At 43.3% G+C, this 72,089-nt stretch overlaps 1 protein-coding gene across 2 annotated transcripts; it reads left to right on the plus strand.

The window, feature by feature from the left end:
• Positions 1 to 28,522: 28,522 nt before the first annotated feature.
• On the plus strand, positions 28,523 to 38,260 carry LOC123448398 (peptide chain release factor APG3, chloroplastic). Of its 2 annotated transcripts, XM_045125254.1 has the most exons (15): positions 28,524 to 28,764; positions 28,856 to 28,912; positions 29,248 to 29,328; positions 29,414 to 29,471; positions 29,551 to 29,654; positions 29,725 to 29,776; positions 30,095 to 30,144; positions 36,115 to 36,180; positions 36,278 to 36,442; positions 36,524 to 36,596; positions 36,736 to 36,868; positions 37,172 to 37,229; positions 37,532 to 37,579; positions 37,688 to 37,771; positions 37,879 to 38,260. In XM_045125254.1, the coding sequence occupies exons 1-15, from the start codon at positions 28,627 to 28,629 to the stop codon at positions 37,945 to 37,947; spliced, it is 1,236 nt and encodes a 411-aa protein (XP_044981189.1). In that variant the 5' UTR covers positions 28,524 to 28,626; the 3' UTR covers positions 37,948 to 38,260. The 2 variants fall into 2 exon arrangements, with proteins under 2 accessions (XP_044981190.1, XP_044981189.1); XM_045125255.1 differs by lacking the exon at positions 29,725 to 29,776 and having other exon boundaries at positions 28,523 to 28,764; positions 29,551 to 29,658.
• The last annotated feature ends 33,829 nt before the right edge of the window (positions 38,261 to 72,089 follow it).

Genomic DNA, 72,089 nt, shown 5'->3' on the forward strand with positions numbered 1-72,089 from the left:
CCTATCAAACTTAACTCGATTACATAATCAATCGCATCCAGTTCCACCATTGTCTAGCAAGCCTACAAAGTAATTACTCACTCCCAGTGGTGAGCATCATGGTGGTGTTGATGGAGAAGGGTTGGTGATGACGACGGCGACAAATCCCCCTCTCCGGAGCCCCAAACGGACTCCAGATCAGCCCTCTGGAGGAAGAGGAGGAGGTGGCAGCGGCTCCGTCTCGTTGAACGCGATGAAAACTTCTCCATAATTTTTTTCCCCGTGAATATGAATTTATAGGACATGAATTAAGGTCGGAGGAGCCTCAAGGGCCCCATAAGCTATCTAGCCGCATCCTGGAGGGGATGGGTCGCGGTCTGATGGCTTGTGGCCCCGTGGCACTTCCCCTCGGGCAGGTCTTCCCTCCATAAATCCTTATAAATCCCAAAAATATTTCACAAATAGTTTTGTACGATTTCGAGCACTTATATTTCTGCACAAAAATAACACAAAGGTAGTTCTGTCGAAAATAGCGTCGGTTTGGGTTAGTTCCATTCAAATCACGCAAATTAGAGGCCAAAATCACAGCGAAAGTGTTTGGAAATCTAGATACATTGGAGACGTATCAACTCCCCCAAACTTAACTAATTGCTTGTCCTCAGGAAATTCAGTTGATAAACTAAAAGTGTTAAAGAAAACTTTTACAAACTCTTTTGTTCTCATTATTATACACATGCTTAGGTAGTGTTCAAATTGTCAGCATAAATCATAAATAAACACATCCATGATAATAATTTAAGCATCATATCCAATCATGGCAATACATAACCAACTAGTAAGCAAGAATAAGATATCTCACATGCCAACAATTGATCAAAACAGTCATGATATAATATGGTGGCAGGTATCTCGCTAGCCCTTTCTAAGACCGCAAAACATAAATGCAGAGCACCTCTGAAATTCATTAAGTGACCAAATATTATAATTCAGAATAGAAACTATCCTAGTTATATTCATAACCAATATTGACTAGACCCAATGCATAAAAATGACAATAATGCTCTCTCGTCCGGGTTTTTTATTAAGAGGGTGATGACTCAACATAAACGTAAATAGATAGGCCCTTTGCAGAGGGAAGCATTGATTTACAGAGGTGCGAGAGCTTAAGTTTTTAAAGCAGGATTGAAAATATAATTTTTTAGTGGTGTTCTTTACTATCAATGTTGCGACAAAAGTTCTGAGTATCTGCCATGCTAAACTCATTATAGGTGGTTCCCAAACGGAATTGTAAAGTTTTACTCCTATCCACCATCCATACACAACCATGTCTAGTCAAATTCATGGGTGCCCTCCAACATATCATCTTGCCCAAGAAGTTTTGTTTTGATTTAGTTTTGGATAAGCAGGGTTGGGCACCCTTGTTACCAACCTCCCTCATGCAATGAAAGTGAATAAATGCCCATTTTGAGAGTATCTTACTTAGCATGGAAGATACCAATTGCCCAGTCGCTCCATGAGTGGTACGAATGCACACAATAGATGTTTATTTGAAGGTATTAGAGGTGGCACATGCAAATTTACTTCGAACGGCAGGGTAATACCGCATATATGTAGGTATGGGGGACTAATGTGGAATAACTTTGTTTCAGGATATTGGATGCACAAGCAGCATTCCCGCTTAGTACGGGTGAAGGCTAGAAATAAGTTGGGAAGCGACCAGCTAGTGAGAAACACAATCATGAAAATGCATTGAAAATAATCAACATTGAGTACTAATAGTATATGAGCACTCTGAATTTAAACATCATGAAGGTTGCATTGGTTTGGAATCAACTACATGTTTGCACATGGCCCAAGTCAAACCGCTCGAATTACTCAGAGGGAAATACCATACTGCCATATCACATCGTAACCATTTTCATGCATGTTGACACACAAGGTAAATCATTATTAACTCCTAGCTATTTAAGAATGGCACAAAAACCTATGATCTCTAGTTGTCATCACAAACATGCTCACTCATGATATAGTGAATCAAGATCGAACGAGCCAACATATTTACAAAAATGAAAAACAACAAGAGTTCATACCCGTTTCCTCTGCCACGATCACTTCATCTAATATTGTCGTTATTGACTTTCACTTGCACGACCGAATGATGTGATAATAAAAGTGTAAGGTTATCGTGGACTAAGCTGGAATATGCAGGGCGGTTTTAAACAAAAGAGAAGACATGGTGATATTGTCTCTTCACTAGATTGAGGATGAACACTGACAATTTGTGTGAACTGTGTGAACATGAATGTAATATCACTGAGAAATACGTACTCCCCCAAGCTTAGGCTATTACCTACCTTAGTAATCACCACACGTAATGATCGTTTGGTCTAGGAAAGTGTTTCTGTTGCGGACCTAAGAATCCCAATCCCGAGCCTCGGTTTACGCAGTAGCTAACTCGTTAAAGTATGCAATTATGTCTTGTGCCATGATGGTGTATCCCTCCATGTTGCGAGAAATGTTGAGGTCGTTATTAAGAGTCCTTACTTCAACTCCCTTAGGACTCTGGGTTGAAGAACCCTTCCTTGAGGAACATCTCCTTAGGAAATTCATTTTCCTGCACACAATTTCTGAAATTTTTGGGCCACAAAAAATATTTACTTTGCAAGATTGGTAGCAACTACTCATATGGGTACTTAGAGACTATAGAAAGAATTCATGCTAGCTAGAACTCAAGGATTTCAACATTCAAGCTCATATTCTACAACACCAAGTGAAGAAATGTGAGAAAAATATAAACTTCTAAAGCAAAAAAACTAATAGGAGGGATGGAGGAGTCACATACCAAGGATCAATTCCCTTAAAACAGTTTCGGAAACGGAGACCCGAGCAAAGAGATCAAAAATTTCAGTTTCTAAGGGAAGAACACGGGAAAGATAGTACTGCGAAAAAAATTCTAGAGGTGGGAAACAAAGTGATCTAAAGAGATAAGGCAGTGGGGGACTGTGAGCACCACAAGCTACCAGGTTGCGGCCCGAGGGGGTCGTGACCTGTTGGTTTGTGGCCCACATGTGCACCTCCCTGCTGCACTTTTTATTCCAAAATTTCTTATTTATTCTAGAAAAAGCGTGTTAAAATTTGGTGACGACCTCAGACTTTTTATTTTTGGGTCATTTTCTAGTGCACGGAAAACTCAGAAAACAGGAAATTCATGGCATTTCATTTTTATACACCTAAAAAACAATAAATAAACTTGGGGTACAGAGAGATGTGAAAACTAAATTCATTAATCTCATGTCTTTCAAAGAGGATCCATTAATAAGGTTGATCAAGTCTTATTAATAACCGATTCCAATTAACATGAAACCAAAGAACTTTCATATGACACTAGGTTACGTCAATGGGGATTTGCATATCCCCAACAACAAGATTATAGTAATTATTTTTCTTGGCATTAGGTAGAGGGATTTGAAAGTCTCAGATGATGACCATGGCACAATGCTCAATAACCTTAATATTATTCACCAAAACTTGCTTCTTTGTAAAATGCATGGTATGTTGCTTTCCATTGAAATTGAAGGTAACCTTGCTTTTGTTGCAAACAATAAGAATCCCTAAAATGTTTAAAAAGGGTCTACCAAGGATGATCGACATATTGTCGTCCTCGGGCATATCAAGAATAACAAAGCCTGTTAAGATAGTGACATTTCCAACCACAACGGAAACATCCTCACAAATTCCAATAGGTAGAGCAGTGGTTTTATAAGCCATTTGCAAAGATATCTTAATGGGTGTATTCAATTCAAGTCTTTTATAAAGAGAAAAAGGCATAACACTAACACCGGCTCCTAGATCAGATAAAGAAGTTTTAACACAATTTCTCTTAATGGAGCAAGGTATAGTGGGGATACCACGATATCCCAAGTTCTTAGCTACTCAACCATCAATAGAATAATTAGCAAGCATGGTGGTAATTTCAGTTTCAGGTACCTTTCCTTTTTGGGTAAGAATATCTTTGATATATTTAGAATATGGAGGCATTTTCAATATATCAGTCAAGCGAGTGTGCAAAAAGATAGGTCTAATCATTTCAGTAAAGCGTTCAAAATCATCCTCATCCCTACTTTCGGAAGACTTTTGAGGGAATAGCATAGGCTTTTGAACCCATGGTTATCTTTCCTTACCATGTTTTCTAGAAACAAAATGTCTCTTATCATAACGTTTATTCTTAGGAGGTGGGTTATCAAGACCCTCAACAGGTTCAATTTCTATATCATTGTCATGTTCTTTATTACTTCTAGGTGGATCATCTACACGCACCCTATTATTCTCACTTTCATTTTCATTATCACTAGGTGCATGTTCACTACGAGATTGTGTCTCGACATCAGAAATAGAAACATCATGGTGATTCTCTATAGCTTTTTCTATATCAGGTTCACTAGGGGTATGCAAAGTCCTATCATTTTTCTTTTTCTTTTTGTTCTTGGAAGGACTACATATATCATCATTCATTATCTTAGAATCTTGTTTAATTCTTTTACGGTGACCTTCAGGATAGAGAGGTTCCTGAGTCATTCTACCTCCTCTAGTCACTACTCTAACAACATGATCATTAATATTATTCATCTCAGTAAGCAAATGATTTTGTGACTCAGCTACTTGATCAAGTTGGGTGTGAACCATAGAGGCATGTATACCTATACCTTTCACATCATTAGCAATTCTAACATCAAGTCACTAAAACGATTTATCATCATGGCATTATTCCTCAATTGACTCTTAACATAGTTATTAAAGTGCTCTTACTTAACAATGTAATTATCAAATTCATCCATGCATTGATCGAGAGTCTTAGCATAAGGTATATCACTCTAATTAAAGGAACGGAGAGAGTTTACCTATACTACCTGTGTCGGGATATCAAGTCCATGTATTTCTTCGATTGGTGGTAATTTCTTAATATCCTCAATTTCAATACATTTCTCCGTCATAATTCTTTTTGCTTCTTGCATATCTTCAGGGCTGAGAAATAGAATACCTCTCTTCTTTTGGATAGGTTCAGGTAGTGGTTCAAGGAGTTCCCAATCATTAGCATTTTGCATCATATTATTTAATAGCATTTTGGCTTGTTCAACGGTTCTCTCCCTAAAAACACAACCAGCACAACTATCTAGGAAATCCCTAGAAGGGTCTATTAGTCCATTATAAAAGATGTCCAAAATTTCATTTTTATTAAGCGGACAATCAGGCAAAGCTCTTAGTAACTCGAGAAGCCTTCCCCAAGCTTGAGGGAGATTCTCTTCTTTAATTTGAGCAAAGTTAAATATTTCGTGTAAGGCGGCTTGTTTCTTATGAGCGGGATTTTTTTTCAGAAAAATGATAAAGCATATCTTGGGAACTATCTATGCAGCTAGGAGCAAGAGAAAGGAACCATTCCTTGGCCTCGCCTTTCAGCGAGAAAGGAAAGAGTTGAAGGATATAATAGTATCGTATCTTTTGAACATTGGTAAACGAGGCAGCAATATCATTTAGTTTCCTAAGGTGTTCTACCACAGTTTCATTTTCATAGCCATGGGAAGAATCGGATTCCACTATAGGAATCAATTCAGGGTCTATAGCAAATTCATAATCTCTATCAGTAACAAGTATAGGAGAAGTAGCAAATTTAGGATCATATTTCATTTTCTCCGTCATAGATTTTTCTTTTAGTTTGCCTAGTAGTTTCTTCAAATCATCTCTTTCATTACAAGAAAGATAGTCTCTAGCTACTTCACCATCCATAACATAACCTTTAGGTACATAAGGCAATTCATATCTATTAGGTGGAAGGGGTGTAGCAAGTAATTCAAAGTCGTCATTAGTTTTAGCATTTTCAAGTTCACTAGCTCTAGCAATATGAGCATCAAGTAATTCTCCTAGTGGCACAATTTCAGTTTCATCATGTTAGCAATAATATCATCATTAATGTTAGAAGTATCATCATCAAATTCATGTGGTATATCAGGTATAGCAATAGGTGGAGGTGTAACAAGCCGATTCAAAATAGTAGGTGAATCAAAAGCACGGCTAGATGGCGCTTCCTTGCCTCCTCTCGTGCGAGAGGGGACGATCTTGGTTCTATTATATTTCAGATTCTTCATAATAGAAATAGAATATCCTCAAGTCGACACACTAAATAGAGCTATGAACCCCGGCAACGGTGCTAGAAAAAGGTCTTGATAACCCACAAATGTAGAGAATCGCGGCAGCCTTCACGGTTAGTATTTCACCCCAATTTATTGATTCAACGGCAGGGAGCCAAATAATATTTATTGGCCATAACAGTTGAGTTGTTAATTCAACCGCACTTGGAATATCCTTTTGCAGCAAATATTTAGTAGAACAACAAGTGATAGTAGCAACAGTAACAGTGGTAGCAACAATTTTAGTAATAGTAGTACCAATAGCAATTTAGTAGCAGATATGATAGTAGCAGCAAAAATAGAAACTTAGCAAGATTCAGTATATATAACACGTAGGGCGACACAGAAGTAACTCCAATTCATCAATATAATGTTGGCATGTATTCGGTATATAGTAATACGTGCTTGCAATAAGAACTTGCATGACATCTTTTGTCCTACCCTCCCGTGGAAGTGGGGTCCTATTCAAAACTAAGGGATGTCAAGGCCTCCTTTCAATAGAGAACCGAAACAAAGCATTAACACATAGTGAATACATGAACTCGTCAAACTATGACAATCACCGAAAAGAATCCCAAGCTTAACTCCTGCTCGTCCTTGAGTAGGGAAGTGATAAAGACCGAAATTTTGATGTGGAGTGCTACCTAACATATTTGTTCTTTGTAACTTCTTTATTGTGGCATGAATGTTCACATCCATAATTCAAAACAATAGTTTAATATTGACATGAAAACAATAATACTTCAAGCATACTAGCAAAGTAATCATGAACTTTTGAAATAACACGGCCAAAGAAAGCTATCCCTACAAAATCATATAGTCTGGCTATGCTCCATCATCCCCACACAACGAATTTAAATCATGCACAACCACGGTATTGGCCAAGTAATTGTTTTCGCACCCTTACTTTCTCAAACTTTTTCAACTCTCATGCAATACATGAGTGTGAGCCATGTATACAACACTATAGGTGGAATAGAGTGTGGTGGAGGTTGTGAGGGAAAAAGGAGGAGATGGTCACATCGACTCGGCGTATCAATGGGTTATGGAGATGCCCATCAATAGATATCAATGTGAATGAGTAGGGATTGATATGCAACGGATGCACTAGAGCTATAAGTGTATGAAAGCTCAAAAATAAAACTAGTGGGTGTGCACCCAACTTGCTTGCTCACGAAGACCTAGGGCAATTTTGAGGAAGCCCATCATTGGAATATACAAGCCAAGTTATATAATGAAAATTCCCACTAGTATATGAAAGTGACAAAACAAGAGACTCTCTATCATGAAGAACATGGTGCTATTTTGAAGCAAAAGTGTGGAAAAAGATAGTAGCATTGTCCCTTCTCTCTTTTTCTCTCATCATTTTTTGTTTGGGCTCTTTGGCCTCTCTTTTTTCATTTTTTTCATCTTTTTTTTCCTTTTTTTGGTGGGCATCTTTGGCCTCTTTTTTTAATTTCCTCACATGAGACAATGCTCTAATAATGATGATCATCACACTTCTATTTACTTACAACCCAATACTTAGAACAATAATGACTCTGTATGAAATGCCTTCGGCAGTGTACCGGGATGTGCAACGATCTAGCTTAGCGTATGACGTTTGAAACATCTCGCTAGCTATCTTACGATCATGCAATGGCAAAATGATAATGACGGCACATGTCATGAGACGGAACGGTGGAAGTTGCATGGTAATATATCTCGGAATGGCTATGAAAATGCCATAATAGGTAGGTATGGTGGCTGTTTTGAGGAAGGTATATGGTGGGTTTGTGCACCGACGAAAGTTGCATGGCACTAGAGAGGCTAGCAATGGTGGAAGGTGAAAGTGCATCTATACCATGGACTCACATTAGTCATGAAGAACTCATATACTTATTGCGAAAGTTTTATTAGTAATTGAAACAAAGTGCTAAATGCATACTCCTAGGGGAAGGGTTGGTAGGTGTTAACCATCGCGCGATCCCGACCGCCACACAAAGGATGACTATCAATAAATCAATTATGCTCCGACTTCCTAACATAGAGGTTCACCATACGTGCATGTTACGGGAATCACTAACCTCAACACAAGTATTTCTAGATTTACAACACCCTACTAACATAACTCTAATATTACCATATCCATATCTCAAAACTAATTATGAGGAATCAAACTTCTCTTACTAATCAATGCACTTGAATATGAAAGTTTTTATTATATCCTTTTTGGATGCCTATCATATTTAGAAGTAATTTCATAGCACACGCCAATTACCAAGTTACTTAGAGAGAGCACTCTCAAAATGATGTAAGTGAAGATCGAGAGTTTTTATTTCTACAAAATATGACACCACCATGCTCTAAAAAGATTTAAGTGAAGCACCAGAGGAAAATTATCTAGCTCAAAAGATATAAGTTAAGCTCATGGGAGCAAAATTATCTAGCTCAAAAGATATAAGTGAAGCTCATGGGAGCAAAATTACCTAGCTCAAAAGATATAAGTGAAGCTCATTGAGTATTCTAACAAATTCACGATGAGTGCATGTCCCTCTCAAAAAGGTGTGCAACAAGGATGATCGTGATAAAAAAAAGCAAATACTCCTATAATACACGACGCTCCAAGCAAAACACATATCATGTGGTAAATAAAAATATAGCTCCAAGTAACGTTACGGATGGATTGAAGATGAAAGAGGGGATGCCTTCCCGGGGCATCCCCAAGCTTAGGCTTTTTGGTGTCCTTGATTTTGGCTTGGGATGAATTGGGCATCCCCAAGCTTAGGCTCTTTCCACTCTTTATTCCATTGTCCATAAGAACATCACCCAAAACTTGAAAACTACACAACACAAAACTTAAACAGAAACTCGTGATATCATTAGCATAAGAAAACAAACCACCAACTTTTTAGGTACTGTAGTAAACTTGATTTCCATTTAGATTGATGTTATATTACTGTATTATCACTTCTCCATGGGTCGTACCCCTGATACTAACCATAGTTTCATCAAAATAAGTAATCAACACAACAAAAACAAAATTGTAATGCCCCATATGTAACCTTGCCATATTTGGAAACCTTTCATGTTTGGATCCATGATGTCATGCTTTGGAGTTATCATTTCATGTGGTCATGTGGCTTACTTTCATGTCTTCTCTCATGCATCATAGCATTCATTGCATGCTTGTCTTCTTCTTTGTGTTGTGGTTGGTGTTGGTTCAATGATGAGTGCATGTGATATGTGTATGATGTTGTGGTGATTGCAAGCTTGGGTTTTAAACTATGCTTGTTTTTCAAACTAGGTTTCAAAAGGCCCCCTTCTTCTTATTTACTTGAGCTCAAGTTTAACTTGCTCCAATCCTGTTTTAAAAATGTAGATCATTTAGTGCCTTTTCTTGTGGATGTGGAGATGTGACTAGGGATTTTCAAAACTTTGCTTAAATGGGGTTTTATTTACAAAACAAATTAAATTAATTCTGTTTTGTAATTATTTTATTTGCTCCAAAAATCATCTTTGTATTTTATTTAATTGGGTCATAATTCCCTTATGACCAGGGTTATTTTCTTTTTGTTTTTGGAGACCTAGATTTCCCTAGGTGATTTATTTTGTTGTGGTATTTGTTTTAATAGAAAAACCCACTTTGGTTTTCTCCCTGTTATCTGGCTCCATGGGATGGGCTTCCTCTCTCCCTCTGGCCCATCTCTCTTTTTCTCTCGCGCAGCAGCCCATCTCCCTCATTCCTCTCTTCCTCGTGACGTCGTTTCCCCATGCCCGCTTTCCGTCAGTGCGGCAGAGAGAGAGAGGGGCAACGCCGTGGCTTCACGCACGTCGAGGAGTCCCCCTCGCCCTCTATTTATTCCCCCTCGATGTTCGGACCCGTCTAGGGTTCCTCCTCGCGCCGCCACCTCCTTCTCCTTCCTCCATCTCCCTCTTCCTCCCCCTCTGCAGGTGAGTATGAGAAGGTTCAGAGAGAGAGTGCAGTGCATCAGAGAAGAGCGTCGTCGTCTTCTTCGCGCCTCCTTCGTCTCCGGCCGGCGAGGATGTCCGTGAACTCGGGGGGTCTCCCCGCATTCCATTCCCGTTGCTGGTGAGGCCGGATCATGTATTCATCGACGGCCACGACCTCGTCTCCGACGAGCACCTTGCGAACCCGAACCCCTGCAGCACCTCCTTCTTCTTCCTCCAGCGGCCAGATCCTCTCCTCTCCTTCCTCTCGGTGAGCCGTGCTTCATCCCCTCTCTTCCCTCTCTAGATGCGGCGTAGGGATGAGCTCGTCGTTGTGGCCTCTCTGTTCGGTTGCGGTAGAAGCAGAGCGTGGCAGCAGCAGCAGTTGCAGTAGATGTCGTCGCGCCGCCGTGGTGAGGCACCTCCTCGTGAGATCGAGGAGGGAATGGAATCCCTCGTGGTTCCTACTTCTCACCCGTAACGTGTAGCCATCGTCGGGTCGCCGTGTTGTCGCCGCCGTCCTCCTCTGTTTCGGCCGCCGGCATAGTAGGTTGTAGCAGAGAGGATGCTCAATTGAGCCACTTCCCCTTCTCTGTCAAGGACCATGCGAGTAGCAGAGTGGTGTGTAGTTGGTTTTGCGCAGATGAGATCGTGGGTTCGATCCCCGAAGGCACCCCCTTTTTATTTTCTGTCGTCGTGGTACAGTAGCTCGACAAGGAGGCAGCTTAGCCTGCATGATTCCCCTTCCCTTTGAAGTGATGTGGCTAGTGTAGTGGTGTGGTTCGGTTGGTGAACCAGGGAGGTCCTAGGCTCGATCGCAGTGCCTCCCTTTTATTTATTGTTTGTTGTGTTGTATTCTTTTGTTCCACTTTGCTTATCTTGGGCAGCAAGTCATCTTGGGTTTATCAAAACCAATGGGTTTTACCCCTTTTAATTAGCTTGTGTGTGTATGAGTGTGTGAGCAAGTTCTTGTATGTGTGCACTTGTAGGTGTGTGTGTGCAGATGTAGATGTGTGTGTGTGTTACACACACATGCTTGTGCAAGTTTTGCACAAACACATGAGTAGGTTTATGTGATGATGATGATGTGTGTGTGTGTGTGCAAGTATATGTGTAGGAGTGTGAGAGCATGTATATGTGTGTAGCTGAGTAGAGAGGTGTATGTGGGAATGTGTGTGTGTTCCCCACACACATGTGCAAGTATGCAGAACCAAGAGGTGATAGCTTCTTATGCCTAGAACTCATGTAGTGTGTGTATGTGTGGTGTAAGTGTGTGGGTAGATGTATGTGCATATGTGTGGTGGCATGCATATGTGTGGTGTGAGTGTGTGTGCATGTGGATGCACACATTAGCTTGTGCATGAGGGTCTACCCTCTCATGAAGCTATTCTTGTGTGTGTGTGTGTGTGTGTGTGTGTGTGTGTGGGCTTGTGTGTGTGCATAGGTAGGAGTAGTGGATGCTACATATGCTTTATTCACATGTGATAATGCTCCTATATGCTTATAGTGATTTCTATGTTGTTTTTCGAGCTAGCTTTGTGCCTACATGTTCCATGCAAGTACCCATGTATTATATATGCTTTTGGGGTAGAATCATACCAGGAATCCACTGGTGGAATCAGATTTCACTTTGGAGCAACTTCATAAACTGTCATTTTTCTGTCTTGATGCCATGTTGAGAGCTTAGTATCATGTAGTGCTTTCACCCTATGAGGATGTATCTTTGATGTGGCAGTAGCGGGTGAACCCCCTACAATATGGGGTATTTATTTTAACCATAGGAGTTTGTATGTACTTGTTGTGTCTTGTCAAAGTTGACACTTTGCTGAAATTGTCAGCTTTGTGAAAATCTGTGATTTTCACTAAGTCTGAGAATCTGATGTTATTTTCTTCCCTTGTTGTTTTGATTGCACAAGCTCATGTGTTGGGAATCAGGCCATGCAACAAACTAAGGTTTGTGAGATTTTGTGTTTTTCTAGCTCCCTGTTAAATTTCATGCTCTTTCACTTCCTGTAGATATCATTTTGGAGGCTGCCAAAATGCTTCAGAGCATAAGCAGCTAGTGAAAACCTGAGATTTTCACTAAGTCCCAGAATCTGTTATTTTTGTCCAAGTTTGTGTCCATAGATCTTCTCATGTGTGATGCCTTTGCAGTAACTTCTTGCTCGGGCTTGTAGATATTTTGAATGGCTTTTTCCACATATCTTGTTTGGCTCATTTGGGTGGATGTAGGTACTTTGAATGTTGTAGACAAACTGCTATGATGATGTTTAGGACAGATTGCAGGTTGTAGTTGTTTTGAAGCTTGTGTGAGCATTGTTGATGGTGTGGTGTGTTTCTTTGCACCACCCCACTTGTATTTGATTGTTTGATCATGTGGCCACATGGTAACACCAGGAGAGTGCCAATGGAGTGTGCTTGTGGTGGATTTGAACCGTAGGACTCCATATCTTGTTTTGTAGTTTCTGGTTGATCCGTAGCTCCGTTCTCTACGTTCTTTATATGTTTTTGCATCATTTTATCGTGATGCACATGTTCATGCCATCCTCATGCATGTCAAGATAGCTTAGTGTCAAGTTCTGTCCAGAAGTTTATCTTCTCATATCATGCATATGAAAGTGACTAGAATAGTGATGCATGCTTCCTTCTCATGCATCATATTGTTTGTTGCATCATGTTGTGTTGGTGTTCATTGGCTGTTATGTTTATCTTGGGTAGCATTGGGATCGGAGAGCGAGTACGTGGATTCTGGAGAGCACGTGCAGGACGAACAAGAGCAGTTCCAAGCTGAAGACATCACATGCAAGATGACCGTGACCTTGATACCGTATCTAGCTTTGTTATGCTTAGAATCACGTTTCCTTCGATATATGCTCACTACCTACCACTTGATATAATTGCCTCCTCACATTGCCATGAAACCCAAACACCTTCCCCTCCTAGCTAATGTTGTTTGGCTAAGTACGCTTGCTCAACCTCTAATGATTAGCTTAGCTAGTTGCAGGTGCCAGCTGTCTCATGTGATAACATGAGTATTTTGATGTCATTATGATTACACTGCTATTTAATTAATACACCTATATACTTGGTAAATGATGGAAGGCCTAGCCTTTTGCCGGGTGATTTGTTCCATTGTTGTCGCCTTAGTTTCGGCTACCGGTGTTTGGTTCCATAATTGTTCGCTCCTAACACGTTCGGGGTTGTTATGGGGACCCCCTTGATAAATCGTATAGTGTTAAGGCTTGTCCGGCAGGACCCAACATTGGTTTTAATTTGCTAATCACCTAATAATAATCTGCATAGGGAATAGCTACCCCGAGGATTTAATCAACAACCCGGGCCAGTGCTCCTCATGAGTGTTGGTCCAAACTAGAGCACTGTGCGGGGCCAACTCAGGGCAACTTGAGTGATTTCTATCAGGCCATCGTGCGCGTAGCTTATCTGTTGTGTCCTCAGACTGAGATACGCGGCTCTTATCGGGGACGTCGACATGACAGGAGGTCCTGCTAGATTTGTCTTACCTTAGCGATATATCTTGCGTATAGGAATCCCGGTGAAACTTTTGGTCTCCTCAAAGTTGAGGTTTTCCTCTAAGGAATCCGACGAGATCACGAGATTCGTGATAGAGGATTACTTTGCGGCCCGTGACCGTTTGTGATGGACTAGTTGGATCACCCCTGCAGGGTTAAATCTTTCGAAAAGTCGTGCCCGCGGTTATGTGGCAAACATGGATAATTTGTTAACATCCGGTTCAAGATAACTTGACTTAACTCTAATAAAACTGCCAACGGTGTGCGTATCCGTGACCATCCCCTTCGAAGACCTCTCTTCAATCGGGAACACGGTGGGGTTATGGTTGACGTAAGTAGGTGTTCATGATCACTTAATGATCACCTAGTCTTCGACCGCTCGCGTAGACCACCATATCAATGACTTTGATCATCGTAAGTTAGCCACCATATAAGCTTAGGATGCTGCAACCTATACACTAAACCTTCCTCACCTAATAACTCGACTAGTTTTGGTACCAAGGTCATCCGATTGTTGAGTCCCCGTGGCTCACAGTTTACTACAACACCCCAACAGGTACAGGTACGCCCGACGCAGGAGATCCTGATGGCACGCAGCTAGCGTGGCAGTATGATGAGGAGAACGACCGACTGTACGTGAACTATCCGGAGGACTGAGGCCGTGGTCGTGATCGTGGGCCAACATGCGGGATATCATAGTCTTTTCCTTGTTTCATGTTGTCCGTAGCGGGACTAACTTGTTCTGAATAATTGTGTGGATGTAAACCTTATATTATACTATGTCACATGGGAAGTGTATGCCCTACTTGTCATTCTTTGAATATGTAATGTTATGATTATCTCGCTTGCAAAATGTTTAGATGCGCCTCTTTCCCTTTTGGGGCATCGCCCCCAAAATAGAAAAGGGTCGCATCTTAGTCGTTACAATAACAGTCTGTAGCAATCTGTATATTTCGTATACCTCTGCTATCCCGAAAATTCTGAAAAATTATGAAAATTAGATAAATTTACATATCAATCAGCAGCAAAAAGAATCAACTCAAAAACTCTTTCTGGATAGGAATTAAAAATAATTTCGTGAGCACAAAGTTTCTGTCTTTTTCAGCATGATTAAACAACTATCACCAAAACTAATCATAAAGGTTCTACTTGGCACAAACACTAATTAAAACATAAAAAACACGATCATAATAGAATCATGATGGTGTGGACTCAACAAAACAGAAAGTGAAAAGCAAAAAATAAATCTATTCATTGGGTTGCCTCCCAACAAGCGCTATCGTTTAACGCCCCTAGCTAGGCTTAACGATTTCAATAATGCTCACATAAAAAGTAGTAGTTGAGATATGCAAAAGAGCATCATGAATGGCAAAAGAACACGTTTAAGTCTAACCCACTTCCTATGCATAGGTATTTTGTGAGCAAACAATTTATGGGAACAAGAATTAACTAGCATAGGAAGGCAAAACAAGCATAACTTCAAAATGTTGAACACATAGAGAGGAAGCTTGATATTATTGTAATATGTAAAAGCATATGTTCCTCTCTCATAGTAATTTTCAGTAACATCATGAAGGAATCTTACAATATAACTATCACACAAAGCATTCTTTTCATGATCAATTATAGCATAAGGGTCATCACCAAAACTTGGGAAACAAAAAATATCATCTTCATCAAGCATAGCATCCCCAAGCTTGTGGTTTTGCATATCATTAGCATCATAGATATTCAGAGAATTCATACTAACAACATGGCAATCATGTTTTTCATTCAAGCAGATATCATGAACCACTTTATAATTTTCTTCTTTCAACACTTCATCAAAATTTTCAGATTCATGATTTTCAAACAAAACTCCATAGAGATAGTCAAGTGCACTCAACTCACTAGCGAATTGTTCATCATAATTTGGTCTTTTGAAAAGATTAGCAAGTGGATGAGGATCCATATCAATAGATTTTTAGCAAGCGAAGATGCAAGCAAATAGAAGGCACATGGCAACACAAGCAAACATAGCAACAAAAAGGCGAACGGAAGAAGAGCGAATAAAAAGGAAAATCTTTTTGGTATTTTCAGAAAATCATTTTAGAAGTGGGGGAGAGGAAAACGAGAGGCAAAAGGCAAATAATGTAAATGCAAGAGATGAGTTTGCGATAGGTACTTGGTAGATATGCTTCACTCCCTGGCAACGGCGCCAGAAATTCTTCTTGCTACTTCTTGAGCTTGCATTGGTTTTCCCTTGAAGAAGAAAGGGTGATGCAGCAAAGTAGATATAAGTATTTCCCTCAGTTTGAGAACCAAGGTATCAATCCAGTACGAGTATCAAGATGAGGCACCAATGAACCTGCGCAAAAACAAACAAACTTGCACCCAATGAGATAAAGGGGTTGTCAATCCCTTCACGATTACTTGCAACGTGAGATCTGATAGTGATGAAAGGTAAATATAAATAAAAGTGCATCAAGGTATTTTTGGTATTTTTGTATGTAGATCTGAAAATATGATGTGTAAAATAGACCCGGGGGCCATAGTGTTCACTAGAGGCTTCTCTCATGATAGCAAGTATTACGATGGGTGAACGAATTACTGTCGAGCAATTGATAGAATCGCGCAAAGTCATGCCGATATCTAAGGCAATGATCATACATATAGGCATCACGTCCGAGACAAGTAGACCGATACTTTCTACATCTACTACTATTACTCCACCCATCGACCGTTATCCAGCATGTATCTAGCATATTAAGTTCATAACAAACAAAGTAGCGCCTTAAGCAAGATGACATGATGTAGAGGGATAAATTCATGCAATATGATATAAACCCCATCTTTTTACCCTTGATGGCAACAACATGATGCGTGCCTCGCTACCCCTTCTGTCAGTAGGTGAGGACACCGCACGGTATGAACCCAAAACCAAACACTTCTCCCGTTGCAAGAATTATAGATCAAGTTGGCCAAACGACACCCATAACTTGAAGAGAATTACAAGGATACAAAATCATGCATATAAGAAATCAGAGGAGACTCAAATAATATTCATAGATAATCTAATCATAAATCCACAATTCATCGGATCTCGACAAACACACCGCAAAAGCAAGTTACATCGGATAGATCTCCATGAAGATCATGGAGAACTTTGTATTGAAGATCCAAGAGACAAAAGAAGCGATCTAGCTACTAGCTATGGACCCGAAGGTCTGTGGTGAACTATTCACGCATCATCGAAGAGGCAATGGTGTTGATGAAGAAGCCCTCCGTGTCCGAATCCCCCTCCGGTAGGGCACCAGAACGGTCCCCAGATGGGATCTCGCGGAGACAGAAGCTTGCGGCGGCAGAGAAGTATTTTCATGGCTCTCTCTGTAGGTCTTGGGATTTTTGGGAATTTATAGGCGAAAGAGGTAGGGCAGAGGAGGCAAGAGGGGCCCACGAGCCTGCTAGGCGCCCCCCTAGGGCGCGCCTAGGGGGCTCATGACCTCCCACGAGACCTCCTGCCTTGGTTCACAAGTCTTCTGGGTATCTTCTGTTATGGAAAAAATCATCCCGTAGGTTTTATTCCGTTTGGACTCCGTTTAATATTCTTTTCTGAAAAGGTCAAAAACACGGAAAAACAGAAAATGGCACTAGGCACTGAGTTAATAGGTTAGTCCCAAAAATTATATAAAATGGCATAAAATACATCCCAAGTTGATAATATAATAGCATGGAACAATCAAAAATTATAGATACGTTGGAGATGTATCAACGGGCTTCTTGGGCACCACTTGAACTGCTTCTTAAGAGGAGTGGTTGAAAATTCAAGCAGACCCCTTCAGACGGGGTCAAACAAAGGCACGTGTTCAATATAGAACTATTTGGAGGTCCACTCTTCGGGAGCTGCAATCGGGGTACCTACAGGATACCCTACCCCAGTTATGCGCCATACTTCGGCTCCTCCAACTTCATAAATAGTCCCGTCCTCATTTCGGGGGACAAGGGAGAAAAAATTCTTCCATAATTCAAAATGGGCTTCGCAACCACATAACATCTCGCAAAGAGCAACAAATCATGTGATATGAAGAATAGATCTTGGGGTAAGGTGGTGAAGTTGGATCCTGTAATATTCCAACAAGCCATGTAGAAAGGGATTTATGGGGAAGCCTAGGCCACATAATAGGTAGGGATCGAAGCATACCTTCTCTAACGTAGTGGATGTAGGGAATCCCTCTCCAAAGGCCTCGCCGTTCGCGAAGGTCAGCCCAGGGCGGGTGGGAGCCAGACCTGAGTCGGGCAAGTACCCTTGCACCTCAAGTTCGCACAGATGGGAGCGTGAGATGGATCAACTAGCCCAATCTCCCAGGAGAGAGCCATGAGGGTGCGAGGAGGAGCCTATGGCGGTCCCCATGTCTTCGTTTCTCTGGTGTTCTTCTCGACGTGTTGGAAGGGATGGGGAGCGTTTCTGAAGGGCACGTGTAGGTTATATGATGTGTAACTTGTTTTCTTTGGGAAGGAACAACCCATTTTCCATTGGCGTGCACGAATCAAGGAGGTGGTTAACTCTGTGAAAGGAAAAATATTCATTCTTTGTGGGCCCTATGATGTTTTGTAAGTCGCAAGGAACAATGCGGATAAAAGGATCAGTCAGATATAATGTGGAACTCGCCTTGCAAGTCGAAGACCGAAGAAACGAGTAAGTGGTGAACCTAAACTACGACATTGGAGGCTAGTTCAGGGGCTACTGAGGGAGTCCGGGATTAAAGGATCCTTGGGCCGCTTACCTATTCTCATGGGCCAGACTCCCAGGCCTGTCCGACCATCAGTAGAAGTATCGGACTCAAGATGGACTCTTCCAAAGACTTGGCGTGTAATCCAAGGAGATGTTGTAATCAGCATATTCCTTATCTGTTGTAACCGGCCTTGTGTAAACCCTGATGCCCCTAGCATCTATATATGCCACCAGGCCATAGCACTTAGGGGGTACTAAGTTCATTACGGTTAGGTTTTAGACCACAACATCTGATCTCGGAGTAGATCAACTCTATACTCTGTACTATTCCATCAATAATAACAAGAGCAAGATGTAGGGTTTTACCTTCATCAAGATGGCCCGAACCTCAGTAAAACATCATCTTCACCATCTCTTGTTACCCATCGACCCTAGATCCATAGTTCAGACCCCTCTACTCGAGATCAGTCGGTTTTGACACCGACACCATCACCTATGAAGTTTCATGGTTCGGGAAGCGAAATTACCATGTTTTGAAAGGGGAACCCATATTTCCTGGTCCTTTCAACTTGTTTATTTTCTACGATTATCATACCAACTATAGTGCACTATGTCCAAATGTGATATTTTTGAACTCGTTTACTATATTTAGGCTATTATGTGCATTTTCTAGGCCTTTTGTGCTTATGATTCAATTTTAGACAATCTATGCATGAAAAAAATGTAAGGAGCGGTTCTAAAAATCATAATTGTGTCATTGAATAATATTTCATCTATTTTATAGGAAATTACTAGAAATTAAAATGATATGTGCGGGAGAGGCAACCTTATATGTGTCCTTTCACTACAAGAGATATAGACTATAGATATATTCTCATAGGTTCCTAGAGACACCAAGTAATGTATCTACATACCTATAGATACACTTACTATAGTGCTTCATGAGATTCCTATATGTATATTGTCTAGTCTTTATGATTTAGACGCATTATGTAAAAATGACTCTACATGACATAAAGTCACTTCATAGAGGCATAAGTTTATGAATCAACATGTAGAGGCATCTCAATGAGTCACCTCAAATGTGTATCTATATATTTGTAAAGGCGCTCTATTAGGTCGTTAGATAATGTCTCAAACAATAGATCCAACTTTGTAGGGACAAAGTATTATGCCTTTAAATAGAGATAGTGGCATTCCTTATCGACATCAATCAACGCCTCTTAAAACTAATAAAGGCATTTATAAAGGCATTCTTAGCCATCTCCATGTACGCATTAACCAATGACTTCTAGAGATAGTAGGGACATTTGTAGAGGCGTTTACAAAGCATTTAAGCCTCCCAGATAGACATTATTCAATGCCTTCAAAAATCTAGCAGAAGTCATTGCTCGAGAAATTTCATTAAGTTTTCACACATGGAGGTAAAAATGTATGTTCACTCTCTCAAAACAAAGCAAGAATATTTCCAGATCCAGCTCATTTCATTCCAGATAAAAATGATAAATAAGCTTAATGGAAAAAAGTAAATAAAATATGGAATGATCTTTCATGCGAGTGCTTAGTACAACAATGTCTAATTCTGATGCAAATACAAATACCAATAACTAGAAACAATACTAGCAGTTGAAGTTTACATAAATGATAAGATACAACTAAACAAGCTCTCCATTGCTTGATATGCACGTGAGGTTGCAGGTTTTCCAACACACATGGACTAGCCTCGACTTTTTCCGAATATGACAACTTCGTGAGATTGTCCTCTCCTTCATTGACTATAATACTGAAACAAAACAATGAGACTATTAATTATGTATTCTAGTTAACGAATTTCACGTTCTGTTGTCCAAATATTTAAAAAGAAAAAAAAACTAGAGTACTAACACACTTTGATTTATGCACTTGTATAGTATCTCCTATAACCTATACTCGAATTGAAAAAGTGGGTCAAGCAAACAAAGCTTGCGGTACATAGAAAATTTAACAATGTGAATGAATTCTGTCATGTGAGGTTAATGGCTGAGAATGCTAATAGTAGTTAGAAAAAGGATTGTATCTGAACTATCAAAAGACAACTTGAATGGATCACAGTGCATATGCTAGTCAATATATAGCTTCCTGAACTATGTGTGCAAGCATCAAGAGAAAAGAAGTAGCAACAGGAAGGGTGTTGATTCAAATAGTTCAAGTGACTAAAGTTTAAGATGTATTGGTTTGTTTTGAGCATTTCATTGTAATTACATTTTAGTTTCATCTAAACTGATATTTGTGAATTGCTATATCCAACTAGCACTTTAGCACGGTGAGCCCGAGAATATTGTTTTATGATCCAGGGAGTTTACACATGTAAAACATGAGTACTTAGTTTGCCACTTTATTTGGAGTATCATTTCAGATCTTCATGTCGGTAGCCTCCATAGACAATACAAGCATCTGAATTTCTTAATGTTTATTTATCATCCTTAAATAAAGTTGTTTGTTGTAGAACTCAACTAAAAATTAGGGGAAGAACTAATGTGAATCAAAACTTATCACTGGTCAAGAACAACACACCATGTATATATACAATTTACTAGCGTACAAGTTCATGTGACATTAATGCTTACTGAATCTAACAAGGAAGCTACTTACATCCATCATTTACCGTTGTATATAATATACCATTTCATTGTTAAGAGACTTGAAATAAAGAAAATTACCTCTATAGTATCCTCAAATTGAGAGAAGGGTAGTTGGCTCAGTTTTCTTTAAGCTTTTTAACCTGCAAGGCAGCAGGAAAAAATTGACAACTAGTACACATGTACTGCAATAACTTTGCAACTAACCATCATATTTTTTATGTAAATAGTAATAAGAATGTACCACTGAAACTTACATGAATATGTGGCCAAGCAATACAATGACCAATTACATCTTCTATGGTTTGAGAATTTCCATAGGGACACGATAATCTTTCACTCCCAAGATGACTAACTTCTTGAACCATGATTCCGTAAAACGCAGAGCCAAGCATATCCACTCCAACGATATATGCATTGTCTTTACTATGTATTATTCCTTTAACAACCGTCATGTATTGACTTCTTGAGTTCATTGAGAGCAAAAAAATAGTTCCATGTTTTTGTGAAATAAATGAAACAATTACGGCCATGTTTGATAGAAAAGTATTTTCTAAGTATCCCGACAATACCATGGTTTTGATTATTGTAGGTTGTTTGGCTACCCAAGAAAATTATAGTATTAATGCCACATTTTTGCTAAAGTTGTGGTATTTTCTATGTCTAATAAAAATAAATCTTGACCTCTTTTTTAAACAACATCGAAAAGAAAGCGAGTTCGTCGCCCGTCTAGATCTTCTTCACTAATTAATCGCAACATGAGTACTCTTCGCAAGAGCCCTGATCCATATACATGGTCATTCATCCATATCTTCTTTGCTAATTACTCGCAAGAGTCCACATCTTTGTGCATGGTCGTTATTCATTCAAGCAGCTAGCTCACTAGTTTGCATGGTCGTTTAGCTTATGCCTCGTTGTTTTTCTTGCATGTGTCTAACTAGCGACTATACGCAATTTGCATTCAATGTCTAGCTAGTTTCTTTATGTATGCAGCTATATAGCTACTAAAGTTTGCATGCCAACAATTTTTGATGTGTGCACATGGAGGTGCCAAACATATCCTCTGCATTATTGATACTGCAAAATTCTCTAATATATTAAAACTGTGGTATCTTATACCAACAGGTTTAAACCATATAGTTTTTCAACACTTAGGTATTTATAGTACTTTATTGTCAAACACAGCCTACACCTAACAAGTATGATGAATATCTAACAATAAGACTTGTGTACCTCTTGTGAAGCTTTCAGTAATTCCTTTGTTTTGGATGCATATAAAAGATCAAACAAAATGAAATAATGCAAGTGATTAGCATCATGGTGACAGAGAAATAAAGAGTTGTGACATGTATGTTAGGACAGAACCTCTTCAAATATCTGATTATGTGTTAAAGATGATTTCACACAATGCCCCTTATCTTTAGCATGTGCAACATGTGCTTGCTGCAAATTTGGTTAAAGAAGTTTATATTGTGCATAATAACTATTGTAGTGCATCAGGTGTAGTGGACTAAACTTGCAATCATATGTGCCTCGTGAGCGGAATAATTTACATATAAGATCATGTAAAGAATGGAAGACAAATGAACTGAATACCAACCATACCATAAATGAAAAGACATACTAGAATTAGTTACGACATGCAGTTGCATATAACCTAAATAAACAGATGAGAAACAACAATATAACCTTTGTACAATTTAGTTCAGTTTGAACATTATCATGGGATTCCACAACATTTTCAACATTATACACGATGAAACCATTGGCTATTTCTGGACTATTAATCTACAAGAAAGATAAGAAAATAATTCAAAACAAAAAAGATTAGGACACTATTCCTCTTTACGGACTAAATGAGCATATCCATTTTATAAAAAGCATCTCAAGTAACCATAATCTAAGGACACGGGTACCTGTTGTAAAGTTTGTTGATTTGGCAATTCCTTCTCTTTAGATGCCTATAGAAAACCAAACAATTACAGTGAAGGATGGAAGGGCAATCATCACAAGGGATTGAACAAAATTTGTGCGCACCTTCGGCATGGAGGAGGGCAATTACGAGTATTCCGTTTCTTCAACACCATCAACAGCCGAAAGGATTTACAATTCTCTCTTCACCTTTACGCCTCTAGTAGTATATATTGTGGTTTATCATATTTAATATTCTCGCGAACTTTGTAACCATTAAACATGTACTGAGCTTTTGATTTATGCATTGGATGTTGAACCATCGTAATTAGGTTATGTATTGATGGATTTCATAACAAAAAAATTGAAATTTCCAATTCTAATAATAAATTAACAAAAATAAGGTATTAAGTAATAAATTTAGTGCACATAGTTAGAACGAATAAACTGTGTGCGATGGTGTCATACATTACACACGATCGTTCAAGAATAGCGTGTGTGATTATCTGCTTTACAACACACAGTCGCATGTTTTGCGCGTGTGCAATGTGCGCAATATCACACACATGTTTCCTAGCCGTAATCGTGTGCTATTGGCGTCAATAGCACAAACGGATCCAATCTTGAGTGCGTGTGTAATGTAGGACAATAAGAAGATGGTTGACACACGAAGCGTGTGTGTGATCACCGTGATAGTAGAGCCACCACACACAATTATAAGATTCGGATTGTGTGTCATAATGTACATATCGCGAATAGGTCATGGAATTACATGTTTGTTATATCCATATTTCTTACACGAATATATCTACGCCATCGTCTCGGATGTGTGGTTGATCACAAACGTAACGTCGAAGTATGGCGTCTTGGATAGGCTATGACTTCGCATACGCTTACACTAGGCGAATCGTCAACACACGCTCGTCCCATCGCAAACGATGTTCCGGTGTCATGTGGGATGGTCCCCCTATCGCCCACACATGCGAGATGAAGGTTTGGAACTACATCGCGGTGAACTACTCCCTCCTTGTCATGGCCGCCGTCGAGATGATGAAGATGGCCATCGGAGTTGATTTCCCCCTCTAGTAGGGTACTGAAAAGGCTGCAGATGGGGTTTTTTATACGGAGGGTTTCGGCGGCGGATCCGAAGTTCTAGGTTAGCTTTCGGGGGATTTCTGGATTTATATGAATGTTCTGTGTTGGAGTCATGTCAGTCGAAGCCACGTGGGCCTCACAATCTATCAAGACGCGCCCACGGGGGTGGGCGCGCCCTGTTGTCTTGTGGCCCATAGGTGGACCCCTTAAGTGGTTCTTCACTCCTGTATTTCTTGTTTTCTCTAGAAAAATCCACAAAAAAGTTTCGGGTGATTCCGTGAACTTCTATTTTCTACACACAAACAAGCCCATAGTAATTGTCCTGAGAATACATAAGTTCGGGTTAGTTCTGAAAGTGCATCAAAACCATATAAAAATATTATAAACATAGATAAACATGACATGAATACTTCATAAATTATTGATACGTTGAAGACGTGTCATTCCCGTGTTTTGAAAATTTGTAAGTTTGACATTTCACCACAATGATGCTCCTTTTTTACTGTTTTGATGATCTCAACATTTTTGTTGGCATGCTTCTTATTTTTGTCACATTAATTAGATGTCATAATTTTTTTTGGGTTCACAATGCCTTGATTTGCCACATGTGCTACTTGTAGTTCATGTCGTGCATATGTAGCACTGATAGCTCCTTGTGGCGCAGCTTGCCACACGGCTCCTCGTGTGTGGTTGTATCGTAAGATCCCGCGAACATGTCAACGTAAATATAAAACACATGCCTTTTTTATCTTTTCGAACATGACAAATATGACTTTTCCCATCGCGTAACCCACCCATGTCTGCGTATTGTTGTAGTAGTGGCAGCAATGGACCTGCTGAAATGAGTTCATTGTACCCTAGCACATCTCAAGAGGGCGCTTTGTGGTTGTCCAAAAAACCAAGGATTAGACCCGTCTCCAGGATCCATTTTTCTTCTTCCCTTCTTTTTCAACTCTTGTAGAATGGTCAATCACGCCATGCATGAGTATGCATTATTCTTTCCATAATATTTTTTCAGTTCAACTAAAAGAGTCACGAGAGTCTTATGGTATGAATGTCATACACCCCTAACGTAGCATGGCAATTAAACATTGAAGTCGTGTATCTTTTTGACAATGTATCCTTCTGCATAGTATTTCTACACGTGGGATGGCAACTACCATGAAGAATTGGCGGCAACTACTTCTATAATCGGGTGGCAACTTCCAACAAAGTTGGGCGGTAATTTTTTCCTCCAATGTCCTAACGAAAACCTCTCCTTTAGCTTGCCCCTCCCCCATACCAACCTATTTCCCCACCCCTTCGATTCTAAATGCATCTGATCTTACTTTCGAGTAGATCGATTCGATGGCAACCCTAAATTTCCAGCTACTACAGACTTTGATGGCAAGCAATTTGCAGATCAAATCTAGGACACACGATGGCAACTTCGTTGATTTGGGAGGGGTAGGAAAACGTCCGGGTCCATGAGGTTTTGGATCCATGTGGCAAAAATCTAGGACAACTCGGATCCACGAGGACAATTTAGATGGAAATCCGTAAGGGGACGGGAGAGGAGAATGGCTGGATCCACAAGGTGTCTCACCTTTGTGGATTTCGTCGCCCGATTTTTTTGTCGAGGAGGCGCTAGGGTTCTCGTGTGGTTGCCATGGCACTTTGTGAACCAAGAGGAGAGAGGTAGTGGAAGACTGTCGATCGGGAGGTGGGAGAGGGTTGGTGGTGGGGTGGCTACCCTGGGGGGGGGGGGGGGGTAGGGACGACACGTTGGTCGTGCGGGCCGCAGGATGGCAAGACCTGACGTGCGGGCGGCAGCGGGAGGGGGGACGCCCAGACGTGCGCGTGCAGGCGGTTCTGATACACCTTAGATGTCATACGTGTGATGAATATTACGACCCTTTATTTTTAGCATATATTCTCGCAACAATGTGTCGGGTGTCATCTAGAGTAGGGGTGGGCATAAAAACCAATGAACCGAACACCGAACCGAAACCGTGACCGAAAAAACTGAATTTTCGGTTTTTAACGTTGGTGCAAAAAAATCGGTTTGTACACTCAAAAAACAAATAAACTTCGGTTTGGTTCGGTAGTAACTCGGTTAACCATAATGGAAACTGAAGTTTGTTGCAGCCTGCATGTATATCTTTTCCCGTGCGTGACCACATTGAATGCTAGATGCGAATAAAAATACCACGTGTGGAGGGCCTAAAACCAAGGTAACATGCAAGGCCCAAAAGAAGCTTACCCACGCAACCCTGTGGGCTTCTTTTTTTAATATTTTTTTGAGTTAACTTTGTGGAGCGGAGCGACAGGCCGGCAACTTGTCCCACCTTGCACACCTCGTTTAGTCCCACCTCGTTTGTTTGAGGAGAAGGTGAGAGCAACTTGTCTATATAACAGGCTAACGTGACTGGTAAAATGCACTGCTAATGTCTTGGCACATCGGTATAAACCGATACTGAACCGAATTTATCGGTTAACCCAAATTTCCGTTTGCTATTATGGACTCTTATTTTCGGTTTCCAATTCTGAAAACCAAATCTATACCTAATAATAAGGGAAAAGATTACATCCCACCGGTTGATCCATCCATCGTCCGCTCGTCCATTGGATCTCGCCTCGATCATGAATCATTTTTCGAAACTGGAGCGTTGTTTCAGGAACGGGGGCTAAAGCTGGAGCACTCCAGGTTCCTCGTCGTGGCTCCTCTACTACCGGGGACGAGCCTGTCGGAGTGCGGCGAACCGCCGCCGCCGTCGGTCCTCGCCGAATCCCCACCTCGCCGACGAGATCCAGCCCCTCGCCGGATCCCCACCTCGCCTGATCCCCACCTCGGGCGGCGAACGGGGAGGTGTGCGGCGCGGACGCCGGCGAGCTCCCGCCGACGGGGAGCTTCTCTGCCTCGCTGGAGATGCGTCCCTGCTCGCGCGTCCGACTCTCCGTTGAGCATGGGTCCCGGCTGCAACGTGACTTTCGTTGCAAAAATTCCTCAAACTCGACCGTTGTTGCAAAAAATTCTTTGTAAAAATACCTATGTTACAAAAAGACGAAGAAAAAAAAATCTACAACAAGCAAATTGTTTGTGAAACTCGACCGTTGTTTCAGGAATTAACGGATCCAAAGTTTATTTCTTGCAACAAAGCGAAAGTTTCCGCAACTCGAGCGTCATTTCAGGAAATAACTACTGACCATGTGGCGGGGATGCGGGCGTTAGATCGGCATCCGACGACTAGCTAGGTGACAGATAATTTTTAATATCATCCGGCGGACGCGTAGCGTTCCCCTAATAATAAAGCGGCTATTGCTTCCGTCGGAAAACCCACCATGGCATTTTTATAAAAGAGCCCCTGTAATTTTTGTTATTCAACCCATGCTCCATCATTTATCTGCAACGCAAAAGAAAAAAACGATTCGCTGCAAAAATTATACCCGTACGCATCGCCTCCTCCAGTCGACCCTGGGCCACCCTGGCCTATGCCCAGGCCGCCGCCACACTACTCGCCGCCGCGGCTGTACCTCTCCCCGCTCACTGCCCCCGTTGCGACGCTCGAGCGCATCGCATCGACCCTGGTCCATCCTTGCCTGTGCCCAGGCATCCACCACACCACTCGCCGCCGCGGCCGACCTCAACCACTGCTGTCGATCTCAACCCGCCCGCCTCCGTGGTCGTACCTCTGCCCGCTTGTTGCCCCTGTTTCGGCGCTCGAGCACAGCTTCTGGATCAAATCAACGCGACAGCTGCAACGACTTGGGATGATGCGTTTGCTCGATGCAGAACGGCGGTGGCGCGCGGATAAGGTGCGGCGGAGCGAAGTACTTGCAGGTGGAGGCGGGCCTCCATGGCTCACACGGGGAACTCCGAGGTTATGGCGCGACAACGACGACTCCTTATGACCAGATAGAGGCGCCTAACCTTTGCTCCCCTCATCGTATCCCCTCCTTCGGCAGGAACTCATCATCTGGTGAGATCCCCTCCCCATGCATCCAACCGTGTGCCAAGCACCGACAAGAAATTTTTGTTTTGTGAGAATTTGTTTGCTGATGAATGAATGTATTGAATGTAAGATTGCATTGTTGTAGAGAGAGAGAATGGAACACCACCTTCAGTTTGTCATCTCATCCCACATTCTCTACCCCATGAGTGAAATAAGATAAGAGTCCCTTGATCAATTCACGTAGCCTCTTTGTTTTGCTTTGCTTGTCCCCCTCAATTTCTTATCATGGTGGAATTAACGATGGACGGGTTGATTTCTCAATAAAATAGGATAGAACTGACTACATTAGTTAGTTAGCTTATTATTTTAATAAATCAAAATGATTATAAAAGGTTACAAGCGTGTGTTATTTTTTTCTTCCGTTGCAACGCACGGACCCTTTTACTAGTATGAAAATAAATACCGAACACCTAGGCCGAATCTAGAGTAGTAATTTCAAGAAAGAGGACCACCTTCCTCAAAAGAAAAAAGAAAGAGAACCACCGAAGGCTGGGGCACACCAATCTCAAGAAAGAGAACCACTCAAGGCACGGACACGAATCAAGGCAGAGAACCATCAAAAGATATAGGCACTAATCTCAAGGCAGAGAACCGCTGGAGCTCTTCTGCACCTTTTTGTTCTATCCTGAACTCCCCATCACCACCTCTCGTCCTCTTCCTCGGCAGAAAAAGGAAAAGATGGAGGCCTTCCTCACCGGCTTCCGGGCGCCGCCTCGAGCTTCCGCCGTACCCACCGCCTGGAGCCCGCACCCCAGCCCCTTCTTTCTCGGCACACGGCACAGGAAGCCCTCCTCCGCCTCCGTGGTCTGCATGGCGGTATGGTTCCTCTTACCTTGCTTCATTGTTGCTGGCCAGTTCTTGAAGATATATAGGCGAGGGTCGTAATATGTTGTGTATTTTTGTGTAGGAGCCACATCTCATATCAAAGTTGGATTCTACAGAGAAGGCATGGAAAGAAATGTCGGTATGGTTCTGTACTCTTTTTTTTCACAGACCGTACTTCTTTGTTCACTGCAAGTACTTTTTGAATTCCCACAAACCCTTTTAGAGCCTGTTTATTTCGTAGGGATTTTCTACAATTTTAATCCTTATAAAATTTCCTACTTGAAGTTCTGTTATAAAAATATTTTGGCACCCAAGTCAAAATTTTCAAAGCTAGTCTCATTATTGGAGGAAAGCGATATGCTATATACAACTTAAATTTTGATTCTTTCATACAAGTATGAAACTTTATATTTCATTCTCATATATTATGAATTTACCATGCATGGGATCCTAATGAATGAGTATCTTCTTCAGATTAGATTGGGTGACCCTGACATTGTCTCAGATCCGGGCGAATACCAAAAACTTGCACAGTCTGTTTCCAATCTGGGAGAGGTATATTTGGCATAATTCGAGTGCCATTTGCTTGTGCATGGGTATCTTCTCCCAAATTCATCGATATTTTATGAAAAATATTCAGGTTGTGACGGCATATGGGGAATTTAAGGAATGTGAGAGGCAGATTGAAGAAACAAAAGGTTGGTATGCTTCAGTATTTATTTTGCCTTGGTTTAAGGACTGGATGTTCATATACTTTTTTATTGACCAACATGATAGCTTTGCAAAAAGAGAATGGAGATGACCCTGATATGGCTGAGATGATAGCTTCAGAGCTGGAGTCTCTCTCTGATCAGCTTGCAGAGCTCGAGGAAAGACTGACGGTAGGTATGCAGATATTTTTGATTTATACTTGTTGAAGTACTTCTTATTGCGCTTACCTTTTCATGTTAGGTACTTCTGCTTCCAAGCGACCCTCTAAATTCACGTAACATCTTACTTGAAGGTATCCGTTGGTTTCCAAGTGTCCATCTGATCCTATCAACTTATCTAGGCAGTTTCTCTGCAAAAATAAATAATAATAATAATAATAATAATAATAAATCTAGGCAGTTGCTTTGACCATGTGCAATTGTTTTATCACTACTAATTTAGGCAAGTAAAAATATGATAACTAGGGCATTTTTATTATTACCAATTCTCTTCAATTCAGTTCAGGAAAAACTTACTTAAGAGTGCCATACCGCGGAAGTGTTTAACTTACAATTGCCTCAGCTCTAGTTCAATATTTCGTAACCGAAATCTGTTTTCTTTGTTTCTGCAGTAAGAGCTGGCACTGGAGGTGATGAAGCTGGAATTTGGGCTGGTGACCTTGTAGGTAGATGCAAATCGAGTATGATTTAGCAACTGTGATAGTATATTTGTTGTTGTTTGGTCTAGGTAATTGTTATGACCGGTACAACGTACCAACGGAGGAGGCCCAATGGACAGGGTTAGTTACGGGCTTAGCCCAAGTCATCTTAGCTATCTTAGAGTCCAAGTTATATTAGAAGTCCAAGTTATATTAGAGTCCAAGTTATATTATAGTCCAAGTTATCTAGGGTTTAGTGGAGACTGTCCTCCTATATAAACACATGTACCCCTTCGATATTAAGCAGACAATAAACAATATTCTGTTGTCGTCTCCCTCAGGAGACGGGAGCCCCAAACCCTAGCCGTCTCTCTCTCTCTCTCTCTCTCTCTCACGCCTCGACGGCACCCAACCGCCGGCGCCGGCGCCGGCGTCCCCAACCTCGCAGCCCGCACTTCCACCCCTACAACCTACGTCCGAGACCTGGTAGAACCCTAGCCTCTACCAATTTGGTATCAGGTAGCTTGGGTTCGATGAATTTGTCGGACCTTCCCACCACCGCCGCCGCCGCCACCACCGCCTTCCCCGCCACCTCGCAGTAGCCGTCGCCGCAGCACCAGTCGCCGCCGTCGGCCACCTCAGGTCCGGCCGCCTCCGGTACCGCGGCCCTGGCGGCCGAAGCCGCCCCCGTCCTCTCCCCGGCGGAGATGTCCTCGGCGATCCACGACCTCACCCTGGCAGTCTCGAACCTCCGGACTTTCCTCCAGGCTCCGTACGCAACCCCGCCACCACCGCCTCCGCCGGCGGCGCCCTTCGCGCCACCGCCCCCGGCCACCGTCGCGCCCCAGGTCCGGTGGCCGCCGTCGCCGTCCCCGCTACCGACGTGGATCAACATGCCAACCTACACGACGGCGCCGCTACAGCCGACGGTGTTGCAGCCACCCGCCCCCACCTTCGGGGGTTCGGCGGGTCCACTGACCCGTACGCCGGGCGCTCCGTGGTGCCGCAGCACTCTCCTTCTGCCGCGCTGGGTCGCCACGAGGGCGCCTACGCGGCCTCGCCACACGTGCAGCAGCCACCCCGCTTCACCAAGCTGGAGTTCGCCACCTACGACGGCACCGTCGACCCCCTGAACTGGCTCAATCAGTGCGACCAGTTTTTCAGGAGGCAGCGGACCATGGCGTCCGACCGCACGTGGATCGCCTCCTACCACCTCTGTGGCGCCGCCCAGACGTGGTACTACGCCCTCGAGCAGGACGAGGGCGGGATGCCTCCGTGGGAGCGCTTTCGCGACCTGTGTCTCCTCCGGTTCGGACCCCCCCCCCCCCATACGTGGGAGCCGCCTGGCCGAGCTCGGTCGCCTTCCCTTCACCACCTCGGTGCAGGACTTCGCCGACCGCATCCAGACGTTGGCCTGCCATGCGCCTGACGTCACGGCTCGCCAACGCGCCGAGCTCTTCGTCGACGGCCTTCCCGACCACATCCGCATCGACGTCGAGATGCGCGACCCCCAGGACCTGCAGACGGCCATGTATTACGCACGCGCGTACGAGCAGCGCGCCAACGCCCTGCAGCAGGCGTTCCCGGGCCGCGGCACGCGTCCCCCGACCCGCCCCGCCCCGGTGGCCGCCACCCCGACACGCCCCGCCCTGCCGGCCACTACTGCGACTGCCCCCGCGCCGACACACACCTTCCGGCGCTTGACGTCGGCCGAGCAGCTCGAGCGGCGCCGCAAGGGCCTATGCTTCAACTACGAGGAGCCGTATACGCCGGGTCATACGTGCGCCTGCCTGTTCTACTTGGAGACCGTCGACGACGCGGAGGTGGAGGCCCTCACCGCGGAGCTCGACGCCACCACACTCTCCGAGGCAGGCGTCACGACCTACGGGCCGGTCGATGCGACCGCCTTCGTCGTCTCCCTTCATGCCATGGCTGGTATCAAGACGGCAAAGACGATGCTGCTTCCGGTGACGATCAACGGGCAGCGTCTCACCGCGCTCGTGGACACGGGTTCGGCGCACAACTTCCTGTCCGGGGACGCCATGCGCCGCCTCGCACTCCAACCGGCGGGCTTGGAGAAGTTCAGCGTCACCGTTGCCAACGGGGACCGCCTTGCTTGCCAGGGGGTGGCGCGGGAGGTTCCTGTCCTTGTCGGCGACGAGCCGTTCTCCATCGACTGCGTCGGCATCGACCTGGGCTGCTACGACTTCATCCTCGGCATCGACTTCCTGTCCACTCTCGGCCCCATCCTTTGGGACCTCGATGTGCTGTCCCTCATCTTCTGGCGCAAGGGCGGCCGTCGCGTTCAGTGGACAGGCATCGGCGGCTCCGGCGCCGCGACTCCGCAGCTCCAGTTGATGGCGGCCGCACTGGACGAGGCGCATCCCCTCCTGGCCAACCTCCTACAGCAGCACAACGACATCTTTGACGAGCCATAGGGCCTCCCTCCCGCGCGGCCCTGTGACCACCGCATCCACCTGTTGCCGGACACGGCACCTGTCGCCGTGCGCCCGTACCGATACCCTCAACTGCAGAAAGACGAGCTCGAGCGTCAGGTGGCGGTCATGCTCGCGCAGGGCATCATCCGGATTTCGACATCGCCGTTCTCCGCCCCGGTGCTCCTTGTGCGCAAGCCCGACGGCACATGGCACTTCTGCATCGACTACCGCGCCCTCAACGCCCTGACGTCCAAGGACATGTTTCCCATCCCCGTCGTGGATGAGATCTTGGACGAGCTACACGAAGCGCACTTCTTCACCAAGCTCGACCTTCGCTCGGGCTACCATCAGGTGCGCATGTACCCTGACGACATCGAGAAGACGGCGTTCCGCACTCACCATGGCCACTTCGAGTTCCTGGTGATGTCGTTCGGCCTCTCCAACGCGTCGGCGATCTTCCAGGCCCTGATGAACGACGTGCTCAGCCCATACTTGCGCTGCTTTGTGCTTGTTTTCTTTGATGACATTCTTATCTACAGTGCATCTTGGGCGGAGCACCTACAACACGTGGCCATCATCTTCAACGAGCTTCGAGCGCATCGTCTTCACCTCAAGCGCTCGAAGTGCTCGTTCAGCACGACCTCCGTCGCGTACCTGGGGCACGTCATCTCGGCGGACGGGGTAGTGATGGACGCGGACAAGGTCGCCGCCGTCGCCGCGTGGCCGACCCCGCGGTCACCGCGGGCGCTCCGCGGCTTCTTGGGCCTCGCCGGCTACTACCGGAAGTACATCCGGGACTTCGGCCTCATCGCCGCGCCATTGACGCGTCTCCTTCGACGCGGCGCCTTCTCCTGGGACGAGGAGGCGACTACGGCATTCGAGGCTCTCCAGTGGGCGCTCACGACGGGACCCGTCCTCCAGTTGCCGGACTTTGATATGCCGTTCGTGGTGGACTGCGACGCCTCTGGCATCGGCTTCGGCGCCGTCCTCCAACAGGGCGAGGGACCGCTCGCCTTCTTCAGCCGCCCCTTCGCCGGTCGCCATCACAAGCTCGCGGCCTACGAGCGTGAGCTTATTGGGCTGGTTCAGGCGGTGCGCCACTGGCGGCCTTATCTTTGGGGCCGGTCATTCCGTGTGCGCACGGACCACTACAGCCTCAAGTTCTTGCTGGACCAGCGCCTCTCCACCGTTCCGCAGCACCAGTGGATCAGCAAGCTCTTCGGCTTCGACTTCACCGTCGAGTACCGCCCCGGCCGTCTCAACACGGTCGCCGACGCCTTGTCCCGCCGCGACACTGAGGATGTCGCGGACGACGTCGCCATGGCTGGCACTATCATGTGCATCCGCTCCGGGCCATCTTTCGCCTTCATCGACGAGATTCGTCGGGCAACTTCGACGACCGCGGACGCGCAGGGCCTGCGCCAGCGCCTTGACGCCGGCGAGCTGGACGCGTCCTGGCGCTTGGACGAGGGGCTGCTCCTACATGGCCGCCGCATCTTCGTGCCCGACCATGGCGACCTGCGCCACCAGGTCCTGACCTTGGCGCACTCTGCAGGGCACGAGGGTGTGCAGAAGACTCTCCATCGTCTCCGTGCTGATTTTTACATCCCTGGTGATGGCGCGATGGTGCGCGACTGGGTGCGGTCGTGCGTGACGTGCCAGCGGAACAAGACGGAGACACTACGACCCGCGGGTCTACTGCAGCCGCTGGACGTACCCTCCCAGGTATGGGCGGATATTTCCATGGACTTCGTCGAGGGTCTTCCCAAGGTGGACAGCAAGTCCGTCATCCTCACGGTGGTTGACCGCTTCTCCAAGTACGCGCACTTCATCGCCCTGGGTCATCCATATACCGCCGCCTCCGTGGCGCGGGCCTTCTTCGACGGCATCGTTCGCCTCCACGGTTTTCCTTCGTCCATCGTCAGGGATCGTGATCCCGTGTTCACGGGACATGTCTGGCGGGATCTCTTTCGACTGGCGGGCGTGAAGCTCCGCATGAGCACGGCGTTCCACCCTCAGACAGACGGCCAATCCGAGGTGGTCAACAAGGTGATCGCCATGTACCTGCGCTGTGTTATTGGTGATCGTCCACGAGCTTGGGTGGACTGGTTGGCGTGGGCGGAGTACGACTGCAACACCTCCTATCACTCCGCCCTGTGCACCACGCCTTTCGAGGTGGTCTACGGGCGCCCACCTCCGGCGATGCTCCCTTACGAGCCTGGGACGGCTCGGTTCGAGACGGCGGGCGACTTACTTCGCACCCGCGACGACATTCTGGCTGAGGCGCGCCAGCGTCTTCTCCAAGCACAGCAGCTGGCTCGGAAGTACTACGATGCTCATCATCGCGAGGTGGAGTTCGCGGTGGGCGATTGGGTGTGGCTGCGCCTCCTCCACAGGACCACACAGTCCCTGGACCCACGCTCCAAGCGCAAATTGGGACCTCGCTACGCCGGTCCCTTTCGTGTGCTGGAGCGTGTCGGCACACTCGCATACCGCTTGGAGTTGCCAGCTGGTTCTTGCCTCCACGACGTCTTCCATGTCGGCTTACTGAAGGCCTACCGCGGGGACCCTCCTGCAGCGACGCCGGCCCTTCCTCCTACTTCGGATGGCCGCCTCCTTCCAGCTTCCGCACAGGTTGCGAAGGTGCTGCAAGCGCAGCAGCGTCTGGCATGTCTTGGTACAGTGGACCGGCCTGCCAGAGGAGGAAGCGACTTGGGAGAAGCTCGACGATTTCCACCAGCAGTTTCCAGATGTTCAGCTCGAGGACGAGCTGTTTGAGAAGGCGGGGAGAGATGTTATGACCGGTACAACGTACCAACGGAGGAGGCCCAATGGGCAGGGTTAGTTACGGGCTTAGCCCAAGTTATCTTAGCTATCTTAGAGTCCAAGTTATATTAGAAGTCCAAGTTATATTAGAAGTCTAAGTTATATTAGAGTACAAGTTATCTAGGGTTCAGTGGAGGCTGTCCTCCTATATAAACACATGTACCCCTTCGATATTAAGCAGACAATAAACAGTATTCTGTTGTCGTCTCCCTCAGGAGACGGGAGCCCCAAACCCTAGCCGTCTCTCTCTCTCTCTCTCTCACGCCGCGACGGCACCCAACCGCCGGCGCCGGCGTCCCCAACCTCGCAGCCCGCACTTCCACCCCTACAACCTACGTCCGAGACCTGGTAGAACCCTAGCCTCTACCAGTAATACTCCCTCCGTCCCAAAATAAGTGACTCACCTTTGTACTAACTACCACCTTTGTACTAACTACTCAACTTTATACTAACTTTGTACTATAGTTAGTACAAAGGTGAGTCGCTTATTTTGGGGCAGAGGAAGTAGCATATAATCTTATTGATCATAATTTCATGATTTACGAGGATAACAACCTAAGAATTACTCAATGTCTAACAAAGAGTTTTAGTTTTGGCAACCTCAGTTCATCTTTGTTCATTTCACAATTGTTGTTCGAAACTATACTCCCAGTATCATAGTGCATCGTATTTATGACTTTATTCGCATAATCCAAGTTCCACAATAAATGTGTAATCTCCATTCTGCAGGTACGCATGTATCAAAGATATTGTGAGCTCAACAATTGGAAGTTTAAACCAGTTTCTTGCTCAGAAGTATGTACTTGCAAACTTAGCCTGACTATTGAATAAAAACATTTTCGCAAAAAAAGAGAGAATAAAAACATGTTGATTGAGTAATTAAATCTTCCAGGCAGAAAAGGGCGGATTCAAGACATATGTGATGGAGGTGAAGGGAAAGCAAGTCTACAGTAAACTGAAGTTTGAGTCAGGTGTGCACCGTGTTCAGCGTGTACCGCAGACAGAGACTATGGGTCGTGTTCACACGTCAACCGCAACTGTGGCTATTATGCCAGAGGTGACTATTAGATTTAATTTCTGACATGGATTTATGTTTTCATTTTTTAAGTTTTCTAATTGTGTTTTGATGGCACCATAGGCCGACGAAGTGGACGTGGTTATTGATCCAAAAGATATTGAACTTAAAGCTGCAAGATCTGGTGGAGCTGGAGGTATATCACTTCTGGAGTGTGTGATTCTTCTAGTATAATACTCTGTTACTTTGGGTGTATGTTACAATATCTTTCTGAAGGAAATGTACATTACATGTTACAACTGATTTTTATGCTTGTATGTTCTCGATCAATGCAGGGCAGAATGTTAACAAGGTGGAGACAGCTATTGATCTTATTCACAAGCCTACGGGAATAAGAATATTCTGCACAGAAGAAAGGTCGCAACTTCAAAACAAAGAACGTGCATTCCAGTTATTGAGAGCAAAACTGTAAGTTTCTATCATCTGAATTATCCTTGTTATTGTGCAGCCTTCTAATTTGTGTGTTACTTCCATATGCTTGCTTTCATCTTATTGTTTCTGCTCGTAAAGATGCTCTTTCATAGTAGTATTATAGTTGCATTTCTATCTTGAACTTCTTCTCAAAGAATGCCATGAATTTGTACCTTCTTTGAGTTCATATTTACTCTGTACATTTGCTACCATTGTCAAATGATAAATTAGTTTTCTAGTTGAATTAATCCTTTGTGTGACTTATTTCATCTCCCATATATCTCTACATAAACATTACAGATATGAGATAAAGTTAAGGGAGCAACAAGAGTCCATAAGAACCCAGAGGTTACTGCAGGTATGATGTATGTTCTCCATAGAGGTTCATATGTTGCAAACTCATAGATGACCAATTGAAAGGAACAGAAATCTGTTTTCCAAATGATAATGTTCAGATTTTTTTTAGTTATACCAGTGATGGTCGCAAAATATATATCTGAATGTTGATATTGAGTACACAAGTCTTAGTTATTGGCATGACTAACTTAAAGAATGACACAATAAAAAATGAAGTAGGGGTAACTTTCTTTGATTTTCATACGGGTTGTAAAATTTTGGTATACCCTGTGTTGAATTTGCTAACACTGTTAATAATTAAAGGTCGGTACTGGTGCTCGCTCGGAGAAGATACGGACGTACAATTATAAGGTACTAGCACATTATGTCACCTTAGGGTTTCATGCCACTGAAATGTTTGTGTTGCGAATGTTTGAAATATCTAAAGTATATTTAAGTCTATTTCACATTTGGTTACAGGACAACAGAGTGACTGATCATCGGTTGAAGATGAATTTCATATTGTCTAGCTTCCTTTTAGGAGATATCGAGTCAGCTATTCAGGTACATTACATATAATGATATGCAAATTGTGTAGGAATTGAAGAACCAGCACATGACATAGAAATCTACAGCATCTGTTAATTCCGGTATCCTTGAAACATCCACAGTCCTGCGCTGCCTTGGAGCAGAAGGAACTCTTGGAGGAAATGGCCACCTCTTCTGCAGTGAAGGCATGATCAGTTCAACTATTCCTTTTGCTTCTGGCCATATCCTAAAGGAGAACAGATAAAATGGCATATTACAGTCGCCGGAGATCGACAACCAAGTCGTACATGAAAAAACTCATGAATCATATTCCTTGCACGCCCACACTGTTCTGTTTGCTCATGGTCATTTTGCATATACGCTAATGTCTGTACGCAATTTGATGCACTCCAGTTGCCCTGATGGGAGCAGATTTTGAGTAGCTGAAATCCACATTTTTTTACAAGAAAGCGGTGACATTGGTTGAAAATATACACGAAAGTTCTCTGTGGTTCAAGTCTTGAATAGTGGCAATGTGTCTGTGTGGAATCTGTGCGCCAGGATATTTTGTGCAGGTGCCAGAAGGAAAAAATAAATCCAAAAGAACCACCGGATGCTCGATGTAGTATGAATTAACCGGCTAATGTAGGGCTTTATGAGGTGCCGATTAAGACTTCATCTTGTTTTTCTCCTCTAATCCTAGGCGCCCAGGGTCAACTCTCCCCTCCAGACTTCACAGGCGAGACCATTGGTTCGCCTACCTCCGCCTATCGGTCCGGCGGCCAGCGGCAGAAGGGGAATCTGGATGCCTCCGTCTTGGTTAGTAGTTTGGGTTAGGATATTTTAGTCCTTGCACGTGTGGCATTCAGACGGATTATGGCGTTCCTTCTTCGAGTTTGTCTTCTGGGCTTCGATTCTATTCAAAATTGTCCATCTAGATGTAGTCGACGGAGCTGCACATAGAGATTAGAGTTTTTCTTGTGTGGCGAGATTTGATGTCAGGTGCTTCAGATCTATGCAAGGGTTCATCAGCGACGACTGCGGCTCTAGGATGTTGATCCTTAGTGACACGAAGACTTTCCGACTTTTCTCGATAAGGTCAAGCCGCTCCGATAGGGGAGCGACGCGTCAGCGGCTCGTTCTGGCGGCAGTAGTGGGCGTTCTATGGTCTAGAAATCTTAATGTATTTTTTATTATGTTTGAGATGCTTTGTACTTCCAACTTTTTATAATAGATGTGATGCTTTTGTAAAAGAAGTAGGGCCTTATGCATACTAATGCTAGTAATGGATTGCCAAAAAATATATAATCATCCATATCGATTGAATATAGCCTAAGCTATTATCTCCCACATGCCGTGGTTGAATATTGTTGGCTTAGCCATGCTTCAATGGATACACATGTGAGTATGTAGTGGACACTTTTTTTTTTGAAATTAGAGCTTCTTCTTGATGAAGAAGATCCGGTATTCATCGATGAAGTAGCTTTCGAAGACCCCCACACCCAACTTGTTCTTAGGTATTAGTGCGAGAAGATGGTCGAGCGGGTTGATCTTCACCATTAGTGTTATTGTCTTCTCTGAACGCAGAGTGAATCAGTGTCAAAATATCACCAGGCTTTTAGAAATCGCAAATTTGTCGATGAAGACCTGGCTGCAAGGGCTGGAGTGTCCGTGTGGGGACACCGACTCATAAGTCGAGATCACCGAATATACATCCACATTGATCCCACAGATCAGTGCTCACTGAACACACAGAAACTGAATAACAAGAGTCTTACATCCATTATGTACCGTTTTACTCGAATATAGCCTTCATGGCCAAGTCTTCATAGATTGGCAGCGGAAATCTTCATCAATAGCATGAACCTGCCATCTGCCTTAACCCTACATGCATTCTGATTGGAAAGCGTCCTAGCTCGCACGAATGTCACCAAGATATTCTTCGTCATATCCTGTTCTCTCATGCCTAGTCAATAAAATAACCAGTGGCAAGCCAATGAGTACTTTGAATGTACTCGCAAGCAACCCATGTTTGGAACGAGGCAATAACAATGCATGATATAACACTAATAGGTAAATTGCAGAAAGCAGATTTTCAAGTGCAATGTCATGATCAATTTCTTGCGAGGGCATGCATCATGAGGTAAAATATATCCATGTGAACAGGTTATAGATATCAATATCAAATGAGGGTCGAACATCCCATGTCCACCCATCATGCTAAGTCGTGTGACTTAGCTCATGAATCATACTGCCATCTTTATCACATAATCACCTTTCTCTCACACACACTTGGTTTATGCAAAAACATATGGACATAGTCTAAGCAGCACCACCCAATTGTTGTTGACCATGGACACGCCTATTTGAATAGTTTTACACACTGTAGAGGTTGCGCGCTGTACCCACAAGACTCGGGAAATTTTCGTGTCATCCACGACTCACGGTATATAACAAACTCGAGGTAAGCACCCGAACAATGCCTTTCCTCTGGCGACACTAAACAAAGAGTCCACTCATTGGTGCCATCTCTCATGATATACATCATACGAGCCTCGCTCTAAATCATACCATCCATGAGGGCACGCAATGGTGTGCCCAGTGTGTGTGAAAACAGCCCATGGTCGCCCTACCTGGCACGACCCCATCTCGAGAGGGTATCTCTAGCCCACTCGCCACTAATAATGCGGGCATTCTGCTAGCATCCACCAAGGTAATCAACAAAGCCCCGTCCCATAAAGGGGTATCGTGGTCGCACATGTAAGGTTGGGACGGTCAACAAATCTTAAATCTAATCCTATTTTCAAAACCACACACACAATTTGCCTCGGTACATCGCTTCTTTATCAAGTGGTTACCTAGTTCAACACATCTCCCTCGGGCATTAGTGTCACCAGACGGGGTTTTCGAAAAGTCTTTGAAATCTTTTCTTTCATCGTCACCATGCATATACCTATCCCATTTGCTTAGCAAATACTAGCAACCTAACCACTTCCCACCCGCATAACCCTCATAGGAAGGTAGGGTCATGTTCAGTTCAAGTATCAACGAGGAGTTATCGGAGACAACCTACCAACGTGGTCATCGATTCAACATGATTCAAATGCAACGAAGTGAAGTGCCATGTGACATGCATAAATGGTTTCAAGTCTTGGTCAAAGGTTTGCTTGCCTGGTTCACCAAAGCCTTTGAGGTCTTCACTAGATTCTAGTCCACTCCGAGCACCTCGTCTACTTCGCCAGCTATTGCCGAAACAACCACAATGAGCAACACAACAAGCGGAGAAATAAATGTACTCTAAAAATAGGAGTTTTATTTTTCTTGAACATCTCTGGTCATAAGAAAAATACCTAAGGTTTGTTCTAAGGGATTTGGATCATTGGAGAATTTTGAACGGTGGAAATGGAGGCATCACTGGCCCCACAAGAAGTCTACAGAGAATATTTTTCTAAAAATGTGTGGAGGCACCAATTGAATAGGCCATGATTTTATAAACATTTAGGAAATAGTTTCACTGGATCCGGAGTAGGGATGATTTTCCTATGAATTTGTTAATATGGAATAAAGGGTAAAATAGAGCTATTTATTTGACCTAGCAAAGTCAATGCCGTAGAAAAATGTTAACTAAGGCTAGAAAAATAGTGCAAGATTTGTAGATTCTTTAGAAATTTTCATCACTCTATTTGGAGTTGATATGGACCCTCTAGGAATTTTGCAAGGTGGAGTTTGAATAATTCAAAGTCAAATTCAAATTTGAACACTATAGAAAATATTTCTGGAAAAATGTGAAGTGCACATATTTTGATAGGTAGTGATTTTAGAAACTCCTGGAAACTTGAAACGTTAAATTTGAAACTAATATGAATTTATTTCTTCATAGGAAAAAGAAAAAGAAAAGGGGTTTACCCACGGCTAAAGCGCGCCCTAGGCGCTGGATAGCCACTAGGTCGGCCGAGTGGCTCAGCCGAGTGGGGGAGGTGGTGACGCCGATGGCGTACTATGTGGAGTATGTTTCCGTCGCATGAACACGCCTCGCCCCGAAGCCGTTTCCACTTAAACGGTGAGCGCTCGGGCAGGTGTCGCTGACATGCGAGGCCTGCATGTCTGGTTCATCCTCAACCTCCCGCTCGTGCAGAGGAGTTGCAGGGGAGTTGTGGTCGCGCATTCACCAATGTCGTCCTAGTGGCATGTGCCTCCTGTAGGGATGCCCCATCCATCGGAGCACTCGGAAGAGACCCCCACATCCCCCTGGGGGTACCACCTTCCTTGAGGAGCGTTAGGTCGAGTAGTGCAGCTGGATAAGGCGGACGCAGCCAACAGCGAGAGAGGGTAGGGAGCATCGGCCACCCGGAGGGGAAAGGGACAGGGGAAGAAGGGAAGTTGATGCCGTGCGAATTTGGCCGGAGGCCGACGGGGAGGCTTCAATCATTGACGAGGATGGAGGCCACATGAGGATACATTGGGTGGCTAGGGAGGTTCACCAGAGGGAGGGGAAGCTAAGGGGGGTCAAGAGGAGTGCTCTCGGGCTTTAAGTAGCCCTGGCTGTGAGCTCACCATGGACAGCGTCCACGACCGCGACACAAACGAGGTTAGGGGCACGGGGGAGCTCCGGGGGCGTTCCTATGAGTCTCGTGGATGTGGTCCATGCCAAGCCCAGGAGAGAGGGGGAGCGAGGCGTGGCCAGAAGCATGCGCGTGCGAGATCGGCCATTGGCCATGGTGGGCGGCCAAGGGCATGCTCCGTATGGGCAGGATATAGAGAGGGAGGAGGGGGCCGGTCGTCTGGCATGTCGTGGATGCCGATGTGGTCCTGTTGGCAAGTGGGGGCAAAATTGACAAAAATGATTCCTGAGGCGAAAGAACTCACGGATTGACTCTTCGGGGGAAATAATTCACCGCCCTGACCCTTTTGTGTGGCGCCCGACACCTAGGCGCCACACTGTACTGTGTGACGTCTAGGTGTTCGGCGCCACACCCCCGACCACGTGACACGGAGGGGGCCACCCCACAGGCAGTGTGACGCCTAAGCCTCAGGCGTCACACATTGTAATGTGTGACGCCTAAGCCTCAGGCGTCACACATTGTAATGTGTGGCGCCTGACCCTTAGGCGCCACACATGGACTTATACAACCCCCTCCCCACCCCTCCCTCATTCAAACAGAAACTGCCACTGCGGCGGCGGCTGGCTCTCATCCCCTCCCTAATCCCCTCCCCCATCTCTTTCAGATCTGAGGATTTCTTCCTTGGATTGATCCCCCAAGGTAATGTCCTCCCCCATCCCTTCCCTTTCCCATCCTTCTATCCAATTTTATTATGTTTTGGTTGAGTAGATTGATTTTAGTAGATTGATTTGAGTAGGTTCTTAGGATTTGACTAGTTAGGATTTGGTTGAGTATATGAGTAGTTAGTAGTAGTAGCAGTTAGTAGTAGTAGTAGGTATAGGAATTGCATTAGGTTTTGGTTTTGGTTGAGTATATGAATAGTGAGTAGTAGTAGTAGTTAGTAGTAGTAGTAGTTAGTAGTAGTACTTAGTATTAGTAGTAGTTAGTAGTAGTGGTAGGTATAGGAATTGTATTAGGTTTTGACTAGTTAGGATATGAGTTAGGATTTGACTAGTTAGTATATGAGTTAGGATTTGGTTGAGTATATGACTAGTTAGTAGTTAGTAGTAGTAGTAGTTAGTAGTAGTAGGTATAGGAATTGCATTAGGTTTTGGTTTGTAGTTAGTAGTAGTAGTTAGTATTAGTAGTAGTTCATATGAGTATACGAGTCTTATTTGAATATGAGTATATGAGTAATTTTTTGTGATTTGTAGGATGGTGTGGCTTCTGAATGATGTTTATGACGTTGAACACCGGGCCTATTTCATGTCGGAGAAGAAGATGGTAAGTAGAAAATGATTAGTAGATTAGTAATTTTTTGAAAATGTAGTAAGCACTTGATATATTCTTCTCCTATATGTTTGCAGGAGCTTACGCCCTTGAAGATCCGGTCTCATGGGGCATCCTCTGTAATGCATTACGATGAGCGGTACACCCCGTACATCGAGATGACGGGACTCCTTCCATTCGTGCAGCTTGTGAGTCGATCAACTCCCAATCTGAACGCTGCGACAGTCACATCACTCATTGATCGTTGGAGGCCGGAGACACATAGTTTTCACCTCCGGACCGGAGAGATGACGGTTACTCTTCAAGATGTTTCCATGATCACCGCTCTTCCGATCAAGGGGAAGCCACTATGTATGAGCACTGATTCTGAGGGATGGCGGCAACAAATGGAGGCTTTGATTGGTATGTCGCCGCAGGAGCCGGAGGTAGAAGATGGAGGGAAGAAAGATAGAGTCCCTGCCGGCACCACTTTCACTTGGATTGCCGCCAACTTTGCTCATTGTCCTGAGGATGCAGATGACGAGGTGATCCAGAGGTATGCTCGCGTCTACATGTGGTACGTCATCTCTAGGACTATCTTTGCGGACGACACAGGCAAGAATGCTCCATGGATGTGGCTGAAGGCGTTGACTGTTTTCGACAACAAGTTCAGCCGGGGCTCGGCCGCACTGGCTTACTTGTATCGGCAGGTAATAAATTGTTAGTATTAAGTACTCTCTGTTATCTTTTTCTGCTAAACTGATGTATGTTTGTTGTTACTTGTAGTTGGACGATGCTTGTCGCAGGACGACAAAGGACGGTGGAGTTGGTGGTTGTATGCTCCTACTTTCAGTATGGAGCTGGGAACGCCTACCTGTTGGACGCCCTAAAAGCTCACAGTGGAATACCTGGAATGACCACGGCAACCCTGTACGGCAACCTACATGGGCTTACAAGTGGGACTTGGTATCGGAGGTGGCAAGCGAAGTGAACCTATTGTATAAGCAATACACCAACGAGATGGATTCGCTTACCCCCGAGCAGGTAAGATGGTTTCAGAGTTGACTTCCAGCTTCTATGTTGTGAGTGAAATGAATTGTGGTATTCATCTTGTGTTGTAGGTTGAATGGGAGCCATATGGTGTCGGGACAAACTTTGGTGATGCACACACGTTCGAGCTGAATCCACTATGCGTGCAGGAAAGACATATTTGGCTAATGCGTTGTCCCCTAATATGCAATTGGGCGGTTGAGTTTCATCTCCCGCATCGTGTGCTGCGTCAATTTGGTTACTTTCAGCCACACCCGTCGGAGTGGGTGGACACGGACACACAGCTTCACAGGTAACAAAAAATAATTAGTGATTAGTTTTGTTCTTAGTGTTGAGCGAGCTACTGATGTGTTTTGTTCAAAGCAGGTTGGATAGGAGGAGGCAGCGAAAAATCAAGGATTGGCAGAAGCATCATAAGAACTATGTCCTTATGTTCGAGCAAAGTGTGCAGGCAACTTCGAGCATACAACGAACCCAGTACCGTCAGCATTGTGCTCTTGCGTTTAGCAACTACCTAAGATGGTTTCAGGAGAGTACTCGTGTCGAGATTTGTCCGCCGGCTTACGAGGAGGACATATTGGAAGAACCCACTGAGTACGATGAACTTGCCCAAGGCGGTTACAGCAAGTTGATTCGCGAAGGGTACCAAACTTCCTTCGCCCCTGTCCTGAACTTTGTGGTAAGTGTGCTCCCCTATGTAAATTATGAATTCTAGTGGACCTATTCACTTGCACTTATTTGTTGTCATTGTCTTGTGATCATAGCGCAAAGAGGTCAAGAAACAAGCTGACGAGTCCGAAGATATTCTAGATAACACACCTGGAGGAAAAAAGGGAGAATCTGCACTTTGTCTATTCATAAAGGTGTTGTGTCATTATTATTATTTTGCCCACGAATGCAACATTATAGGTTACCTAATATATGTCATTTATATTTGAATCTAACAGGAACAGGGCAAGAAGTTACGGTGCCTATCCAACATTTTAGGTTGTCGTGACCCTGAATATGTTTCACCTTCGAGATCCGGTTCATCCGAAAGAAATACTCTTGACGATTCAGCTTCTTCGGGCGCTCGTATGGATGATGGTGACATTACCTCGGCGGCTAATACCCAAAGAAATACTCAGGAGGATGATGTTGACACTCCTCAGGTATGACATAGCCATACAATTTGCACTTTCAACCTTCAGCCTTGAACCTTCAAATTTGAACTTTCAACCTTCATATGTATTAGGCTGCGGACGACATGACGTTGAAGGCTTTCCAACGCTCCGCTTACATGTTGAAGCCCAGGAAGGAATTTAAGCGCTACTCACCGGATGATTATGCGAAAGGAAAGAATCCGGTGGCCGGGGGCTCTCGTTTGTCAAGGATGAGAAGCATGGACGATGAGGTTGAGGATGACGATGAGTCGGATGACCCGGAGCAATTTGTGGTTGCGAGAAGGAAGAAGCTAGTATCCAAGAGGGGACGAGGCCCCAAGTGATTTGGAGTTTGTGTTGCACTTGTCGAGCTGAACTATTTACTTTAGTTGTGAACTATTTCGAGTTGTGAACCATTTAGTTGTTGTTGCAGTTGTTGTGAACCATTTAGTTGTTGCCTATGATTGTTGCACTTGATGATTCCTTGGCTTTCACATATATGATTGCTGTCAAAATTGCTTTATTGCTGTTCAAATTGCTTTATTGCTGTCAAAAATGCTGTTTTGATGTCTAAATTCAGTTCCAGCAGGTTTTCACATGTGTGGCGCCTAAGCCTTAGGCGCCACACATGTGATGTGTGGCGCCTAAGGCTTAGGCGCCACACATGTGAAATAGACTGGGGGAGGGGGGTGGGGAGGGGCTGGGCCGTGGCTATATAAGTCCATGTGTGGCGCCTAAGCGTCAGGCGCCACACATTGAAAAACCTACTGCCATCGAAAGTGCACACTTTCTGTTACTCTATTTCCTCTATGTGTGGCGCCTAAGTCTAAGGCGCCACACCACACATGTGTGGCGCCTAAGGCTTAGGCGCCACACACTCTGTCATGCCAAGAACTGCATAGCAATGGAGGAGGAGTTCAAATATACAACACATAATAGTGGTGGAGGAGTTCAGATACATACGTTAAAACATACAACACAAAGCGCATAGTAGTGGTGGTGGAGTTCAAACATACATACGGTTCTTGAAGTAACATACGTCCAAAAGTGCATACATAGTGGAGTTTCATAGTAATAAAGCGCGGAACCAAACAAGGTTCAACAACACATAGATTACAAGCATCCGGCTCTATTGGGTCGAGCAAGGCCCCTTACCCTTCTTCTTCTTCCTCTCTTCTTCCTCTTCCTCTTCCCTTTTGCGCAGTTTTGAAGCCTCTTCCTTAACCCTCTCCGTGAAGCGCTGATGCTCCCGCTCTCTCTTTGCTGCGGCCTCTGCCAACATCTTCTTAAAGTTAGCTTCATATTCTTTTTTACGTTTCTCTAGCGTCTTCCTGTCATTCTCCTTTATCCTAGCCTCATATCGCTTATGCTCAAGGAACATTTGCCACTCCTCATCCATCTTTGCCTTATGCTCCTCATCCTTCTTCTTTCGCGCTTCCGCTGCATCCTCCTCTCTCAACTTCTTTGCAGCCCTCTCCATCAACAACTGCTCCTCACTGGCTGCATCCTTCTCCTCCCCCCACTCCGCTTTTGCCTTGTTCGGTTGAGAAGCGGCCATACCTACAAAACAGGCATCAAAGCTCATAGTTAGTAAAATAACACACAAAGGAGCATCAAAAACAACATGATAAAGATAAGTGAAATATGTGACATACGGAAATGGTCCTCGTAGGTATCCACACATACCAATCCTAGTAAGTCCACCACCTATCCCACCACTGCCTCTAGCAGCACCACCACCTATCCCACCCCTGCCTCTAGCACCACCACGACCTATCCCACCCCTGCCCCTAGCAGCACCCCTGCCTCTACCACCACCACTTCCTCTAGTACCACGTCCTCTAGTAAGCCCAAGTCGGCTAGGAACATGTTGAGTAGGAACTTGTTGGGTCGTGCTTGCTTGACCCGTCCCTTGTTGGCTCGTGCTTCCTTGACCCGTCCCTTGTTGGCTCGTGCTTCCTTGACCCGTCCCTTGTTGGCTTGAACTTGGTTGGCTAGGACTTGGTTGGCTTGACCTGGAATCATTGTTTTTGGACTTCTTCTTTCGCGCCGTACACCTTCTTCTGTTGTGCCCTGTTACACCGCAATCTCCACATTGTGATCTCTCAGCAGGCTCTTGGAATTGGTTGTTCCCCATTTCTCTGCCACCACCATGGCCCCATCCATCCATGTCTCCTCTAAAACGCTTTGTCTTTCGTCTTCCCAGTTTCACAACCTTCCACTCTGGGTCGGGCCATAGTTGTACCCCATGATACTCCGGCCATTGTGATTGGTCAAAGTATGGTTCAAATCTAGGAGCCCATGTATGCTTCGTGGTCATGATCGAGAACTCGGACTCCGTCACGGTTAGTGGATGGTTGACGTCCACATTCCTACTGCGAGCTGCCGTGTACAAATGCGAGCATGCGAGATGAAGCAACCTTGGCCTCCCACAAGAGCAATCACACAAGGATAAAGAAACCTTGAACGCCCTGTTTCCGTGTTGCTGGCCATCGTTTGTCGTTCCTCCGGTCTCATTCACTTCGTATGTCCAATCCTCGTTGTTGTACAGGGTAGCCGTTTGGGAGTCAGCCTTCCGTGATTGAAATACCATCCATTTGTCAACCTTTGGTGGAAACTGGTACTTATACTTTTTCTTGTTCTCTCCCGCAACCTGATCATCTGTTTCTTGTGAGTACTTTAGAAAGTATGCTCTCAACTTGTTGAATGTGTATTGAACTATTGCCGTCACCGGCAATGCACGGATACCCTTCAACACCCGGTTGAAGCATTCTGCCATGTTACTGGTCATTTGACCATATCTTCGGCCATCTTCGTCATAAGCTCGTGCCCACTTGGCCCGAAGTTCAATGTGCGTGTTAAGAAACTCAAGCCCACCTGCATCAAGTTTTTTGTTTACAAGCAAAGCATTGTACAATCTTGCAAATCGTTTGTCAGAAAATGCTTGACAACAATCTTGAAGATCATCCGCCAACTCCTTGCTACCACATGCCCGGTAGAAGTTTGCACAGAAATGCCTCATGCACCATTGATGATGCAAAGGAGCATGGTCGGGAATGAAAATGTCAACCGCGTTAAGTATGCCTTGATGACGATCCGATATGACACATATTTCCCTCTCAAACGGTAATACTTTGGTTCTCAAAATATGCAAGAACCATTCCCAGTTAACATTGTTCTTTGCCTCAACCAAAGCAAAAGCCAAAGGCATCAACCGGTTATTGGCATCACTTGCTATTGCAACCAACAAAGTGCCCTTGAATTGTCCGGTCAAAAACGTGCCATCGATGGAGATGACAGGACGACAGTGCTGGAAAGCCCTCACACATTGCTCAAATGCCCAAAATGCACGGCCAAATACGCGAACCCTATTTCCATTCTTCATCCTTGTTTTCTCCCCATACGGCTCGACCACATGAACCATGCCCGGGTTAGTGTGGGCAATAGCTCCCAACAACCTAGGTATGCGGTTGTATGCTTCCTCCCAATCACCATACAACATCTTGAATGCGGCTTGCTTTGCTTTCCATGCCTTACCATATTTCACCTCGTAGTGAAACAGGGCTTTCACAAGGTCTTGTACGCTTTTTATGCTCATTGTAGGAAGAGAGGAGATGGAGTTGGAAAGCCTATAAGCGATGAACTCGGAGGTTAGTTGTCTATGGCTTTGCGACGATAGGGCACCATCAACCCTCTTGCCTTGACACATGTGAGGCATACAACTGACAATGTTCCATCCTGGCCCTCCTTTCCATGGTCTTGCATGGACAATCCAAGGACAACCTCTATTCTCACATGCAACCGTGTAACGCAGCTTCATGTTTGAATGAACAACTTTGTGTGGCCTATAATGCGTAACAGAATATTCATCCAACCACATCTTCAGTTCAAAGAATGTTTCGAACTTTGACCCCGGCAAAATAATATTCTTCCCATTGTGTCCCGATGAGAAGGTGGCCTAACTCCAAACAATATGCCTTCGCCTCCGTCAACCTCGGCTTCATCCGCAAGGCTAAGATCCTCGAACAATGGTGTCCGGTGATCACGCTTTAATACCTTCGTGAAAGTTTTAGCCTCCTTTGCCGTGAACCCTTCCTCATCAACTTCTTCATCGGGACCCTCATCGTCAGACTCAGAGGCATAGCCACGTGAGTACGGAATGGAATGGTCCATTGTCTCTTGCAAATTATATTTGTCCAAATCACCAAGATTGTTGTCATGAAGAACATTACCATCATCATAGTGCTCATAATTAGCCTCTACCAATGGTTCATGTTTAATGTTGACCTCTTCGTTAGCCTCATAGACACAAGAAAGAGGTTCAATGTTGGCCTCTTCGTTGATGGTTGCAGGAATAGCTTCAACAATCGAAGAGGCAACCCGGTTCAAATCCAACAAGTTAGGAACATTTGTTTTCATGGCAAATAACTCTAGAGCCTTGTCTAGTGATTCGGCCACCGTATCCTTGTATGCAAGCCAACGTTGCTCGGAGTTGACACGCATGGTCTTCCAACGAATGTGCATTCCGAATCCCACATTATGCCTACCAGCAAACTCAACTACATCACTAGGGTCCATCCAATTCAAATCCTTTCGGACTTGTTCCAACAATTCACCATAGCTAGGACACAAATCGAACACCATGTCAAGCTCATCCGGGTCCGGATCAATATTGGCTTTTAAAAAGGCATCCTTGTCCACGTGATGAACATAAACACATGTTCTTCCCATACCTAAACAACAAAACATAGAACCTTTTTTATGATCAATCATACAATTACAATAACCATAGCCTAACTTCCAAATAACCCTAACCCCATCATAACCCTAACACAACTAAACATCCCTAACCCTAGCCTAACCATAGCCTAACCCTAAAACAATCATAATGCACACATCCAAACAACCCTAATCCTAACCCCATCATACCCCTTATCCTAACATACAAACAAAACCAACAATATCATATACATCCCACATTTCATGAAAAACTAGGGTTTCCTCAAATTTGCAAAAAAAAGAACACAAAAGATTTTCCTTTGGATGAGAATGAGGGGAGAGGTGGGGATTACCTTAGGGGAGTGATTGGACAACAAATGCCCGGTCCAAACCTTCAGATTTGGTGATTTAGAGAAGGATTTGATGGAGGGGGCAGTGGCTGGGAGAGGGGCTGGGGGAGGGGAATGAGGGAGGGGGTGGGGAGGGGGGCTGGCCCGTGGCTGTATAAGTCAATGTGTGGCGCCTAAGCGTTAGGCGCCACACATTACAATGTGTGACGCCTAAGACTTAGGCGTCACACTGCCTGGGGGTGGGCCCCTACATGCCACGTGGTCGCGGGTGTGGCGCCGAACACCTAGGCGTCACACAGTACAGTGTGGCGCCTAGGTGTCGGGCGCCACACAAAAGGGTCAGGGCGGTGAATTATTTCCCCCGAGGGGTCAATCCGTGAGTTCTTTCGCCCCAGGGGTCATTTTTGTCAATTTTGCCGCAAGTGGGAGGGTCTCGAGGAGGTCAGTTGGGTGGCGCCAGTGCTGGAGTGTGCTGTAGCACGCTCCAGAGCGGGCTTTTGGCCGGCATGGATGCGTTTGCACGTGCTCTGGCGCCCCCACTCTTGTCCACTAGCTAACAAGGGGAGTAAAATACTAGGAAAGATCATGATGTTGTGGGTGCTCGCTAGGAGAGAGGGAAGGTTGAAAGAGAGTGAGGATGGGGCTGTCTAGTGGTGAAAAATGGGGTTTTCACCCACCAATTATTGAGCTGGGGGATTGGGTATCTTAGTGGAGGTGAATTGACACTAGGAGGAGACCTGGTAAAAATTTCAGCTAAAGGAGAATAGTGGAAGGGGTCAAACCAGCAAGTTTAGTAAATGCGCAGAAGGTGTTTGATGTAGGTTTGGGTTAGTAAAAATGTTTTGATTGCCAAGAAACTTAACATCATCAAATAGTTGGGACAAATAAGCTTGTTCATCAAATTTGAGATTATATGGTGAATGTTGACAATGTAAACTTGATAAACCCTATAAATGGACAGAAATGGTTTTCTGTAGATAAATCCATGCAATTTAATTCCCACTAATACACCAGTTGGTGTGGTGGAATCATTTGAGTATTAAAGCATGCCCAAAATGTTTGGGATCACTTGGAGAAACTTCATAATGTAAAATTTCCCAATTCTAGAATTCAGCAGAAGTGGTTTTGAGGGGTTTTGGACAAGTTCGTTTGTTTGCCTTGATGCACCACTTGGTGTGGATGCATTATTAGAGTATTAGAACATGGCCACAATATTTGAGCACAAAAGGATAAACTTGACAATGTAGAGTTGCTAAAATTTGGATCTGGACAAAGAGGGTTTTGGAATATTTTGATGAATCAAATATACTTGGATTGAGATGAAACTTTGCAAGATCATCACATACATCATGTGTGACATGATATAATTTTCCTCGGGGTTATTGAGAATATTTCGTATGGAAATATTTCAAAAGCTTGAAATAGGCAGAAAGGGTTTTGGAGGATTTTGTCCAATATTTTGAACATGACCCTATGTTTATACTGTTATATATGGAAAATATATGTCCACTTAGTTTCCCTAAATTTTATCAAATATTTTGGAAGCAAGAAAATAAAAATTTCTTCATAAAATACCATTTATGACTTTAGAAAAAGGTATTCAAATAAAATAGGAAAGTAAATTATAAAATAATAATTTTGTGGTTTTGGGAAGTATTTTTGATAATAGGATCGAAACAAAATATTTGGGGCAGAACACTTCTCCTATTTTGATGGTTTTAGTACAAACCTCAATCTAGGGGTTTTTGGAAGGCTAAATCAAATAAATGCTTTTTTGTGGAAATAATATTTTGTAAAAATAGTTTTTGGTCCTATACACATGGCATGATCATTTGGCAAATATTTGTATCAAGGAGATGAGTCTAGTGAGTAGGAGGAACTTTTGTGGTTTACAACACAATCAAACAAGCAAGCAATCACAATCAAGTCATGCATCACACCACCTAGAAAAAGTTTTAATTCATCCTAATTTTGAGTTATGTTAAATTAGCAAGGAAAGCAAAACACAGGGTGTGACAGACCGACCCCTTGCAAGAATCTCGTCTACAAGATTCCTAGGCTAGGTGTTGGAGAGATACAAAAATTCGTGTCTCAGCCTGTCTTCATATTCCCATGCTGCTTCTTATTCGATGTGATCGCTCCAGTGGATCTTGAAGTACTTGATGATACAGCTTCAAATGCTTCTCTTAGCTTCATCTGAGAGTGAACGGTGTTCTTGTAGTATGCTAGGCTTGACTAGAAGTGAAGGTATTGGGGAGCAAGGTTTGGCTAGCATGTGTACTACAAAGTCAGAATACGTGGCAGAGTAGTATGTCTGAGTGCTAGTCGTGGGGTTACACACGTTGGTTAGCGATATCTAGATGCCTCGTGTTAGAATAGAAGGGTCGAGTATTGGTGTAGCTCCCTGTTGAGGGGGAAATCCTTGACTTCCTTAAGGCAGGCGATCTACCATCGCATGTGATCTTCTTTCTTGAGAGTGTCGAAGCATGTTAATGTAGGCTTCTCAATGAGATTTTCTACTTGAGTAGTCGCCCAGGTATGTTCTTCATTTGTCTTCAACCATTTGCCTCCTCCGTCACGGGCGCACGTTTTAGGTGTGTCTTCGGATGCTTGGTCTTCTAGTCGTTTTCTAGCTACTTGTGGGAAAGTCTCGGTTGGGTCTCGTCCATAAGACTAAGCATAGTGACATGGTGCTTAAAATGGGTTCTAACATCTAGCAAGGTTCTTGAGGGCCCCTAGATGAACTGGCTACCCAAAAGTATAGACGAGCTGTTTGGTACCCAAGGCGTGAGGCTTGTCAAGCGGGGTGAACCACCTTTGATAGGGGTTTCACCTTGATCTAGTCAGGACTTACGTCCTTGATTGGGACAAAAGGGTTTCTTCAACTTCTCTTGATGTCCAAAGTCTTCATCGTGCTTGAACGTCGATGCTTCTTGACATAGTTGACGTAGCCGGCACAGGAGTAGTGGTTGACTCCTATTGCTTCTTCTTCATTGTTGCAGCTTCTCAGCCGTGGTGGTTCTTCACCTTGCTTGGGTAGGATTGTCTCCTGCTGCTTAGAGGGTGCTTCGAGGAGTCCATCTTCCTCAACATAAAACCTAATACTTGAGAAGATTGGCAATTGGTGCTTATCGGGCTCATCCACATAGGACCAAGGTGCTTCTCACTTTTCTTGGATAAATAAGCTTGTCATCCTTGAGGACAACACCATATTTCTCCAATCATCACACAAGCACTTTGCTCATGGGTTGTGTGAGAGGAGCGGGTACTTGTTGTGGATTGTCACTTGCCTAGGAGTTTAGTGGTGGTCGAGGTGGAGTATTGTCCATAGTCTAATGACTTAGAGCCAAAACCCGTGGTTACCATCCGTCCATTTTATGGATTGGGAAAGCTTCGAGGTTTCAAGGAACTTAGGATGTGAGTGAACATCCATCACCTTATCCTTCAGCACACGTTATTTGATGCCAATAGTTTTACCTAATCCTTCAAACCGAATCATCCAATGTCATAAAAGGTACCACATCATACAAGTCAACTCGAACATCACTTATAATACTCAACTCCAAGGTCTTAGAGAAGGAATAAACGAAAATCTCATAGTGTACTATAGCTAACTTATTTATGTTTTTCTATGTAAAAGTCCTCAAGAAGCATACTAGCCGCTAAGCTTGACTAAGATACTACAGTCCAAGTGCTTAGTAAAATTATCCAAGGTATAAGGTACCACATTTCTATGCTAAGGAAACACGTATTATACCAATCCAAGATCTTCTTTCCTTCCTACGAATCCAATCAAGTGGTTCACTAATCCCATCAATCATAACTTGACCCATCACTCCTTCAAATCCAATATCAATGGGGTTCTACATAATCACCTAGAGTCCTTTTTAATCCACATATCATTGCAAGGACTATATCACAGTATATCCACCAACTTTCAATACCATGACCACCTAAACTCCAAGGTAGAGCTTATATGGATACTTAAATCATCCCAAACATCATCCAATTACCTCTACCTGTCATCCACCAAGAAACATGGTATCATGATCAAGATCACTGTACTAAATCCAATTTACTCCAAACCGTGTGGTTTCATTTATCATCAACACTATTAGGATTACCTATTTAAATACGAATCTCATATCCAACGAGAACTCCTACTTGCTTCTCCAAGTCATTATAAATCCATGACTCCTACATGACAAAGTCAATTTATTATTCCACCAAGAGTTTTAGATCGTGATCATAATTTTCCTACTAAATCTGGTTTGTTCCAGGGATATGTAGGTCATGCTACTTTATCAACTTGTTCCACCAAGTCACCTATCACAATGAAAGTTCCCATAATCCAGCAAAGAGGGGGGGGGGTAGCTACATCCTCAGGACACCTATTATAGTCACCTAAAATCATTGTCTACAATTCGTATATCCTTGGAACTATCCTTCCTATGGCATCAACGTCCTGGTGCTAGCTTAAGAATGAAGGATACTTGTTCACTATGATCACTTGTTCCATAATGAACCCAGTGCTAAGCAGGAGTTATTGAAGCTCAACTGGTGCTGTGGTAAATCCGTGTATTAAACATGTGATCAGAGGTTTGAGCTAGGTAAGAATTTGAGGTCTATGTTGGTCTAGGGATTATTCCAAATCTTGAGGGAAGAGCATAGCTTCGCATGGTGGCACTTGGTGGAGTATGCTGTAATCAAAGTCTTCTATGTTAGCCATCTGTCAAGGTGGATCCTTGGTGCATCTTGTCTTGTTGGTCTTCAGTTGTCGAGAAAGGTGAGAGCAAGATAAAAGTAGCATAGAGGGGAGTGACTAAGGGGGTGGTATAGTGCAAGTGCAATCAAACAAGTGTCGGAAGGCCAAGCACAACATCAAGATGAGGCAGGTGATATAGTTGCGTACTTTTTGCCTGGGGAAAAGTGTGACTTATATCAAGGCACAAGAAAAATAAGCAACACACAATATGGTTCCATTCGAAGCATCACACAGACTCGACTTCGCATGGGGGATACACAACACATCCTACCCTAGGGGTTCTCGGACTCAATAGTCGTGCTTACTTTGTGTGTGGGAGAGCAGTCCGCTCAGTCTTCTGGGTCTTCTTCAGGTGTCGCTATGTCTCTTGTTGTTGTTCATTGAAACGATTCGGGTTGAGATGGAAAGAGTCGTTGACACCGTCGCATATGGTGAGTTGACGACTTGGGTCATTCTTCATGGCTGTCGTCAACATGGTCTTCTACTATATTCGTAATCCCGTCAGTGTCTTCTTGTCTTCCAAGGCGTCGAGAGTTCCGAGTGGACGATCCTTTATTCAATGACATTGACAAGGCATGATAGAGATTCCACCTGTCGGTTACGTTGCTCACAACATCTACACCAAGAGCGGGGGATGAAAAGAACCATTTTCCTGCTCACTATGATGATGCGGACCAAATGGCTAGGTTCTCATCCACCGGTGGTTGTCGACACAACAACGATAAGGACATGGTCCCTCTATTAGCGACGCATATCATGACCTTTCGTATGTCGTGATCATCATAGGCCAAGGGCGCATTTCTCTAGGACAATGTCGAGGGTGTCACCATCTTCGGAGTCTTGATGCCGCCATCTCTCGAGAAGCTAGTTTATGTTGGTGTCATCTTGTCGTAACATTGCAAACCTTCTCTTCCAAATTTGTGGGTGATCACTTGTCATGGTCGCTTCCTTTCAAGTTTCCCACGAGGATTTCAAGGAACCCAGTGGTCAGGGGCATAAGGGTTCTAGCGACTGTTTGGAAGTTTTGAACATGCTCGATGAGGAGAGTTAAGAGAATAAGGGTAGAAGCGCTAAGGAAAAAACCTTCACTTCCTTTGAATATTTAGGAGAGGTGAGAAATATATGGGTTTTATAAGTGGTTTTGAACATCTGGAAAAACAGATTTTGTCCTATCGAGCATCCGTGCTAACTAAGGGCTTCCTACAGTCACGATGGCTCTCGCACCAGCTTTGTGGGGACCTCGACTCATAAGTCGAGATCACCGAATGTACATGTATGGTGATCCTAGATATTAATGCTCATAAACACACACAAAATGAATAACAAGGATCTTACATCCATTACATACCGTTTTACTCGAATATGGCCTTCATGGCCAAGTCTTCATATATTTGCAGCAATTTTTTTCTTCAATAGAGTGAACGCATGCCATATGCCTTAACACCACACGTGTTCTGACTAGGAAGCGTCCTAGCTCGCACGAACGACACCAAGGTATTCTTTGTCATATCCTGTTCTCTCATGCCTGGTCGATAAAATAACCAGTGGCAAGCCAATGAATACTTTGAATGTACTCGCAAGAGACCCATGTTTGGAATGAGGAAATAACAATGCATGATATAGCACTAATAGGTAAATGTTAGAAAGCGGATTTTCATGTGCAATGACATGATCAATTTATTGTGAGGGCATGCACCATGAGGTAAATGATATCCATGCGAACACGTTACAGATATCAATGTCATGTAAGGGTCGAGCATCCCATGTCCACAAACCATGCCAAGTTGTGTGACTTATCTCATGAATCATAATGCCATATTTCTCACACACACACTTGGTTTATGCGAAAACATCTGGACATAGTCTAAGCAGCACCACCCAACCGTCGTTGACCATGGACAAGGATATTCGAATAGTTTTACAATCCGCAGAGCTTGCGCGCTGTACCCACAAGACTCAAGGAACTTCCGTGTCATCCACGACTCACGGTATATAACATACCCGAAGTAAGCACCCGAACAATGCCTTTCCCCTTGCGACACTAAACAAAGAGTCCACTCATTGGACCCATCCCTCATGATGTACAACATGCAAGTCTCGCTCTAGATTGTACCATCCATGACGGCACACAAAGGTGTGCCCGGTGTCTGTGAAAACAGCCCATGGTCGCCCTACCTGGAACAACCCTCTCTCGAGAGGGTTTATCTGGCCCTCTCGTCACTAGTAATTCGGGCTCTGTGCTAGCATCCACCAAGGTAATCTACAAAGCCCGTTCCCATAAAGGGGTATCATGGTCGCACATGTAAGGTTTGGACGGTCGACAAATATTAAATCTAATCCTATTTTTGAAACCACACACACAACTCGCCCCGATACACCACTTTTTGTCAAGTGGTTACCTAGCTGAACACATCTCCCCCGGGCATTAGTGGCACCTGACGGGGTTTTCGAAAAGTCTTTGAAATCTTTTCATTCATCGTCACCATGCATATACCCATCCCATTTGTGTAGCAACTACTAGAAACCTAACTACGTCTCACCCTCACAACCCTCATAGGAAGGTAAGGTCATGCTCAGTGCAAGTATCAAGAAGGAGTTATCGGGGACAACCCACTACGGTGGTCACCTATTCAACATGATTTAAATGCAATGACGAAAAGTGACATGTGACATGCATAAATGGTTTCAAGTCATGGTCAAAGGGTTCCTTGCCTAGTTCAACAAAGTTTTCGAGGTCTTCACGAGCTTCTTTTCCACTTCGAGCACCTCGTCTACTTCGTCAGCTATCGCCGGAACAACCACAATGAGCAACATAACAAGTGGAAAAATAAAAGTGCTCTAAAATAGGAGTTCTATTTTTCTTGGACTTCTCTGGTCATAAGAAAAATACCTAAGGTTTGTTATAAGGGATTTGGATCATCGGTGAATTTTGAACAATGGAAATGGAGGCAACACCAGGCTCATAAGAAGTCTGCACATAATATTTTCCTAAAATTGAGTGGAGGCACCCGTTAAATAGGGCATGACTATAGAAACATTTAGAAAGTTTGTTTCACTGGATTTGGAGTTGGGATGATTTTGCTATGAATTTTCTAATAAGGAATAAAGGGTAAAAGAGACCTATTTATTTGTCCTAGCAAAATCAATGCGATAGAAAAATGTTAACTAAGGCTAGAAAGATAGTGCATGGTTTGTAGAGTCTGTGGAAATTTGAATCACTCCCTTTGGAGTTGATACGCACCCTCTAGGAACTTTGCAAGATAGAGTTTGAATAATTCAAATTCAAATTTGAATTTGAACATTACAGAAAATATTTCTAGAAAAATGTGCAATGCACATATTTGGATAGGTAGTGATTTTAGAAACTCCTAGAAACTTGAATCATTAAATTTGGAGCTAATATGAATTAATTATGAATTTATTGCTTCATAGGAAAAACAAAAACGAAAGGGATTTACCCACTTCTAAATCGCGCCCTAGGCGCTGGATAGCCACTCGGCCGATCTAGTGTCTCAATCGAGTGGGGGAGGTGTTGACTCCAAAGGCGTACTCTACGGAGTACGTTTCTATCGCAGGGACATGCCTCTTCCCGAAGCCATTTCCACTTAAAAGGTGGGGGTCCGACCGGGTGTCGCTGACACGCGGGGCCCGCTCGTCGGGTTCATCCTCAACCTCCCACTTGGGTAGAGGAGGTGTAGGGGAGGCGTGGCCGCGCGTTCACCGGCATCGTACCAACGGCAATGGCCTCCTCCGGTGATGCCCCGACCACCAGAGCGCTCGGGAGAGACCCCCACATCTACGTGGGTGTACCACCTCCGTCGAGGAGTGTCTGGTCGAGCAGGGAAGCTGGCTAAGGCGGATGCAGCTGACGGCGATAGTGGGTAGGGCGCAACAGCCACCCGGAGGGGAAAGGGACTGCAGGCGAAGTCTCGAAATGATGGTGAGATGGAAACAGAGAGGTTTAGGGAAGAAGGGAAGGTCGAGGTCGTGCAAATTTGGTAGGAGGCCGGTAGAGAGGCTTCAACCATTGAGAAGGATGGAGGCCATGAGAGGATAGACTCGGTGGATAGGGAGGTACAACAGAGGGAGGGGAAGCTAAGGGGCGTCGAGAGGAGTGCTCTGGGGCTTAAAGTAGGCCTTGTGACGAGCTCACCATGGATAGCGTCCACGACCGCGACACATACGAGGTTTGGGGGCACAAGGGAGCTCCGGGGTGTTCCTATTAGTCTCGTGGATGCAACCTATGCCAAGCCAAGGAGAGAGGGGGAGTTGGCATGGCCAGAAGCGCGTGCGTGCAAGCTCGACCATTGGCCATGGTGAGCGGCCGAGGGCATGCTTGGTATGGGCAGGATAGAGAGAGGGAGGAGGGGGTTGATCGTCTGGCGTCTCGTGGACGCCGATGTGGTCCTGCTGGCAAGCGGGAGGGGCTTGACAAGGTCAGTGGAGTGGCGTCAGTGCTGGAGTGCGCTTCAGCGCTCTCTAGAGTGGGCTTTTGACCGGCATGGATGCATCTACATGCGCTCTGGAGCGCCTACTCCTGTCCACTAGCTCCATAGGGGAGTAAAATACTAGGAAAGATCATAGGATGCTCTGGGTGCTGGCTAGGAGAGAGGGAAGGCTGAAAGAGAGTGAGGATGGGGCTATCCAGTGGTGAAAACGGGGTTATCACCCACCAATTATTGAGCTGGGGGCTGTATATCTTACTCGAGGTGAATTGACACTAGGAGGAGACATGGTAAAAATTTCAGCTAAAGGAAAATAGTGGAATGGGTCAAAACAACAAGTTTCGTAAATCATCAGAAGGTTTTTGATGTATGTTTGGGTTAGTAAAAATGTTTTGATTGCCAAGAAACTTAACATGATCAAATAGTTGGGACAAATAAGCCCATTCACCAATTCGAGATTATATGTTGAAAGTTGACAATGTAAACTAGATAAACCCTAGAAATGGGCAGAAATAGTTTTTTGTAGATAAATCATGCAATTTAAGTCCCACTAATGCACCACTTGGTGTGGTGGCATTATTTGAATATTAGAGCATGCCCAAAAAGTTTGGGATCAATTGGAGACACTTCACAATGTAAGATTTCCCAATTCTAAAATTCAGCAGAAGTGGGTTTGAAGGACTTTGTACAAGTTCATCTGTTCTCCTTGATGCACCACTTGGCGTGGATGCATTATTAGATTATTAGAACATGTCAACAAAAATTTAGCACAAAAGGAGCAACTTGGCAATGTGGAGTTGCTCAAATTTGATCTGGACATAGAGGGATTTGCAATATTTTCATGAATCAAATCTACTTAGATTGAGATGAAGCTTTGCAAGATAATCACATAAATCATGTGTGACATGCTATAATTTTCCTGGGATTTATTGAGAATATTTCCTATGGAAAAATTTGAAAATCTCAAAATAGGCAAAAAGGGTTTTGGCGGGTTTTATCCAATATTTTGAACATCAACGTGTGTTTAAATACTTATATATGGAAAATATATGTTCAATGAGTCTCCCTAAATTTTCTCAAATATTTTGGAAGCAAGAAAATATTTTTTCTTTATATAAGATCATTTCTTAGCTTAGAAAAAGATATTTAAATAAAATAGGAAAATAACTCTTAAAATAATAATTTTGTGGTTTTGGGAAGAATTTTTGATAATAGGATCCAATTAAAATATTTGGGGCAAAACACTTCTCCTATTTTCAGGACTTGTAGTACAAACCTCAATCCACGGGTTTTTGGAAGGCTAAATCAAATATATGCTTTTTGGTGAAAATAATATTTTGTAAAAATAGTTTTAGGTCCTATACACATGGCATGGCATTGGGAAAATATTTGGATCAAGGAGATGAGTCTAGAGAGTAGGAGGAAGTTTTGTGATTTACAACACAATCAAACAAGCAAGCAATCACAATCAAGTCACGCAATTTTAATTGGTCCTAGTTTTTGAGCTATGTTAATTTAGTACAAAGAAAAACACTCGGTGCGACAATCTGTGTTCTTTTGATCAGTTTCAGAGGCAAGCATATTATCATCTTTTATTATGAATTCCCTTGGCTTTAAGTTGATCCTTGCTGTATCAATTTCAAAAAAGTACCCAAGATAAATCATTTCTTCCTTAGCCACGAGCAGAGCTTGCCGAGGAGTATTCGCGAGGTGATTTAGTTCAACTACAAGATGTATTTTATTATTTTGATCTAGTATGATATATTTCTTAAGAGATTGTTGTGCCTGATGATAAATTTCATACAACAACATATTTTCTTCACGATGAATCTAAAGAGATGATTTCTTGATCTTAAATATGTTGCTAGTTGCATTTTCTTCACACACATTAGTTCACTTCCCTTCATCATTATCCTTGATGACTTGAGGATTATCTTGGACATGTGGAATGAAAGCTTTTGGCATGAAGCAACATAAGTACTTCTTTCCTTGGGTCTGTTAAATAACCATCTGGACTCATGGTGCATAGACCTTCTCATACTTCAGATATTCTATTGCAATAATAAGATCACGAATAAATAAATGTTTGAGGTAAATGGTATGTCTTAGAGAAATGGAATACAACGTGTTTCTGAGAACTCTTTCAATCCTGTGAGGCCACTTAGTAGGTGTGAGATTGTTGATGATATGAAAGACAATTCGATTTTCAAACATGAAGTTCTTTTGATCTTGGTTGGTGGATAGGGCATCTCCAACTTTTGGATCCATCAAAAGGTGAAGTTGTGCATCTGTAACATCCTAGAAGTGCATTTTGTTCTCCCTTGCTTCTGCAATCTCTAACCAAGGAAAATGTTGTTTCCCCAAAAATCTTCAGCACTCCAAGTGATTTTGTATGACTTAGCCATCCGTTCAAATTTCCAAGTGTCGTAGTCCAGCCTATCTCCTGAACCATATAACATCATATAAAACCAACTGTGGTTGAATCTAAGAAATCTCTTCAGGTGTAGCTCATAAATCTGGTTGAGAAAATTGTTGAGCATGGTAATTCTTCCATAGAGTTAATGCCAAGGTACTTGTGCTCAAAGATGTAATTCTTGTAGCTGATGACCCACAAGTATAGGGTATCAATCGTAGTCCTTTAGATAAGTAAGAGTTTTAGAACCAACAAGGAGAAAAAGGAAATGACCAGTGGTTTCCAGCAAGGTATTCTCTGCAAGTACTATAAGTAGTGGTAATAAATAGTTTTGCAGCAAGGTAATTTGTAATAAATGACAATTGGCAATAGTAAAAAATGTGCAGTAAGGTGACCCGGTCCTTTTTATTGGAAAGGACAAGCCAAAAAGTTCACATATAGGAACAAAAGCATTCTTGAGGACACATGGGAATTCCATCTAGTCAGGTAATCATGTTTAGTTGATTCACGTTCATTACTTTGATAATTTGATATGTGGGTGAACCGGTGCTAGGTTGCCATTCACACTTGAACAAACAACCCTCTTATGATTATACCCTCTCACAAGCATCCACAACTAAGAAAGCATAATTAAGATAAATCTAACCATAACATAAAACATGTGGATCCAAATCAGCTGCTTACGGAATAATGCATACACTAGGGTTTAAGCTTCTGTCACTCTTGCAAGTGATCATATACTTATTACTCCCCAATGAATCCCCTTAGGCCCAATTATGGTGAAGTATCATGTAGTAGACGTTCACATTACACCACTAAAGGAAGAAAAACATACATATCATTGAAATATCGAATGAATACTAACTTCACATGATTACTTATAACAAGAATTCTCCCATGTCCTAAAAAACAAAAGTAACTACTCACAAATAATATTAATATACAAGATCAGCGGAGAATTAATTATGCTTTAGATCAAAACATATAGCCTTCCACCAAATAAACCAACTAGTATAAACTACAATATGTAATCAACAATACTAGCTAGTAATCCATAGGTACCAATCAGAGGTTTTGAGACAAACATTGAATAGAAGATATGAAATAGGGTTTGAGATGAGATGGTGTTGGTGAAAATGTTGATGAGTATTGGTCCTCCTAAGATGGAGGAAGCATTGGGGATAATGATGACTTTGATTTCCCCCTCCTTGAGGGAAGTATCCCCGATGGAATCTCTCCATCAGAGAGAAAATGTACTCCTGTCGAGGTTCCACCTCGACATGGTGGAGCTTCATCCCGAAAGTGTTACCTTATTTTTTCTAGGGAAACTATCATATTATCGGAGAATATGGGCCCCAGAGGCCTGCTGGTGGAGCCACGACCTCACCACGCGCACCTAGGAGGGTAGGGCGTGCCGCCTAAGCTTGTGACTCCCTCACTCTCATAATTCTTTCGACAATATTTTTTATATATTCCAAAATAATTATCCACAATTTTTTAGTTCATTTGGAGCTCCGGATAATATCCAACTCTTCTGTAGCCTTTTCGGGCCAGAATTCCAGCTGCCGACAATCTCCCTCTTTCTGTGAATCTTGCAAAATAACAAATAAAAGGCATTAGGATTGTATCAAGTGAAAGAATGACCCAAAACATAATAAATATCAGTAGGAAAACATGGTGCAAAATGGACGTATCAGTAGCACAATACCCGAGTATAATATATTGCCTGATCCATTGTCTAGAACTGAGGAGATATGTCTCATTTTTCTTCTATGTACGGGCTCTTCCCGAAAAATGCTAGATTTAAATTATGAATTTTCTCATTGAATTTAAGAACGTTGCCCTGATCCTTTAGGGAAGAATGAAAGTGTCTCACAAGGATTTGGAAATCACGCATTCTCATCCAGGTGTTCTGCAGGATGCACATCATTAGGCGCAACATGATTCTCATCAATGAGTTCGAGCACTGACACAGATGAGGGCTTGGCCTTTTCTTTTAGTAATTTATTCTGGGACATGGAAGACACATTACTCTTAGTAGTCTATTTATTGAAGATTTTCTTGGCAACCAATTTCTCATACATTTTTTTGCTTTTGTCTCTCAGGCCTTTTCTTCAGTTTCAACATCGGATGGCAATTGGGCCAAATCATTTTACTTCTTAGCATTAATATCTTCATGAGTCCAAGACTCAGCATCACACTTCTCGCTCATAACAACATCCTCGGGACAAGGAGATTCTTTAGTGTCAACATCCATCCGAGCATTTGAGTCAATGAATGGTTCTGGTGTAGTTTCTTTTCGGGCATCACTAGGCTTGTCCTTAGGTTTATCTTTTGCCTCGTCCGCACCTGACTTGAAGGGAATTTCATATCCGTTCCTTAATGGAGATACAACGACTCTCTTAGTGACCTCTTCTTTTTCTTTGGGAGTAATGTGCTCTGGTGGTGGTGCACCTTTCTTGACATGCTTCTCATGTGAGACATCAATGTCCTTTGTAAATTTGTTTTTGACATGAGCACTAGGCTTGTTTCTTGGGAGCACTTGGGCTCACTCGAATGTATTTGGTCGCAATAACCAGTAGCCGGTGATGTGTATTTTCTTTTGGCAGCTTTGCCTTGAGCTAGCCTTCTGATGCTTCTCATCAAAAAGTAAAAGCACAACTTCGCCCTAGGTGGTTTTGGTAATTAACAACAACATATAGTTCATTGAAGTAATGAGCCTATCAAGTATATTTAAGGAATTCTCGATGAGTGATTTGGCTAGGAATTATGAGAAGGATCCCCTAAGATACAAAGAACACCTATTGTCAAAAGCTTCAAGACTCTACATTTTGTTTTATGTGATTAATCATAATTTAGTCCATAGGAAAGTCAATACTACTAAAAGGGGATGAGTTAATAATGATGATCTGGTTACTCATGTGCTTAAAAATATACCACCAAATACCCCAACCAATTTCTCACAAAAAGATTTTATTGAAAACCTAAACTACAAAAATAAGTGTCACCAACATTTACATATTGGTCCCACCGAGTGAGTCCTAGAAAGAACGCAAGCCAAACCCTAGCACCTCGGTTCAACCAAGATTTGCTTCGGTGATTCCGAAAAGCAGTGACCAAGTTGTTGGTATGGAATTATTAAAATTTGGAATTTCCGAGTTTGACTTTTCGGAGCAACCGAAGTACTGGAACTGCTTAGGTAAAGCCGGATCGGTCTCACCTATATGTTTCCTTTGGTGTAACTAAGAAGCCAAAATTTAGGACATTTGGCACTAGTCGGTAAAAGCGAGTTTTCACTTTGGTTTCACCAAGTTGGGAAATAATGTTGAAACGGTTGTATTTTTGGAGATGGCTATAATTACCCACCCCCTCTCTTTCCCAGAGAGATAACTCAAAATGTTTCTACATTTCCACCATTCATTTTATGAGAGAGAACCACCTACTCATGTGTGGAGATCAAGATATTTCATTCCAACCATATGAATCTTGATTAGTAGCCTCCCCAAGTTGATTTTCATCCAATCATCCTCTTCTACTAAGCCAAATTTTGGATCAAGGAGATGACTCTAGAGAGTAGGAGGAAGTTTTGTGATTTACAACACAATCAAACAAGGAAGCAATCACAATTAAGTCACGCGATTTTAATTGGTCCTAGTATTTGAGCTATGTTAATTTAGTACGGAAAGAAAAACACTTGGTCTGATAGTCTGTATTCTTTTGATCAGTTTCAAAGGCAAGAATATTATCATCTTTTATTATGAATTCCCTTGGCTTTAATTTGATCCTTGGTGTATCAGTTTCAAAGAAGTACCCAAGAGAAAACATTTCTTCCTTAGCCACGAACAGAGCCTGCCGAGCAGTATTCGCCAAGTGATTTAGTTCAACTACAAGATGTATTTTATTCTTCTGATCTAGTATGATATATTTCTCAAGATATTGTTGAGCCTGAAGAGAAATTTCATAAAACAACGTATTTTCCTCACGAGGAATCTAAACAGATGATTTCTTGATCTTAAATATCTTGCTAGTTGCATTTTTCTTCACGCACATCAGTTCACTTCTCTTCATCATTATCCTTGATGACTTGAGGATTATCTTGGGCATGTGGAATGAAATCTTTTGGCACGAAGAAACATAAGTACTTCTTTCCTTGGGTCTGTTAAATAACCATCTGGACTCATGGTGCATAGACTTTCTCATACTTCAGATATCCTGTTACTATAATAAGATCACGAATAAATAAATGTTTGAGGTCAATGGTATGTCTTAGAGAAATGGCATACAACGTGTTTCTGAGAACTCTTTCAATCTTGTGAGGCCACTTAGTAGGTGTGAGATTGTTGATGATATGAAAGACAATTCGATTTTCAAACCTGAAGCTCTTTTGATCATGGTTGGTGGATAGGGCATCTCCAACTTTTGGATCCATTAAAAGGTGAAGTTGTGCATCTGTAACATCCCAGACGTGCATTTTGTTCTCCCTTGCTTCATCAATATCAAACAAAGGAAACTGTTGTTTCCCGAAAAATCTTCATCACTCCAAGTGATTTTGTATGACTTAGCCATCCGTTCAAATTTCCAAGTGTTGTATTCCAGCCTATCTCCCAAAGCATATAACGTCATATAAAACCAGCTGTGGTTGAATCTAAGAAATCTCTTCAGGTGTAGCTCATAAATCTGATTGAGAAAATTGTTGAGCATGGTAATTCTTCCATAGAGTTAATGCCAAGGTACTTGTGCTCAAAGATGCAATTCTTGTAGATGCTGACCCACAAGTATAGGGGATCAATCGTAGTCCTTTAGATAAGCAAGAGTGTCAGACTCAACAAGGAGAAAAAGGAAATGACAGGTGGTTTCCAGCAAGGTATTCTCTGCAAGTACTGGAAGTAGTGATAATAAATAGTTTTGCAGCAAGGTAATTTGTAATAAGTAACAACTGGAAATAGTAAAAAAAGTGTAGTAAGGTGACCCAGTCCTTTTTATTGGAAATGACAAGCCAAAAAGTTCACTTATAGTAAGCAAAGCACTCTTGAGGACACATGGGAATTCCATCTAGTCAGGTTCATCATGTTTAGTTTATTCACGTTCGTTACTTTGGTAATTTGATATGTGGGTGAACCGGTGCTAGGGTCCCATTCTCACTTGAACAAACAACCCTCTTATGATTATCCCCTCTCGCAAGCATCCACAACTACGAAAGAATAATTAATATAAATCCAACCATAACATGAAACATGTGGATCCAAATCAGCTCCTTACGGAATAATGTATACACTAGGGTTTAAGCTTCTGTCACTCTTGCAACTGATCATATACTTATTACTCCCCAATGAATCCCCTTAAGCCCAATTATGGTGAAATGTCATGAAATTGACGTTCACATTACACCACTAAAGGAAGAACAACATACATATCATTGAAATATCGGATGAATACTAACTTCACATGATTACTTATAACAAGACTTCTCCCATGTCCTAAAGAAGAAAAGTAACTACTCACAAATAATATTAATGTACAAGACTAGTGGGGAATTAATTATGCTTAAGGATCAGAACATATAACCTTCCACCAGATAAACCAACTAGTATAAACTACAAGATGTAATCAACAATACTAGCTAGTAACCTAAAGGTACCAATATGAGGTTTTGAGACAAACATTGAATAGAAGATATGAACTAGGGTTTGAGATGAGATGGTATTGGTGAAGACGTTGATGAGGATTGGTCCACCTAAGATGGAGGAAGCGTTGGTGATGATGATGACTTTGATTTCCCCCTCCTTGATGGAAGTATCCCCGATGGAATCGCTCCATCGGAGAGAAAATGTGCTCCTGTTCAGGTTCCACCTCGACATGGCGGAGCTTCATCCCGAAAGTGTACCTTAATTTTTTAGGGAAAATATCATCTTATAGGAGAATATTGGCCACAGAGGCCTGCTGGTGGAGCCACGAGCTCCCCAGGCACACCTAGGAGGGTAGGGTTTGCCACCTAAGCTCGTGACTCCCTCACTCTCATAATTCTTTGACAATATTTTTTATATATTCCAAAATAATTATCCATAATGTTTTAGTTCATTTGGAGCTCCGGATAATATCCAACTCTTCTGTAGCCTTTTCGGGCCAGAATTCCAGCTGCCGACAATCTCCCTCTTTCTGTGAAACTTGCAAAATAACAAAGAAAAGGCATTAGGATTGCATCAAGTGAAATAATGACCCAAAACATAATAAATATTAGTAGGAAAACATGGTGCAAAATGGAAGTATCACTAGCACAATACCCGAGTATAATATATTGCCTCATCCATTGTCCAGAACTGAGGAGATATGCCTCATTTTTCTTCAGTGTACGGGCTCTTCCCGAAAAATGCTAGATTTAAATTATGAATTTTCTCATTGAATATAAGACTGTTGGCCTGATCCTTCAGAGAAGAATGAAATTGTCTCACAATGATTTGGAAATCACGCATTCTCATCCAGGTGTTCTGCAGCATTCACATCATTAGGCGCAACATGATTCTCATCAATGGGCTTGAGCACTGACACAGATGAGGGCTTGGCCTTTACCTTTAGTAATTTGTTCTGGAACATGGAAGACACATTACTCTTAGTAGTATGTTTATTGATGATTTTCTTGGCAACAAGTTTCTCATATATTTTTTGCTTTTGGCTCTCTGGCCTTTTCTTCAGTTTCAACATTGGATGGCACTTGGGCCTAATCATCTTACTTCTTAGTAGCAATATATTCATGAGTACAAGACTCAGCATCACACTTCTCGCTCATAACAACATCCTCGGGACGAGGAGATTCTTTAGTGTCAACATCCATCTAAGCACTTGAGTCAATGAATGGTTCTGGTGTAGTTTCTTTTCGGGCATCATTTGGCTTTCCCTTAGGTTTATCTTTTGCATCCTCCGCACCTGACTTGAAGGGAATTTCATATGCGTTCCTTAATGGAGATACAATGACTCTCTTAGTGACCTCTTCTTTTTCTTCGGGAGTAATGTGCTCTGGTGGTGGTGCACCTTTCTTGACATGCTTCTCATGTGAGACATAATTATCCTTTGTAAATGTGTTTTTGACATGAGCACTAGGCTTAGGAATGATAACTTTATCAACAACAACAAAGTATTTTGCTTCTTGGAGTGGTGAGGTTGGAGCATGTTTCTTGGGAGCACTTGGGCTCACTCGAATGTATTCAATCGCAATAACCAGTAGCCGGTGATTTGTATTTTCTTTTGGCAGCTTTGCCTTGATCTATTCTTCTGATGCTTCTCATCAAAAACTAAAAGCACAACTTCGCCCTAGGTGGTTTTGGTAATTAACAACGACATATAGTTCATTGAACTAATGAGCCTATCAAGTATATTTAAGGAAATCTCAATGAGTGATTTGGCTAGGAATTATGAGAAGGATCCCCTAAGATACAAAGAACACCTATTGTCAAAAGCTTCAAGACTCTACATTTTGTTTTATGTGATCAATTATAATTGAGTCCATATGAAAGTCAATACTACTAAAAGGGGATGAGTTACTAATGATGATCTGGTTGGTCAATTGCTTAGAAAGATGCTCACAAAAGATTCTATCAAAACCTAAACTACAAAAATTGGTGTCACCAACATTTACATATTGGTCCCATCGAGTGAGTCCTAGACAGAACCCAAGCCAAACCCTAGCACCTCGGTTCAACCAAGATTTGGTTCAGTGACTCCGAAAAGCAGTGACCAAGTTGTTGGTATCGAATTATTAAAATTTGGAATTTCCGAGTTTGACTTTTCGGAGCAACCGAAGTACTTGTCTTTACCTAAGCAGCACAAGTTTGATTTGTTCCCTTCGGTGTAAGTGAGAAGCCAAAATTTAGGACATTTTGCACTAGTCGGTACAACCGAGTTTTCACTTTGGTTTCACCAAGTTGGTTAATATTGTTGAAACGGTTGGATTTTTGGAGATGGCTATAATTACCACCACCCCCTCTCTTTCCAGAAGAGAGAACTCAAAATGTTTCTACATTTCCACCATTCATTTTATGAGAGAGAACCACCTACTCATGTGTGGAGATCAAGATATTTCATTCCAACCATATGAATCTTGATTGCTAGCCTCCCCAAGTTGATTTTCACCCAATCATGCTCTTCTACTAAGCCAAATTTTGCGAGAGAGTGATTGAGTGTTGATGAGACTATCTTATGAAGCACATTAGCAAGGAGTTCATCATCCATACACCACGCATTATCTGTTGGAGAGTGGTGTCTCCTAGATTGGTTAGTTGTCGCTTGGGAGCCTCCAACTCGTGTGGAGTTGAACCAAGAAGTTTAGAAGGGCAAGGAGACCGCCTACTTCGTGAAGATCTACCCCGAGTGAGGCCAGTCCTTTATGGACATAAGCCATGGTGGAATAGACAAGGTTGCTTTTTCATGGACCCTTCGTGGGTGGAGCCCTCCGTGGACTCGTGCAACCGTTATCCTTTATTGGTTAAAGTCCCAATCAATGTGGACGTACGATAACACCACCTATCGAACCATGCCCAAAATCTTCGTGTCTTCATTGCATTTTATATTCATATCCCTCTCTTTACTTACGTTTGCAATGTCATTACTTTCTGCTGCTATACTCATAGACTTGCATGAGTAGGGTGTACATGACATGGTAAAATCACTTAAACTTGACAACCGATAAAATTTGGAAAATGTTAAGTTTTAATTTGGTCAAGTAGTCTAATCACCCCCTCTAGACATACTTTATATACTACAAGTGATATAGGAGCTTTGGTCCCCATTGCATTGGTTTCACAACCTAGGAGAGTTTAGTGTCTAGTGAGGGAAATTACCACCAAAGAGGTCCATATTTCAATGGTACAAACTTTGCTAGTTGGAAGCATAAAACAAAAATGTATATTCTTGGTCATAATCCCGTCGTTTGAGCTATTGTTCGTGTTAGCTTGCAAGGTGAATTATTTGGAGATGGAAAGGAATCGAATCCTAAAGCAACGACAGAAGAATTGAAGATGTTGCAATAGAATGCTCAAGCATGTGACATTCTATTGAACTGCCTATGCGTCGAAGAATTCAACAAGATAACTCGTCTTTAGAATGCTTAGAAAATTTGGGATACTTTTGTTCATATGCATGAAGGAGCTGAATCTGTGAGGGTATCTAAATTGGATGTGCTCCAAAGTCAACTTGACAAGTTCAAGATGAAGGATGGCGAAGGAGTCGCCAAAATGTACTCTCTGTTTGCTATCATCACCAATGATATTTCCGGCTTAGGAAGTGAAGATATGACCGAAAAAATTCAGCATCAAGAAGATCCTTAGAGCCTTGGATGGAAAATGCGACACCATGTGCACATTGATCCAACTGATTCCAAACTACGAAGACCTCAGGCACATGAAAGTCACTGGTAGGATTTTTGCTCATGAAATGTCACTCAAGGACAAAGAAGAGATTCACAACAAGTCAAGTGATGTTTCCAAAGCCACAAGTGATACTCCCACAACTTCAAGTGACAATCTTGTTACCAATGAAGAGATAATCCTCATGGTGCAGAAATTCAACAATTTCTACAAGAATAGAGGCAAGGAAACAAGCTCCAAATCA

The sequence above is a fragment of the Hordeum vulgare genome, chromosome 4H (genome assembly GCF_904849725.1).
Source record: "Hordeum vulgare subsp. vulgare chromosome 4H, MorexV3_pseudomolecules_assembly, whole genome shotgun sequence".
NCBI lineage: Eukaryota > Viridiplantae > Streptophyta > Magnoliopsida > Poales > Poaceae > Hordeum > Hordeum vulgare.

Coding starts and splice junctions, on each gene's coding strand:
- LOC123448398 (XM_045125254.1), top strand. CDS start 28,627: ATGGAGGCCTTCCTCACCGGCTTCCGGGCGCCGCCTCGAGCTTCCGCC. Junction 36,869..37,171: donor CAGTTATTGAGAGCAAAACT/GTAAGTTTCTAT, acceptor TAAACATTACAG/ATATGAGATAAAGTTAAGGG. Junction 37,580..37,687: donor TACGGACGTACAATTATAAG/GTACTAGCACAT, acceptor ATTTGGTTACAG/GACAACAGAGTGACTGATCA.